Genomic DNA, 70,672 nt, shown 5'->3' with positions numbered 1-70,672 from the left:
ACGGGGCATCGGCTGGACCTGGCCAGGGCGTGGAGGCATAGGTGGTGTGGTGGTGATTGGCGCTCCTCTGGAGGCCTTCTTCAGCGACAGGGTGCGGTCGGCCCTCGCCGACGGAGGGGTGGCCGCCTCTTCCTCGCTTGGTTCTTGCCGAAGGCCGTGGTAGGGCGTTAGGGATGACGCAGGGGAGGCTGCTGGAGGGATGGGTAGACCGACTACCTGTCACCGACACAGGGGTGCACCGGTCTGGACGAGCTCCACTCCCCCTCGCCTTTTCCTGGCCTCATGCCTCCTAGCCGCCGACCGTTGTTCGCGGCGGGTCGGTCATTGGGGGCTCCGATGGTGCTAGGGATCTGCTAGTTGGATCAAAGCTCGTGCCTTTGATGGTCTTTGGAGTGTCTAGATGCATTGCCCTTGGTGGCGGGAGCCTTTTCCTGGCCTCGTGCCTCCTAGCCGCCGACCGTTGTTCGTGGCGGGTCGGTCATTGGGGGCTCCGATGGTGCTAGGGATCTGCTAGTTGGATCAAAGCTCGTGCCTTTGATGGTATTTGGAGTGTCTAGATGCGTTGCCCTTGGTGGTGGGAGTTGCAGGCTCGTGGGCGGAGCTCATGGCTCGGGCACGGACGGGCTTGTTGTCATGGCCGTGTGGGCGGCATGGGGGCGGGCTTCGACGTTCTCGATGGTGCTGCAGCCAGCGCTCTCATGTAGGGTCGTACCCTGGGCGGAGGCGGAGGGTGGTGGCCGGGATGAAAATCTCGTCTGGCTCGGGCCAGACCGATGGCGGCGGGGTTCATGCATCGTTCCCTTCTTTGAAGGCTCCATCGCAGTGGCCCTGCGTCCTTCGTGTTACTCCGAGCGAAAACCTCAATTCTCTGGATCAGGCAGTGGTGGCTCTTTAGTGTCGTTTGTTTTGTGGAAGCACCGCTTTGGAGTCCCTAGTTCCGTCGAGTTGCGGTTTCGTCTCCTCATAGAGACTATTCACGGTGGAGAGCTCTTTAGATCCTTAGCTATGCTCTTCTGCCTACTTGTTTGCTTTGGGGTGTTTGGAGTACTGTTGTTGTTCGCCAGCTCCCTTGTATTTGCCTCTGGTGTGTGTGGTGTCGGGTGTTTTGCAGCCTGTATATCAATCATTGCTTTATATATAAAGTGGGGCAAAAGCCTTTTTCGGTAAAATGAATTGAATCAAAGAGGGGAAAGGGGACTCACGAGCCCACACAGTGCCTGGACGTGCGCCGAAGTCAGCTCCTTCCCCACTGAAACGCTCCGGCCACCAACACCGCCACTGCCCTCTACATGAGCCTCCACCGGTCCTCTGGTGTGTGTGTGTCAGGTGTTTTGCAGCTTGTATGTCAACCATTGATTTATATATAAAGTGGGGCAAAAGCCTTTTTCGGTAAAATGAATTGAATCAAAGAGGGGAAAGGGGACTCACGATCCCACATAGTGCCTGGCCGTGCGCCGAAGTCAGCTCCTTCCCCACTGAAATGCTCCGGCCACCAACACCGCCGCCGTCTACACGAGCCTCCACCGGTCCTCCCCCCTCCCCCCTCCGCCCGGACACACACACTCTCAGCAGGTCACCCCCTATACAAATGAATAACTGAAAAGGACCCACAACCCGACCCGCACTCGTGAGTGACAGACAAATGAGGGACACATGCGACGCTGAGATTCGTGCATGATCAGCCAGCCACAAATTTCAACCTAAAGCCAAATTAAAAACATATGTCTGATTTTTAGAAGAAAAAAGTGTACATATTAGCAGAAAAGAACATCACTGCTGACAAGATTTAATAAACCAGCGAGATTAATTTAGGAGACGGACAAATTCTAGACAATTACACTTGCTAGATTTTTCATAGCAAGGAAGGATGCATTTCAGAGCTTGAATCACATGATACGACATTATGTGAAGATTCACTATTCTATTAGGACAGAGTAATTTCAATCAACACTTCTAAGGCAAGCAATACAAACAAGGTAACTGCAGGTCCCTCCACATTTTCGCATCCGGGCTTGGGACCGGCAAAGGCAGTGTTAAACCACAACAATACAAAACACACCAATCATTCACGAAAGCATACAGGCCACACCATCAAAGCAATACACACAGAGTCACACAAGCACACACTCAATCAAGCACTTGCACACAAGAAACGGGCATAGATATGGGCACATCACACACACAGTCTCACACACACACAATGTAGCACTTGCACGCAAAAAACAGACAGAAACAGACATAGATAGGGGCACATCACACACACAAACACAATTGAGCGCGTGCACACAAGAAATGGAAAGAAACAGACATAGATAGGGGCAAAAACAGAAAGCTAATACATGCAAGACCGAAGTAAACTCAGAAAGTTAATAATAGGCTCTCCCTTATTTAGAAAATAAATTCTGGGAAACCATGTCCGCTTTGTGTTTTTCAAGAACTTACTTTCTTTAGGATGAGCTGCACCAACTTTAATTTCAGATGATAAATTTGGAATTAAACCCGCATCATCTGAATCATAATTAGCAAGACCAAGAAGAGCACCTTTAGGAGAATTAGCCCAGTATCATCAGAACGACCAGTACAGCTGTGGTCTTGACTTATGATTCTCCCAGACCAAGCTCCTTTGAGCTAGAGACACCAGTGGTCTCATTTGCTGCAACACAGAGGTGATAATCAGCAATGTAATTGGCCTATTTACATTAAGTTTTAGTATAATTCACTCACGTTCAGCTGATGAATCATCTTCGTTCATAACTTTGGCCGCGATCTCATTAAAAAGATCATCATTAACCTGGAAATGACAAAAGTACAAAAGTAAGAAATGGCAGTCTTGCTGAATTTAGAACAGAAGTGCTTCTGTCATCCGTGCAATGACAAACCTTCAGAAGAACTTCTGTCAACACACGCTTAATTTCCTTGTTGATTGCTGCCATCCGTGCCACTTCGACTTCATCCTGTCAGTCAATTTTGTACATCAGTAATTTTCTCAAGAGGCTCAATTTCATATACCGGGATCAGGTAGCTATACAAATCCATAAATTCAATACCAACTTCTTTAAAAGCATGCTGAGTAAGAAGATGCCGTTTTATGCTTGAGAATTTCCTCGACTCCAGCCAATGGACCGTGGTTGTATAAATAAATAGGCCGCTTCCCACGTTGAATCTCATGCTGACACCGGCGCACTTCATTAGGATCCAAAACTAACCACAGAAAATGATACAATAATATGAACACAGCGCATATAGCAGCAAAATCACACACAGCAGAAAAAAAACAATTAAGCAAAACGTACCAGGAACATATTCAGAGCGACTTGGAACAGATCGATCAGAAGCATGAACCGAAGAAGAAGAAGGCAGCCGATCAGCACACCGAACTGCAAGAACCCATACCACAAACCCAAAGCAAAGAATCTAGATACCGAGAAATAAGGCCTCCAGAATAGCTTGTTTATAGGCAGCAGAAGCAAAAAGAAAGGAACACACCCGTACCATGAGAAGAGCCCAGAAAAATCGGCCCAAATAATCCGACATACAAAAATGATATGTGGCAAACAAGGAGACACAATCAAAACTAGAAAGCACACGTCACCTAAGATGGAAACAGTCAGAGTGTCAGGAGACAGTCAAAGCAGTGGACTTCAAAACATCCAAAACGTGTGTGCAGACCTCTCCACCTAAAAAATCACGCACAGAAGTAAAACCAAAGCACCACACGCGTCATGCTGAGAAGGCACCGTAAAAGAAAATCAAAAAGGGAGAAAAATCGAACCCTTATAGGCCTAGATTCTTAGCTACTCGCTTCCCTTTGGTATCGTATAAGAAAAACACTAACCCCGTACAACTTCAGAAAGGAATCAGTAAGTTTATAGCAAGGAAGGATGCATTTCAAAGCTTGAATCACATGCTACCAAATTATGCGAAGATTCACTATTCGATTACGACAGTAACCTAAACTGTGTAATTTCTATCGACACTCATAATGCAAACAATACAAAGAAGGTAACTGCAGCTCCCTCCACATTTTCACACCCGGGCTTGGGACCGGCAAAGGCAGTGTTAGGCCACAACAATATAAAACACAAGTTATACACAATCAATCATTCAACAAAGCATACAAACCACACCATCAAGAAAATGCAATATTCACACAGTCACACAGACACACAGAGTCAAGCACACACACAGTCAAGCCACACACATATTCACCATCAAGCCACACACAGAGAGTCAAGCAACACACACAAAGAAGCCACACACATAGAGTCAAGCATACAAACACAAGTTATACACAATCAATCATTCAACAAAGCATACAAACCACACCATCAAGCAAATGCAATATTCACAGAGTCACACAGACACACAGAGTCAAGCACACACACAGTCAAGCCACACACATATTCACCATCAAGCCACACATAGAGAGTCAAGCAACACACACAAAAAAGCCACACACATAGAGTCAAGCCACACAGTCACACACACAGAATGGAGCGCTTGCACACAAGAAACAGACAGAGAAAGGGGCACAAATTAAACAGAAAGCTAACACATGCAAGACCGAAGTAAACTCAGAAAGCTATAAAGAATTTCCAGAACTTGAATGAGTAAACCGATTTCTCTAGCGGGGTGAGGGTGATTCAGATCTTCGTTCCTGAAAATAGGAAGCTAGTTAGAGGCTGAGTACCATCAAACATAAGAGGAAAAATTACAACAACATAAATATACTCAAAGCATACTTCATTCTGCTTGGACTTTGCCATTGACATTCATTAATTGTTTTCATCATCACAGCTGGAGCTCCCTTCAGAACTGTCGTCATCACCACTGCTTTGTTTCTTGGGGACCTTAGAGACTGGCTTGGCACCACCAGAAGATGAATCCTGGGATAGAATAAGAAATGCAATATATACCAAAATCTTCAGATGAAAAAGCAAACACCAAAAATTAAGTACCTTAGGCTTCTTTAGTGCAGGCTCTTCATCACTCTCATCAGAATCATCCTTGGACTGCAAATATTGAACTACAACAAGATCAACTAATGTATAACAAATATCAAAGAAGACAATGCTTTCAAGAAAATAAAATTTTAAAAATAATGCGTACATGTTCGCTCTTTTTTCTCTGTTGTCAGAGGCCTCTTAGCAGGAATAGTAGATTTTGCTGGCTGCAAAACATTGGAAGGAATTTTAAGCATTGCACAACAAAAAAAGTGACCAAGAGTAAGCAAGTAACAGAACACTTACTTCATCAGAATCTGAATCCGAGTCATTATCTGAGCTAGCACTAGATTCTTCTTTCTTTATAGAAACTGTTTTAACAACGGTATCCTGGACATAGAAAGTAACCGCATTAGAAAGATGGCATTTGCTAGCAGCAAAACAATGTTTAAGAAATACAAATATCACACAAGAGAAGTTACCAAGAGTAAACAAGTACAACAGAGAACTTCTTCAGAATCTGAATCTGAGTCAGAATCTGAGCTATCACTAGATTCTTTATTCTTACAGCAACAACCTTGGAAGATTGAACTGGTTTAGCAGTGGTATCCTGGAAATATATTGAAAATGTTAGTATCACATTATAAAGACAGAATGATGAAGCCTTAGTTTTCATATAACTAGTAGACTAATACCTCCTCAGAGTCAGAATCAGAACTTCCAATGGATTCTACCACTTTCTTGGCCACTCGTTTTTTAGTGGCCATATCCTGCAAACAGTTTTCCGGTTAGGACTAAGAAATATGAGTACTCCACATAATTAAACGACAAAATCAGGGGAATGGTAAGTAAAAGAAATATGTTTTATGCTTTTGTACTCAACAATCTCACATTGACATGCATTGCTAGAAATATGATTATTACCTTCTGATGAATCATCAGAATCACTGTCAGAGCCTTCCAATTCCTGGTTTTTCTTTTGTGCAGTAGCAACCGCAGAATTCTTTACTTCAGTGGCTGGCTTCTGAAAACCAATGAAGTGAAACATGGTGAAATTAGTCAAAAAGATAATTAAAAATGCTATTAAATGATGAAGCTTCCACTTCAAAATCGGTAGGTAAATGAATACCTCAGAGTCAGAGCTTTCAGAATCAGAACTTTCATTGGATTTTTCAATCTTCTTGGTTGCTGCTGGTGCTTTAGCGGAAAGCATATCCTGCATACATTGCTATACTCAGGACTAACAACATATTGCTGGTCAAGACTGGCACTTGTGCATACTCCGCAAATTTTAAACCATGATAGCAACAATGGGAAGTATGAGACAGAGCACATGGAGTACTCACTGTCGTTAACCTCATCTTACTCATTATTCATATTACAGTGCTAGTGGTTGAGTTCAGAATTGAGTGTACCCATGTGTTATGTTCATATTTCTGGAAAATAAAATCAGCTCAAGTTCATTAATAGTTTGTTTGGGTGCAGTACTGAGCAGCTATACAGGATCACCAAAGTATAAGATATCTGCAAGAGGCAAAAACTAACCATCCAGCACCGCGTTTGCCACATCAGTTGCCTCCGCACGAGTAGCCTTAGGTTGTCCGTCATACTGTCCACAACACGAGTAACAACAGCAGGCTTTCCAGCCATATTGCACTTGTGCAGAGCAGACTTCTGAAATAAGAACACCTAAAGAACGAACAAAGTAGTACTCAATAGAGACCCTTGATTTTTGTTTTAAAAAAGAGCAAATCTAACTAAAGCACATGAAATCATCACTAAGCTTCATGCAAATGAGAAAATTACATGTTAATCAAGCAAAATGCCTTCACAACTGCCAAGGGCACTCACAATGCTTGGCTCTTAGCACGTTATCATAGTCAAAATGCTGATGTGGCACTGTAATAATTAAGAAAGAATGAGAGTGGAGCTGTATGTTCATATAGATATGGCTCTTAGCTCGTTTTCTTTAAATTTCTCCACAATGCAATATCATTTAGATACGACCCTGAAGAAACAATGCATTGGGGTGATTCTCTCTAATTTTTTCACTACTAGGACGACACGTTAAGAGATAATGCATTGCGAAGGTTGAGATAACCAACCTTTTCAGGTGGAAGATCAATTCCAAGGTGACAGAATTATACCATCTGCTTCTTCCAGGATCTCATCAAAATGGTTCAAGCCCTGCAAGGAATAAGGAGTCAATAGGTGGTAAACAAATCAAAGTTTCGCAGGAATGTTGAAAGAATATCTTGAAATTACCTCCACATTCTCAATTTTGGAAAAAACAGAGTTTGACTAAGATCACCTAACTTAGAGAGGAACTCCTGTGCCTATTGCAGGAAAAAAAACTATCAACGTTGGGAACATTTGAAGTATGAAATGCAAACAAACATGTGAAGTAGTACACTCTAAATATTGACATAATGAGTTACTTACTTGCTGCACATCTTCTGCATGCCTTGTATAAGAGAGAGAAGAAGTCAATCTTGTTTGGAGCACCCCATTTTTTCATAACCTGAAAGTGGTGCATGCTCATAAAGTCATATAATGGGTTACAGCAAGGAGCTTCAGTTTCACGAAAAAATATATTTTTTTAACATGTAAAGTCTAGTCGCCAAGTTAATACAAGGAGCAAGAGAGATTCTTGGGAGGAGTTCCTTACATCTTTATCCTCATCAGGCAGCGTGGGCATGTCGATATGGATCGAGCAGTGCAATGTGAAGACATAATCACACAAAAAATCAGAAAAAAGAATAGTTAGTCTACACTAAACAAGCTAGTAGTAATAGGTGTGTTGCCTATGATTAGGAACTACCAATACCAAGTTAGCATACATGGATACGAGTTCACATTCAACAAACAGCAATCAATCATGCCACAACAATGTAAAACACAAGTTATACAACCAATCATTCAACAAAGCATACAAGCCACACCATCAAGCAAACGCAATATTCACAGTCACATCAGTCAAGCCACACAGAGTCACACACACAGTCAAGTCACACACAGAGTCAAGCCACACAGAGTCACACACACACAGTCAAGCCACACAGAGTCACACACACACACACAGTCAAGCCACGTGCGCGCACACACACACACAGTCAAGCCAGACATATTCACCATCAAGCCACGCAGTCACACACACAGAGAATGGAGCACTTGCACACAAGAAACAAACATAGATAGGGGCACAAACAGAGAAAGCTATAAAGACATTCCAGAACTTGAATGAGTAAAGTGATTTCTCTAGAGCGGTGAGGGTGATTCAGACAAAGCTATAAAGAAATTCAAGCACTGTGACTGTGAAGTAGCAGCAACATGAGGAATTACATGGTTTGCACTCTAGTAAATCTTTCTGCCTAAGCACCCCTGAATACACACAATCATATATGGGAACATAAGCACAGCATGACAAGAATTAAGCAATTGAAAAGAACATAAGCAGTAACACCCTGAACATACAGCAAGTAGAACAAGAATCGACAGAGGGCCAACAATCCAATTTCAATCAGAACAACCCATCCGAACAAGGCAGCGTTTGAGATCTGAACATCCATCAAGTACAGTAGTATCAAAGGGCGCATGCGTTTCAGATATGAAAATAACGGACGAACAACGCAGGTGACAGAACAGAGGAACGATCTGAACGACCACGGATAAACGGCAATCCAATTTCAAAAGCAGACGCGAACATCGGCCCGACGCGAACAAGAAACGCAGGAACGTGAGCGCCTCTCAGATGACAGAAGCGCACGCAGAAGTTTCTCAAACAGACTTGCTAGTTCGCAAACCAGACGACCCAAACCGACCGACCGCTCGCTTCCTCCACGGCACGGATACCCACGACGAGACGGCACGAAGAACACGCGAGGGCATCAGCGTAACGAACCCAGCAGCAACACAGGGGACCGAGCAGAATCAAAGCAAACGCGATTGCAAACGGACTATGGCGAGAACGCACAGAATCAAATCACACGCGATTCTATCTAAACTGACGACGGCGAGGACAAGCAAAATCAAAACAAACGCGATTCTGATCTAAACGGACTACAGCGAGGACAAGCAGAGCAGAATCGAATGAACCAGGCACGATTTCTGAACGAACGACGGCGAGGACGAGCAGAATCGAAAGAACCAGACGCGATTTCTGAACGAACGACGGCGAGGACGAACGAGCAGAACCAAATAAATCAGAACCCCGCAGACGAGCAAAACCAAATCTGATTCTTCTAATCCGAGCGGACGAATCGAGCGGGGATGAGCAAGATGAAACCGGACGCGAGAGGAGGCGAGGCACCAGTCGAGGACGAATCGAGGCGAGAGCGAGAGGCATGGCCCGGACGAAGAGAGGAGGAGTGGCCTCGGCGAAGAGAGAAGGAGCTGGCCGGCCAAAGGGCGCGCCTTTATAGTCGGGGCAGAGGCGGTCGCGGCAGCCGGGGGCTTGTCCTTGCCGGGCGCGGCTTCGGCGAGGTGGCGTGCGGCGGGTATAGAAGGAAAGTGGAGTTAGTGGGTAGCCGTTGGGGCTGGATCCGGAGCGGGGTGGGCAGGTCGAGGGCGGCGGCGGCGCTTCCGTCTCCGTCCCGAGTTGGGGACGGACAGGGTAACTTCCAACTAGGGTACTCGGGACACGGGAAATTTTCAAATGTGTTCTTTTTTACTGCTGGAAAAAATGCGTTTGGGTTAGGAAAATGCTACTACTGCCAGAAAAGAAAAAGAATATGTTAAAAAAAAGAAACTAAAAGGAATTAAAACGCCACGTTCATACTAGATGCTACAGGGAACGGAAACATTCACAATGTACTGCTCATTTCGTTAGCACCAACTTAAGTGTCGATTTTTTTTTTGCCCGGCTAGAATAGCTGGGGCATGTATCCGAGTTGATCGAAAACTCGTCTCTGCCCGATAGTGTGCGCAGGGTGTGAACCCTAGCTTCCACCGCTTCCCTCCCCCTTCTCGGCGCCTCTCCTCCCCTTCGCCGCCGTCGGGCAAAGCCCGGTCAGTGTAGGCGGCGCGGGGCGTTTCTCCCTCTCGATAGTGCGCGCGGCGCGGGACGGCACCGTGTCGGAGGTGCGGCGGCAGCAAGTCAGACGGGCGTGCTGGCAGCGTGGGCAGATGGCAGGGTTGCGGCGGCTGCGCGGATTTTGATCGAAAACTCGTCTCTGCCCGATAGTGTGCGCAGGGTGTGAACCCTAGCTTCCACCGCTTCCCTTCCCCTCCTCGGCGCCTCTCCTTCCCTTCGCCGCCGTCGGGCAAAGCTCGGTCGGTGTAGGCGGCGCGGGGCGTTTCTCCCTCTCGATAATGCGCGCAGCGTGGGACGGCACCGTGTCGGAGGTGCGGCGGCAGACGGGCGTGCTGACAGCGTGGGCAGATGGCAGGGTTGCGGCGGTTGGCAGCAGGGTGCGGGTGCCGGTGGTGCCTCTCTTCTTCCGCTGATGGTGTGCGATGCTCATGCGGCAGAGATGGCCAGGACTAGGAGCTCGTGCTCGGGCGGATCAGTTTTGGGCCCAGGACAGGTCGGATCTCTGCTCCGGGTAGTGTTGGAAATATGCCCTAGAGGCAATAATAAAAGCATTATTATTATATTTCCTTGTTCATGATAATTGTCTTTATTCATGCTACAATTGTGTTATCCGGAAATCGTAATACATGTGTGAATAACAGACACCAACATGTCCCTAGTAAGCCTCTAGTTGACTAGCTCGTTGATCAACAGATAGTCATGGTTTCCTGACTATGGACATTGGATGTCATTGATAACGAGATCACATCATTAGGAGAATGATGTGATGGACAAGACCCAATCCTAAACATAGCACAAGATCGTATAGTTCGTTTGCTAGAGTTTTCCAATGTCAAAGTATCTTTTCCTTAGACCATGAGATCGTGTAACTCCCGGATACCGTAGGAGTGCTTTGGGTATACCAAACGTCACAACGTAACTGGGTGACTATAAAGGTAGACTACGGGTATCTCCGAAAGTGTCTGTTGGGTTGACATGGATCAAGACTGGGATTTGTCACTCCGTATGACGGAGAGGTATCACTGGGCCCACTCGGTAATACATCATCATAATGAGCTCAAAGTGACCAAGTGTCTGGTCACGGGATCATGCATTACGGTACGAGTAAAGTGACTTGCCGGTAACGAGATTGAACGAGGTATTGGGATACCGACGATCGAATCTCGAGCAAGTAACATATCGATTGACAAAGGGAATTGCATACGGGGTTGATTGAATCCTTGACATCGTGGTTCATCCGATGAGATCATCGTGGAGCATGTGGGAGCCAACATGGGTATCCAGATCCCGCTGTTGGTTATTGACCGGAGAGTCGTCTCGGTCATGTCTGCTTGTCTCCCGAACCCGTAGGGTCTACACACTTAAGGTTCGGTGACGCTAGGGTTGTGAAGATATGTATATGCAGTAACCCGAATGTTGTTTGGAGTCCCGGATGAGATCCCGGACGTCACGAGGAGTTCCGGAATGGTCCGGAGGTAAAGAATTATATATAGGAAGTGCTGTTTCGGCCATCGGGACAAGTTTCGGGGTCACCGGTATTGTACCGGGACCACCGGAAGGGTCCCGGGGGTCCACTGGGTGGGGCCACCTATCCCGGGGGGCCCCATGGGCTGAAGTGGGAGGGAACCCAGCCCATAGTGGGCTGGGGCGCCACCCCCCAAGGGCCCATGCGGCTAGGGTTGGAGGGGAAACCCTAGAGGGGGCGCCCCCTTGCTTGGGGGGCAAGCCCCCCACCCTAGGCCGCCGCCCCCCCCCCCTAGTAGATCCATCTACTAGGGCCGGCGCCCCCCCTTGGCACCCCTATATATAGTGGGGGAGAGGAGGGACTTCATACCCCAGCCCCTGGCGCCTCCCTCTCTCCCCGTTACGTCTCTCTTCCTCGTAGTATAGGCGAAGCCCTGCTACTGTGACGCCCTGCATCCACCACCACGCCGTCGTGCTGCTGGATCTTCGTCAACCTCTCCTTCCCCCTTGCTGGATCAAGAAGGAGGAGACGTCTCCCGTCCCGTACGTGTGTTGAACGCGGAGGTGCCGTCCGTTCGGCGCTTGGTCATCGGTGATTTGGATCACGTCGTGTTCGACTACATCATCACCGTTCTTTTGAACGCTTCCGTGCGCGATCTACAAAGGTATGTAGATGCATCCAATGACTCGTTGTTAGATGAACTCCTAGATGATCTTGGTGAAACGAGTAGGAAAATTTTTGTTTTCTGCAACGTTCCCCAACAGTGGCATCATGAGCTAGGTCTATGCGTAGTTCTTCTTGCGCGAGTAGAACACAATTAGTTGTGGGCGTAGATTTGTCAACTTACTTGCCGTTACTAGTCTTTTCTTGCTTCAGCGGTATTGTGGGATGAAGCGGCCCAGACCAACCTTACACGTACGCTTACGTGAGACCGGTTCCACCGACTAACATGCACTAGTTGCATAAGGTGGCTGGCGGGTGTCTGTCTCTCCCACTTTAGTTGGAGCGGATTTGATGAACAGGGTCCTTATGAAGGGTAAATAGAAGTTGACAAATCACATTGTGGCTTTAACGTAGGTAAGAAGACGTTCTTGCTAGAACCCTAATTCAGCCACGTAAAACTTGCAACAACAATTAGAGGACGTCTAACTTGTTTTTGCAGCAAGTGGTTTGTGATATGATATGGCCAAAGTTGTGATGAATGATGATTGATCTATATGTGATGTATGAGATGTTCATGCTATTGTAATAGGAATCACGACTTGCATGTCAATGAGTATGACAACCGGCAGGAGCCATAGGAGTTGTCTTTATTCTTTTATATGACCTGCGTGTCATTGAGAAACGCCATGTAAATTACTTTGCTTTATTGCTAAACGCGTTAGCCATAGTAGTAGAAGTAATAGTTGGCGAGCAACTTCATGGAGACACGATGATGGAGATCATGATGATGGAGATCATGGTGTCAAGCCGGTGACAAGATGATCATGGAGCCCCAAGATGGAGATCAAAGGAGCTATGTGATATTGGCCATATCATGTCACCTTTATTATTTGATTGCATGTGATGTTTATCATGTTTTTGCATCTTGTTTACTTAGAACGACGGTAGTAAATAAGATGATCCCTCATAACAATTTCAAGAAGTGTTCTCCCCTAACTGTGCACCGTTGCTAAAGTTCGTCGTTTCTAAGCACGCCGTGATGATCGGGTGTGATGGATCCTTACGTTCACATACAACGGGTGTTGACGAGCCTAGCATGTACAGACATGGCCTTGGAACACATGCAAAACACTTAGGGTTAACTTGACGAGCCTAGCATGTACAGACATGGCCTCGGAACACAGAAGACCGAAAGGTCGAGCATGAGTCGTATAGAAGATACGATCAACATGAAGATGTTCACCGACGTTGACTAGTCCGTCTCACGTGATGATCGGACACGGTCTAGTTAACTCGGATCATGTAATACTTAGATGACTAGAGGGATGTCTAATCTAAGTGGGAGTTCATTAATAATTTGATTAGATGAACTTAATTATCATGAACTTAGTCTAAAATCTTTGCAATATGTCTTGTAGATCAAATGGCCAACGTAGTCCTCAATTTCAAAGCGTTCCTAGAGAAAACCAAGCTGAAAGACGATGGCAGCAACTACACGGACTGGGTCCGGAACCTGAGGATCATCCTCATAGCTGCCAAGAAAGATTATGTCCTACAAGCACCGCTAGGTGATCCACCCGTCCCACAGAACCAAGACGTTATGAACGCTTGGCAGACACGTGTTGACGACTACTCCCTCGTTCAGTGCGGCATACTTTACAGCTTAGAGCCGGGGCTCCAAAAGCGTTTTGAGAGACATGGAGCATATGAGATGTTCGAAGAGCTGAAAATGGTTTTTCAAGCTCATGCCCGGATCGAGAGATATGAAGTCTCCGATAAGTTCTTCAGCTGTAAGATGGAGGAAAATAGTTCTGTCAGTGAGCACATACTCACTATGTCTGGGTTACATAACCGCTTGTCTCAGCTGGGAGTTAATCTCCTGGATGATGCGGTCATTGACAAAATCCTCCAGTCGCTTCCACCAAGCTACAAGAGCTTTGTGATGAACTTCAACATGCAGGGGATGCAAAAGACCATTCCTGAGTTGTTCTCAATGCTGAAATCAGCGGAGGTAGAAGTCAAGAAGGAACATCAAGTGTTGATGGTCAATAAAACCACTAAGTTCAAGAAAGGCAAGGGTAAAAAGAACTTCAAGAAGGACGGCAAGGAAGTTGCCGCACCCGGCAAGCAAGCTGCCGGGAAGAAGCCAAAGAATGGACCCAAGCCCGAGACTGAGTGCTTTTATTGCAAGGGAAGCGGTCACTGGAAGTGGAACTGCCCTAAATACTTAGCAGACAAGAAGGCCGGCAAAACAAAAGGTATATGTGATATACATGTAATTGATGTGTACCTTACCAGTACTCGTAGTAACTCCTGGGTATTTGATACCGGTGTCGTTGCTCATATTTGTAACTCGCAGCAGGAGCTACGGAATAAGCGGAGACTGGCGAAGGACGAGGTGACGATGCGCGTAGGGAATGGTTCCAAGGTCAATGTGATCGCCGTCGGCGCGCTGCCTCTGCATTTACCTACGAGATTAGTTTTAAACCTCAATAATTGTTATTTAGTGCCAGCTTTGAGCATGAACATTGTATCGGGATCTCGTTTAATTCGAGATGGCTACTCATTTAAATCCGAGAATAATGGTTGTTCCATTTATATGAGAGATATGTTTTATGGTCATACTCCTATGGTGAATGGTTTATTCTTAATGAATCTCGAGCGTATTGCTACACATATTCATAGTGTGAGTACTAAAAGATGTAAGGTTGATAATGATAGTCCCACATACTTGTGGCACTGCCGCCTTGGTCACATAGGTGTCAAACGCATGGAGAAGCTCCATGCAGATGGACTTTTGGAGTCTCTTGATTATGAATCATTTGACACGTGCGAACCATGCCTTATGGGTAAAATGACCAAGACTCCGTTCTCAGGAACAATGGAGCGAGCAACCAACTTATTGGAAATCATACATACTGATGTGTGCGGTCCAATGAGTGTTGAGGCTCGCGGTGGCTATCGTTATGTTCTCACCCTCACTGATGACTTGAGTAGATATGGGTATGTCTACCTAATGAAACACAAGTCTGAAACCTTTGAAAAATTTAAGGAATTTCAGAGTGAGGTTGAGAATCAACGTGACAGGAAAATCAAGTTTCTACGATCAGATCGTGGAGGAGAATACTTGAGTCATGAATTTGGCACACACTTAAGAAAATGTGGAATAGTTTCACAACTCACGCCGCCTGGAACACCTCAGCGTAACGGTGTGTCCGAACGTCGTAATCGCACTCTATTGGATATGGTGTGGTCTATGATGTCTCTTACCGATTTACCACTATCTTTTTGGGGCTATACTTTAGAGACTGCCGCATTCACTTTAAATAGGGCTCCGTCGAAATCCGTTGAGACGACACCGTATGAATTATGGTTTGGGAAGAAACCTAAGCTGTCGTTTCTAAAAGTTTGGGGATGCGATGCTTATGTTAAGAAACTTCAACCTGAGAAGCTCGAACCCAAGTCGGAAAAATGCGTCTTCATAGGATACCCTAAAGAAACTATTGGGTATACCTTCTACCTAAGATCCGAAGGCAAGATCTTTGTTGCCAAGAACGGAATCTTTCTGGAGAAAGAGTTTCTCTCAAAAGAAGTAAGTGGGAGGAAAGTAGAGCTTGATGAAGTATTACCTCTTGAACCGGAAAATGGCGCAACTCATGAAAATGTTCCTGAGGTGCCCGCACCGACTAGAGAGGAAGTTAACGATAATGATCAAGATACTTCTGATCAAGCTCCTACTGAAATTCGAAGGTCCACAAGGACACGTTCCGCACCAAAGTGGTACGGCAACCCTGTCTTAGAAATCATGTTGTTAGACAACGGTGAACCTTCGAACTATGAAGAAGCGATGGCGGGCCCGGATTCCGACAAATGGCTAGAAGCCATGAAATCCGAGATAGGATCCATGTATGAAAACGAAGTATGGACTTTGACTGACTTGCCCGTTGAACGGCGAGCCATAGAAAATAAATGGATCTTTAAGAAGAAGACAGACGCGGATGGTAATGTGACCATCTATAAAGCTCGGCTTGTCGCTAAGGGTTATCGACAAGTTCAAGGGGTTGACTACGATGAGACTTTCTCACCGGTAGCGAAGCTAAAGTCCGTCCGAATCATGTTAGCAATTGCCGCATTCTACGATTATGAGATATGGCAAATGGACGTCAAAACGGCATTCCTTAATGGTTTCCTTAAGGAAGAATTGTATATGATGCATCCGGAAGGTTTTGTCGATCCTAAGAATGCTAACAAGGTGTGCAAGCTCCAACGCTCGATTTATGGGCTGGTGCAAGCATCTCGGAGTTGGAACATTCGCTTTGATGAGATGATCAAAGTGTTTGGGTTTACGCAGACTTATGGAGAAGCCTGCGTTTACAAGAAAGTGAGTGGGAGCTCTGTAGCATTTCTCATATTATATGTAGATGACATACTTTTGATGGGAAATGATATAGAACTCTTGGACAGCATCAAGGCCTACTTGAATAAGAGTTTTTCAATGAAGGACCTTGGAGAAGCTGCTTATATATTAGGCATCAAAATCTATAGAGATAGATCGAGACGCCTCATAGGTCTTTCACAAAGCACATACCTTGATAAGATATTGAAGAAGTTCAATATGGTTCATTCTAAGAAGGGGTTCTTACCTGTATTACAAGGTGTGAAATTGAGTTCAGCTCAATGTCCGACCACGGCAGAAGATATAGAAGAGATGAGTGTCATCCCCTTTGCCTCGGCCATAGGGTCTATTATGTATGCCATGCTGTGTACCAGACCTGATGTAAACCTTGCCGTAAGTTTGGTAGGAAGGTACCAAAGTAATCCTGGCAAGGAACACTGGACAGCGGTCAAGAATATCCTGAAGTACCTGAAAAGGACTAAGGAAATGTTTCTCGTTTATGGAGGTGACGAAGAGCTCGTCGTAAAGGGTTACGTCGACGCTAGCTTCGACACAGATCTGGATGACTCTAAGTCACAAACCGGATACGTGTATATTTTGAATGGTGGGGCAGTAAGCTGGTGCAGTTGCAAGCAAAGCGTCGTGGCGGGATCTACATGTGAAGAGGAGTACATGGCAGCCTCGGAGGCAGCACATGAAGCAATATGGGTGAAGGAGTTCATCACCGACCTAGGAGTCATACCCAATGCGTCGGGGCCAATCAAACTCTTTTGTGACAACACTGGAGCTATTGCACTTGCCAAGGAGCCCAGGTTTCACAAGAAGACAAGGCACATCAAGCGTCGCTTCAACTCCATCCGTGAAAATGTTCAAGATGGAGACATAGAGATTTGTAAAGTACATACGGACCTGAATGTAGCGGATCCGTTGACTAAACCTCTCCCTAGAGCAAAACATGATCAACAGCAGAGTTCCATGGGTGTTCGATTCATCACAATGTAACTAGATTATTGACTCTAGTGCAAGTGGGAGACTGTTGGAAATATGCCCTAGAGGCAATAATAAAAGCATTATTATTATATTTCCTTGTTCATGATAATTGTCTTTATTCATGCTACAATTGTGTTATCCGGAAATCGTAATACATGTGTGAATAACAGACACCAACATGTCCCTAGTAAGCCTCTAGTTGACTAGCTCGTTGATCAACAGATAGTCATGGTTTCCTGACTATGGACATTGGATGTCATTGATAACGAGATCACATCATTAGGAGAATGATGTGATGGACAAGACCCAATCCTAAACATAGCACAAGATCGTATAGTTCGTTTGCTAGAGTTTTCCAATGTCAAAGTATCTTTTCCTTAGACCATGAGATCGTGTAACTCCCGGATACCGTAGGAGTGCTTTGGGTATACCAAACGTCACAACGTAACTGGGTGACTATAAAGGTAGACTACGGGTATCTCCGAAAGTGTCTGTTGGGTTGACATGGATCAAGACTGGGATTTGTCACTCCGTATGACGGAGAGGTATCACTGGGCCCACTCGGTAATACATCATCATAATGAGCTCAAAGTGACCAAGTGTCTGGTCACGGGATCATGCATTACGGTACAAGTAAAGTGACTTGCCGGTAATGAGATTGAACGAGGTATTGGGATACCGACGATCGAATCTCGAGCAAGTAACATATCGATTGACAAAGGGAATTGCATACGGGGTTGATTGAATCCTTGACATCGTGGTTCATCCGATGAGATCATCGTGGAGCATGTGGGAGCCAACATGGGTATCCATATCCCGCTGTTGGTTATTGACCGGAGAGTCGTCTCGGTCATGTCTGCTTGTCTCCCGAACCCGTAGGGTCTACACACTTAAGGTTCGGTGACGCTAGGGTTGTGAAGATATGTATATGCAGTAACCCGAATGTTGTTCGGAGTCCCGGATGAGATCCCGGACGTCACGAGGAGTTCTGGAATGGTCCGGAGGTAAAGAATTATATATAGGAAGTGCTGTTTCGGCCATCGGGACAAGTTTCGGGGTCACAGGTATTGTACCGGGACCACCGGAAGGGTCCCGGGGGTCCACCGGGTGGGGCCACCTATCCCGGGGGGCCCCATGGGCTGAAGTGGGAGGGAACCCAGCCCATAGTGGGCTGGGGCGCCACCCCCCAAGGGCCCATGCGGCTAGGGTTGGAGGGGAAACCCTAGAGGGGGCGCCCCCTTGCTTGGGGGGCAAGCCCCCCACCCTAGGCCGCCCCCCCCCCCTAGTAGATCCATCTACTAGGGCCGGCGCCCCCCCTTGGCACCCCTATATATAGTGGGGGAGAGGAGGGACTTCATACCCCAGCCCCTGGCGCCTCCCTCTCTCCCCGTTACGTCTCTCTTCCTCGTAGTATAGGCGAAGCCCTGCTACTGTGACGCCCTGCATCCACCACCACGCCGTCGTGCTGCTGGATCTTCGTCAACCTCTCCTTCCCCCTTGCTGGATCAAGAAGGAGGAGACGTCTCCCGTCCCGTACGTGTGTTGAACGCGGAGGTGCCGTCCGTTCGGTGCTTGGTCATCGGTGATTTGGATCACGTCGTGTTCGACTACATCATCACCGTTCTTTTGAACGCTTCCGTGCGCGATCTACAAAGGTATGTAGATGCATCCAATGACTCGTTGCTAGATGAACTCCTAGATGATCTTGGTGAAACGAGTAGGAAAATTTTTATTTTCTGCAACGTTCCCCAACAGGTAGATGATGGTGGGCTTGATCCGCGTGGTGCCCGCGGCCGAAGAGGTCCCTTTGCACGTGGGTACGGTGGTTGATGGTGGTGGTCATCGCGAGTCCGTCGGGAAGATCGGTGTCGAAGACCGCGAACATGGCGTCATGCGAGGGTGCTCGATGGAGACCATCGGTAGTGACAGAACTACTCAGCTTCAAATAGTGCAAAGGAACTCCCAAATATCTCAAGGGAAAAGCCCCAATTTTAACACAGAAAAATTGTGAAAGCAAGTTGGAGGAAGCATCATCAAGATTAACACTCAAAAAATCACACTTATCATAATTAAACTTCATACTAGATGTCTGGTCAAAACAACGAAGCAACCATTTTAAGTTTCTGGCGCATTCAGGATTAGGATCAAAGAAAAGCACCGCTGATTTGAAGACTAACTAAGCTATCAGGTACTATATAAGGAATAATCCCAGAAATAACATTAGTTCTGACAGCTTTCGCTAACATCATGGAGAACACATCGGCCACAAGGTTGAACAACATGGGGGAGAATGGGTCCCCTTGTTTCAAACCTTTCCCACCAACACAATAAGGTCCATTGCTGCCATTAATACAGACACTAAAGGAGCTATTTTGAATGATGGACAAGACCCACCTAATCCACTTATTGCCAAACCCTCTAGAGGTTAGCATCTCCACCAAGAAATCCTAGTTAACCCCATCGTAAGATTTCCCATAATATAATTTGAGGATAACCCTAGTCTTGCCAGAGTTATGTAGTTCATGGATGGCCTCGGGCTGTGACCACACTTTATGGAATGAATCTCCCTCAGACAAACGCAGACTGACACGGAGAAAGTAGTCTTTGTCCCGTAGGAGACACTCTCTATTAGCCATAGTTTTGCTGAAGATTTTTATAGAGCAATTACTAAGGCATATAGGCCTAAATTTCTTCATATCCTTAGCATCGGGTTCCTTAGGGAGCAATGTGACAATAGCATAGTTGAGCCTCTGGATATCTAGAGATCCCTCCTCAAAATCCCGAACCAAGGCCATGAAATCCTTTTTGATTAAATCCCAGAAAGTTTGGTAAAACAAGAAAGATAGGCCATCAGGGCCAGGGACTCCATTAGCATACGAGCCCATAATGGCCTCTTTGATTTCCTCCTCCAAAAAGGGTTTTTCTGAACTAATGTTTTCTTCTTGGAATACCATTTCATCCTCAGACCAAAAATGGTCACTTCAATGAATATTCGTCTTAGGTTCGTATCCAAATAAGTTTTATAAAAATTAGTGGAAACATCCAACATATCTTTAGTGGAATTGACAGGGCCATCTAGGTTGTTCAAAACCGAAAGGTGATTTTCCTTTCTCCAACTTTGATTTGCCACGGCATGAAAATAAGCCGTATGCATATCACCTTCTAGAATTTTTTTAATCTCTAGACCTCTGCCACATGGAAGTTTCTTCTTTTTTTCAGATATCACTCAGCTCCTCTTTGTTCTCTTTCATTCTAAGGATATCCTCAGGAGAAGCAGGGCCGGCCCATAGATATACGGGGCCCAGGGGCAAGACAGCAATAAGGGGCCCTTGTGTTTACTCCAAAGCTCAAAATATTTATATTTCAAAAGCAAAATAATATCCAGTACATAGCATAGTCTGATGATCTTAATTTGTACTCCAAAACTGACAATACAAATTATTTATTGATAAGTGAACTACACCATGATAGTAATGAAATGATGTAGTTCGACAAAAGCTTGCATTTCTAAATTTTAATGGAGACTTCATTTTGCCCTGCAAAACAAAAATTGTTGTCAAAACAGGTTGCTACTTAGATCTTTGGTGTTACCATGAGATAAAAAGTTAGGCACGATCTTACATTTGTTTCTAGATCCTCTCCCCAATTGGCCATGTTCTTCACTCCAAAAATCTTCACCCGGACTCATTTCTTCCAAACATTCCTGCTCAAGGCATAGTAAAGCAAACTGAGAAATTCACGTCTATACTAGAACTTGGAAATTCGTCTAACACTTCTAGAAGCAAAGTCATCGATTATTGCATCAACATTTATTTCATCCAACTTATCTTTCTCAATACATAAAGTAGCAAGACCATTTAATCTTTCTTGTGACATTGTTGACCTCAAATAGTTCTTTAACAATTTCAACTTTGAAAAGCTACGCTCTGCTGATGCTACGGTCATTGGTACAGTGAACAGAATTCGATAAGCAATTAAAACATTTGGAAAACAGTCAATATCTCTAACAAACTCAAAAATCTCCATAGCATGCAATGGCAAACCTGATTCTGGTAAGGTCATTTGCAGCAGTCTTAATTCGGAAAAAAGATCATCTAACTCAACATCGCATGAACCATTTCGTGAAAATGTTTCTACGAACTTAGCACAACATTTGCGTAGTTCAACATCATTCAATAACTTCATGTCTTTTGAGCTAAGTAAGAAACCAAATATACTTTTGAACACTTTGAGTTCTTTGAATCTAGTTTTCAGAGAGACATTTGCAATATCAACCAGAACTAAGAAGTAATTAACTTCGAACGCCTTCTCAGCTTTTAGAACTTCTTCATCGTTATTAGGTTCATCAAATTGTTTCTTCCTAGTAGCATTACGTTTTATTGGAAATGATGGTTCTATGCCCATATCAACTGCAAGACCTTTGGCGATAGTCAAACAAGATGCAAATCCTTCATCTCTGTACTTATCAAAAAACTGCATTACGCCTTCAATTTGCTGCAAGGTAGAGTCGACACACATAGATGCGGACTGCAACTTCTTACTCACCATGTTTATAGCAAATAATATATCATGCCAAATAACCATGCCAAGTAAAAACTCAAAACTACCAAGTGCATCAAATAAATTATTTGCGTCGCTCTTTGACTTGGCATCATCACAAATTTTAGATAACTCAGACAAAGCTAGCCTTAATTGTGGAGCTTGATATCTAATAGCTTTCACACTTTTGATTTGACTCTCCCACCGAGTATTAGACAAACCTTTCACAGTTAAACTAGGAATATGATCAAGTAAAACTTTCCATCTTTTAGTGGAACTTGAAAATAAAATATAAATTCGTTGCACAATTCCAAAGAAGGATATAGCTTTACTGCAAGAATTTGCCATATCACACAAAGTAAGATTGAGGCTATGACACGCACATGGCATATATAGAGCTCTTGGATTTTTTTTCAAGTAAACGACTTTGTACCCCTTGTTTATTTCCTTTCATGTTGGAACCATTATCGTAGCCTTGGCCCCTTACATTATCAATATTTAAGCCATAAGAATCTATTGCGTCAAGAAGTACATTAAAAAGACCCAAACCAGAAGTGTCATCCACTGTCAAAAATTCCATAAAAAATTCTTCTATTTTTATTTTGTTATTTGACATGTTAACACATCGAATAATTAGGGTCATTTGTTCTTGATGGCTAACATCCGGAGTACAATCAAGAATTATGGAGAAATATTTAGCCTCTTTAATAATTTGTAAGATAGAACTAGTAAGACTAGAGGCCAATAGAGAAATCAACTCATTCTGAATTTTGTGGCTGAGATAGTGATGATAAATTTCATCATTTTGAATTCGTCTAAGATGTTCTTGCATTATTGGATCAAATTCAGCAATCATCTCTACACATGCCAAAAAATTACCATTATTGTGTTGGTAAAGTTTCTCACTAGATCCACGAAAAGCCAAGCTACGTTTACCAAGATATTTAACAATGGCTACTAATCTCACTAACACTTGTCTCAAACGTTCTTTCTCCTTATTGATTTGCTGCTGCAAATCCTTATCAATGGTTTTATTTTTGGCTGGTCTAACTTTTAACTCATTCCAAGTGTTCATGGTTTTAATATGCTCTACACCATTTTCATGTTCTTTAAGCCTCTCGCTAAGATGCTTCCAATCACTCAATCCATTACCTGCTAACGCACTCTTGTTGCTATGGGATTTGAAAAGCTTGCAACAAAAGCAGTACACTTTGTTAGCATGTTCAGAGTAAACCAACCATTTCCTGTCATGTACCTCTCCATTGCTCAACTTTCTCGAATAATAAGATTTTGAAAAATGTCTAGAGTTACTATCCGGAGGGAACACAATATCATCATTTCTTACGGGACCCTTCTCAACTAAAATATCTCTAGCCTTATCATCCAGATTATCCCAGTTTCGTGGATCAAAAATATCAAGAGTGAATGGTTGTTGTTTATCAACACTCGGTGATTCAGAATTTGGTGAATGAGTTACATTTTCTTGATCACTGGAATTGCTATTACCGCCATTCATATCATCATCAATAGAATTTGTATTTTCAGCTGGTTGTTCTTCAACACATACTATGGCCAATTCCAGGGGATCTCTAGAAGAACTAGCAGGTCTGAAAAAATTCTTAAGTGATCCTTTTAGGGATTTTACCTCTTCATCTTTTTCCTTCTTTCTCTTCCTTTTGACACTACCAGATAAATGCTTTCTAGAGGACATCTCACTAAACAAGAACAAGCAGCATATAAAAAGATTAAAACAGGGAACAAATGCACCTGAATGTGGATGTAGGTGGCCAAATCAGCAGATCCACAGGTTGCAGTCAGCACGAACGAGAACAGAACACCCCTCCTTCTCCAGTTCAGCAGTTCTCCCAAGCACTCAAACTTAGATCCGCTCAAGTCTGAAGAGCAGAAAATAAGAAGAAAGATGTGGAGTCGTCAGAGGGGGAAGGCACCTCTATTTAACTGAAAGGAGGAACGGGGTTATGGAGGGGAAGAAAAGAAGAACACGCACCGTCTCCTCTCCAACGTCCAGCTGATGGGGAACGAGCAGAACGTTGAAGAACGAAGGGGAGTCGATTGGGGAGTGGATTGGCGCCTTTAATCTCCATTAATGGCCGGCGGCAATCTTGGAATCGGAAACGACACGGGAACGGCGGCGGCGCGGCGCTGTTTTGGGAGTCTCGATTTGGGGAAGAGGAAACGAGGAGCACGGGAAAGATCGACCGACGCTGAACGGGCCCTCTTTACTCTCGCTGAATGGGAAAGATCGACCGACTACTAGAGGCAATAATACCTGGGCTGGGGCCCCTGCCTTTCGGAGGCCCAGGGCGGGCGCCCCGTTTGCCCGGCCTATGGGCCGGCCCTGAGGAGAAGATCTGTTTTGCTCAGAGAAAACATCCAGAATATCAAATTCTTGGATTAGTTCTCTTTTCTCCCTCTTCATAGCTGCCTCCATATTTATACTCCACCCTCTCACCTTTTGTATGGACAACTTAGTTTTAAATTGCCATTTGTCAATAGCAGAATCAAAAGGAGAGGGGGTATTCCAGATTTTATGCACCAGAGTAATAAACTCAGGGTGACTAAACCATAATTTTTCAAATCTAAACAATCTAGAAGTAGGAGTGTTGTTTTCTCCGGTATCCAAAAGAAGGGGAGAGTGGTCACTGTCTACTCTAGGTAAAGCACATAGGGTGGTAAGAGGGAAATGGGCATCCCAATTAGTGGAAGAAAAAACCCTATCAATGGTAGCAAAGATAGTGTTGTCCTGATTATTACTACAGGTAAAAATTTGTTAGCCGGTTTTGTTTTCATAAGGCCCCATTTGTTGATCCAATCATTGAACATGGGTCCAGAGAAGAACTCCATCACATACAATGCTTTCTTGCTGTCTTGCAAGTCCATGATGTACATTTTGCACAAACCACCAAAGGCAAGTCATCAACTCTTTAAATTGTGTGCTTAACGTATGACCTGAATATCCCATACTCTTGCACTGAAACACTGATATGGCTTAACTGAATTTTGGTAGCACTAACAGAATTATAGAACTAAATGCTAGTATCTAGTAGAAGTTAGAATGCTATGTGTTCTGAGTAGAACCTGTGCCAGATTTTTTTCGAGTGTATCTCAGATGAATATGCCTAACAAACCGTAACTTTGTACACTTTTGTACTAACTTCAGCTGTACTCCTACCTTTCAACACTAAGAAACAATATGCGTACTGAATAACATTGATGGGTCTCTCCCCTCCTATGATCCTATCTCCATCCAGCATTTTGACAAGTTCGTCGAGGAGCACTTCACTTGCCGCTTGCCGTGCATCCTGGAAGCCTGCGAAGTGTACCTCGGCGGTCATGCCCACGACAGCATGTACATATCAGAACCCTGACATACACGAAGAACGGCCAAGAGGGACCATTCTTCGTTTCACTTTATTAATCATGAACCCTGACATACATTTAGCTGAAACCGATCTTACCAGATTGGACGCACAAACTAGAGGCAAAGATACATGTCCATCAACACATTTATTTTGCCGAGCTAACTTACAGTAACGAACATGAACACAATTATTCAAGCACTCATGTGCATGCTTGTAATTCAATCGCCGAGCCAGGTGGGCAATTCGGAGTGCATGTTGGGCAATTTTCTTGGCATTCCTTAAGGTTGCGCCAACACGGCGCTTTGCCCGGGCGTGAGACGCAGTAGTAGCACCCTTTGGAACCGATCTCTCTACTGGGATCGTCGCAGTTCCTTGGGATGCACATTTTCACGTTGATTTTGCCTTCATGTAACGGTGAATCATGATATTGGTAGCCTATCAAAAAGACAATAGATGCATTGTTCCTTAGTGCACAATGTGGCAATTGTTTTCTTCAGACAATAAACAGAACAGTAAGAATGCAGTCTATGTATGCTTACACTGTCCAACTGCTGCGAGATACCCGAGAAACAGAAGAGTAATCAGCCTGCTCCCCTTCATAGCTGATCTTCACCTCTTTCTTGAACTAATAAACCATATATACGGGAGTTAGATCCGGGCAATGGCCACGCCCCCTCTCAAGTCTCAATTTCTGCAGAAGCTACAGTACTATAGTATTCTTGGCTAAAAGAAAGACTGGCAAATTCAGTACATGAGCGGCAAGTGAGAAATGCCTGGGCTAACACATGGCAGATCGCACAACTATGGCGCTGCATATGCAGATCTGAACCAATGATGTAGTATATGTATAGTAAGAGATGTACGTGGTCCTTTTAAGGAATGTTCCCAGTTACAAATGAACTCAAACCAGTAAGATATTTTTACCTATGTGGTGATGAAGCGAATGCGCGTTGCGGTCGTGGGTCGAGCTCGACCCTGCCGTCGCTGGAGCTGATGGCCCGTGGGAGCTCGACGGAGCACAGGAGGGAGGAAGCAGGAAGCAAGCTTGGAGGAGATCGGAGAGGAATGGTGGTGATAAATAGGGAGGATTTGGAGGGGAAGGACTCTGCGCTCTAGCTGGAAGCAGCTCGGAATGGCCCAGCACAGCGTTGATGAGGGAGAAAGGGGAGAGGAGAGAGCAACAGCAAGAGGAGGCTAACGTGGACGCTTTCCGTGTCATGCATGAGACGGATCGCACATCTACAAGAACGCCCATGTTTTGGGGTGGAACAAACGATAGTTGAGACAGCATGTTGGGGGGTGGGAGGCAGCGTTTCTGTCCCGATGGTTCAAAGATTTCAGTGTGGTGTGTGTCATGATATCAGCGATGATGAAAGGCAACTGATTTCCTCCTCTGATGGCCGCATTATTACATCTGGTGGATGTGTACGTGGGTGGGAGGGGACGGGATTATCAGCGAAGGTGAAAGATGATGGGGCTGCGGAATCTGGAGGGTTCATTGTGAAAGCTTATCCACAAGCACTGGTGTGGATTAAAAGGAAAACTCTCTCGGCTGGATGCTAATAGTGCTCCTGGTTGGTACCGTGAACAGAGGATAAGCTAGCTTGCAGCTGAACATGGCACGGCTACCGAGTTTTCTGGACTACGGACGTTCTCCGATAAGCAGTATCTGTCAATTCCTTGTCCAGGGTGAAATTAGCTGTTCCTTGTCGGGTGATTGTCGTCAGATAACTAATCACTGATTGCTGGAGGGATGTATGATGATAATGTGGCGCTGTTCTTCTCTAGAGGTTGCTCTAGAGGAACGAATCAGGGGCTCAAGCTCCCGGTTGGACCATTTTGATGGCCTATTTCAGCAGTGGTTATTAACTAAAGTACTCCGAGATATATCTAGATACGTTTTAGTGTTACACTCATTTGTATCTAGAAAAATCTAAGACAAGTTTTTTGGAACTGAGGTAATACATTCCGTTTCCGTCTGTTATCATTTCTTCTATGTATTCCTGCCTTTCTTTCTTCTCACTTTCTCTTGCTTAGGCTGGCGGTTTATTTTGGCTCCTTTGTTTTCCTGCTTCCGTACAAAAGCCTTGTTTTTACTTTGAGAAAAGTAAACTTTTCATCCCTCAACTTTTGGTAAAGTCTAAATTTGTCCCTTAATTTTGAAATCAGACTACTTACACCCCCAACTACCGAAATCGGACAAGATTCGTCCCTGGTCTCGGTTTTGACCGGCTTTTGTGCTGACTCACCCCAGTTTTGACAGGAGCTGACTCAAATTCATGTGATTTTTCCATATCTATGAACTTTTTGAAATTCACATACACTTTTCAAATTCATGTAGTGTTTTCAAGGTCGCTATTTTTTTCAAAACTAAAAATATTTTTAAAATCCGTGAACTATATTAAAATTTCCATACTTTTTTTCAAATCTATGTTTTTTAAATTTCATACTTTTTAAATCCGTGTATTTTTTCCAAGTTTGTGTAATTTTATCAAATCAAAGTATTTTTTCCAAGTTTGAAATGTACGTGAATATGAAAAATTACGGCTATTTTAAAAAATTACATGAATTTGAAAAAAAACTATATGAACTTTAAAAAAGTACGTGAACTTGGAAAATTTACGTGGATTTGAGAAAAGTACGTGAACTTGGAAAATTTACATGTATTTGAAAAAAGTACATGATTTTTTTTAAAATCACATATTTGAGAAAAGTAGTAGAATTTGAAAACATTAAGTGGACTTGGAAAAGGTATGTCAATTTGAGTCAGCACGGTCAAAACTGGGGTGGGACAACACCAAAACTGGTAAAAATTCGTGACCAGGATGAATCTTGTCCGATTTCAGTAGTTAAGGGTGCAAGTTGTTCGGTTTTAGAGTTGGGATACCAAATTTAGACTCCGCCATAAATTGAGAGACGAAAACTATACTTTTGTCTTTTTTTTTTTTTGTCTCAGCTCCGCTTGTGACGTTGTGCTTTGCACATTTTCTTCTAATGCAAACCAACACGTATCTAGGTGTGTGTGCGGCGGGGGGGGGGGGGGGGGGGGGGGGGGGAAGGCACGTATGCATCTTCATAAATATTGCACTTGAAATCTTCTTAATTTTCATCAGCAGGGAAAAGGCGAGGCGAACGGGGTTACAGTGCACTCTTTTTAGTGCAAGGTTACAATGCATGTGATTTCGTGGATCTCGTCTTGTGTTTCTGTGTGCTTCCGAAGCGTGATAATATTGCCTATTAGTTATTTCCAGCTGGGGCTTTGAAATAAGACGAGACTTATTGTCAGGCTATGAGCGAGCTGTGTTCCCATATCCAGACTATTTTCACTTGACTTGTTTCAACTACTATGTAGTTTATTAGTTTTTGTGTATGCTTGGAGTGAATTGCAAAAAAAGCTTCACATTTTAAGTTCAATTTCCGGAGTGAATTGCGAGATAAAAAAGTTCGTTCAGACCTATGTTCATGGGATCTAGTTTCAACTCGATGCGAGAAACGAAATGGTGAAAACGGTTTGTGATTTGAACACACCGTTCAAGGGATAAACATTTTCGGAAAAATGAATGAACAATAAAAAGCATAAAACTCTTAGATTGTGACAAATGCCACACATTCAGTGAGTCACTTGTCACTGAAAAAATAAGGAGAGAGTCGCATTTGCCTTTGCAAGAAGTACGCTCTGACTAGTGATCTAGGGTGCGTTAGCTCTTTCTCATCATGTTCCTTTTTTTCAGTTGCTCAGCATGTACTCCCTAACAGACCCGTCCTTAGAAATTTGGGGCACCGGAAGAAACACAAAATAAAGTTATACTCCCTCCGTCTGAAAATACTTGTCATCAAAATGGATAAAAGGAAATGTATTCAAAATGGATAAAAAGGGATGTATCTAGAGCTAAAATACATCTAGATACATCTTTTTTTATCCATTTTGATGACAAGTATTTCTGAACGGAGAGAGTATAATTTTGAAGAATCGTATATAAAAGAAAAAAAATTAGATGAACAGCTATCTTCAAAATCTTTAATGCGTGATCAACTATCCGTACAAAGGAGTTGTATATTAGTCCAATTCAAACAAGGCGCTCGTGGCCTAATGGACAAGGCATTTGACTTCTAATCAAAGGATTGTGGGTTCGAGTCCCACCGAGCGTGAATATTTTTATGTTATTATACTGTTATTTTCCCCTTGTCTACACTTCTCCATTTCTCTTGTACAAATACAAATATATACTCCTATTCTTGCTGTTATTTTTTCCTTACACTTCTTGTATATAGTCAGAGGGAGTACAATCTATGTTCTTTTTCCTTACACTTCTCCATTTCTTTTGTACAAATACACATTTTTTCCTGTTATACTGTTATACTGTTATTTTCCCCTTGTCTACACTTCTCCATTTCTCTTGTACAAATACAAATATATACTCCTATTCTTGCTGTTATTTTTTCCTTACACTTCTTGTATATAGTCAGAGGGAGTACAATCTATGTTCTTTTTCCTTACACTTCTCCATTTCTTTTGTACAAATACACATTTTTTCTTACATACACTTCTCCATTTCTTTTGTACAAATACAAATATATACTACCCGCAAAAAAATACAAATATATACAATATATGTTTTTACTTTTATTTTTTCCTTGCACTTCTCCATTTCTTTTGTACAAATACACACATTTTTTATTTTTTCCTACACTTCTCCATTTCTTTTGTACAAATACAAATATATACAATCTATGTTCTTACTGTTATTTTTTCCTTACCTACACTTCTCCATTTATTTTGTACAAATACAAATATATACTACCCGCAAAAAATACAAATATATACAATCTATGTTCTTACTGTTATTTTTTCCTTGCACTTCTCCATTTCTTTTGTACAAATACAAATATATATACAATCTATGTTCTTACTTATTACCAATTTATCTGGCCAAGATAATGAAGGGTCTAATTAACACGTTGAGTCACAGAATACTAACAATTACTTAGCTTGTTTTTCCTCGCCGAGGACTGAATGTGTACCTCTTTTCTCGTGGCTAATTGCCTCATCTTGGTGTAGAGACCGAAGATAAATACTTCTATTATAAACCAACGAAATTTAATGTTTGTTCGAAGCTCTTGTAGCCTAATAGATTGACCTAGCCGAGGACAAACATTCTCAGGGCATTGATCTTTTATTTGAAGTTCTCATTGTATCTGACTCACCGTGGGTGAAACAAAGACAACAAATTAGGTTCTTACCTACTCGAGGACTGAGCTCATAACCAAGGAATTCTTAGCTATTAAAGTGACGGAAAACCAAGGACTTCATGTCGCTACCTCTACCATGCACCCAAGTCTTTTATATGGAGTGACGCTTCCCAAAGCCAAAGATGATTAGCTTATTCTCGTCTTATTTCATATCTACGTGCTAGGGACTAAAATATTGTAGGTGTAGGCATAGGAGGCACCAGGAACTATCGATGATAGACAGATAATCCAAACAGCAACTCAAGACAACCCCCCTGCATCTTCCTCCAAATCTACCATATCAGCTATTTCCCAGACACACAAACCCTTCTTCAGTAACCTGTCAAAGGAACCACAGATGGATTGCACCTGAAGGAAACACAGCTAAGGTTAGTGTTGATGGTGGGATGTCCCGCCAGGGCAACGTGGGAGGGGCTGCTGTTGTATGGAGGGACAAGACAGGAAAGTTTTTGGGAGCCTCCACAATGGTTTTCGAGTGTCTAGTTGATCCTACGAGCTTAGAGGCAGATGCCAATAATGAGGCACTTGGACCGGCGACTGACCTTAATTTACGCAGATTGGTGATTGCCTCATACTACATGGATGTTATAATGAAGATCAAGAAGGGAGCGGCAGCTTCCTATGTGACAGTGCCGACAGAGATCAATCATCATAGAAGAAAGGAGTTTGATGATGTTTGCTTCACTTGGAGAGCAATTTTGAAGCTCATGCATTATTGGGAAAGGCGACCTCTAATAGCATTTGGTTGCCACTTGTGGCTAGGATCTGTACTGAATATAGTTTGTATTTCGGACATTATAAACCTTGAATAAAATTCTAGTTCACCTAAAAAAACTATTTCCCAGCCGGCCACTGACTGATGATAAGTGTACTGGCTGGATCCACCTAGTGCAGAGTCTTAAAGATTATCCGCCTAACCAAGGATTGAAGCAAGTCTCGGTTGAATCTTCATTCTTCTGGTCTTTTCTTTCCCTATTGAAACCTATATATACCAACTTAGTGAGTGCCAAATATAACTTTCATGCCCAATGTTCCATGCCCAGAATTTGCATGTCCACCCAGCTCACTTGGACTATTCAGAATCTACTAACACAGCATGTTAGGATTTTGATATACGCATTGTCACGCTGTTGTGTGTCCATCCATGCTTCGACTCCTATTGTCTAGCATCATTTCATTCTTTTTGGGAATGGTAGAACCGAAGGAAAAAGAAGATCGTCGGAGTGGACAAGCACGCAGTTCGGGCAAGTATAACTGCGCAGCCGAGATCTTCATCGGCAAAATGGGGTGCTCTTGATGAACTTGGTCCACAAGCTCCACCAATGCGACGAGCTGCCGTGGAAGATGTGGGTTTTTCGCGGCAACCGTGACATGGGACTGGGAGACATCTCTTCCGCGCTCTCCTTCTTGGAGCGGATCGTCGCCGAATGTATTGGTTGGTAACGAGAGACCAACTGCTGTCGGTGAGGGCCGGGCCAATCGCTGGCTCTCGGAAGGGTAGCTAAACCATCCCGGCGAATCATCGGTGAGCGGCTTCGCCTTCGGCCGGCCTAGGCTCCCCACTGCTGCCACCCACACTTTAGCTGGCTACGGCGAAAAGGTTGATTGCCTCCGTGCTGCTCAACGAGGCCGAGGAGGAAATGTTCAGATCGCGAGCTGCGTACAGGATGCTCGCACCCGGCGAACGGCTGGACATCAGCGGAAGGACAACTAAAGAAAGTATAAATGACCTGGTCGAACTGACGACAGTAGCGATGTCGCATACGGTTTCACAATCACGGACAAAACCAAATTGCTAATGCTCAAGTTGCATTCAGAGATCTTTAAAGGACCAGCTCATAATACGCCCATCTATCTACTTGTTCCATATCCAATAAGTGTGTTTTTACGTTTCTATGGAATACTTTTTAATTCACTTTACAAATTTCATAGACAATTGGGGAACAAAAATGCGTCAGTCGATTCTTCTAGGAACAAGAAGTAGCCCCCAAGATCGAGTCGTGTGTAACGCGGCTGACCGCATGAGATGGGGACGACATACCGGTAACGGCACCGCCGGTGAGGGGTCGGACGGGAACTCGCTGGAGGCGAGGCATGAGAGGGAAGGGAGTGATATCGGGTTGGATGCAGTCAACTCAAACAACGCTTTGTTCGTCCTAACCTAAAAAACGGTTGAAGGAAGAAGAAACATATCCGGTTGTTAGTTTTCCGATCCAATGGCTTGAATACTGGAAAACAATTAAGTCGCCTTAGGTTTAGGCGGTCATTTCTAATTAGCCGTTGCACATCAGATAATCCCAAAGCAACACTACAGTGCATGGTCCGACTAAATTTGTATAGGTGTATTGTGAAAGGTGGTCGTGGCGGTGGCAGTTCAAACAATTATTCAAATTTGGACAATGGGGAAAAGGGTAATCTTTTGAGATTCTTCCTAAAGTTCAATATGCAAAATAATAATCAAGAAGACATCCTCGAGATGAAACTTATGACCCATTTATCGGGCCAAGACAATGAAGGCTCTAATTAACACGTTGAGTCGGAAAATACTAACAATTAGGTGAATTTGGTTTTACTTAGTTAGCTCATTTTTCCTCGCGCGAGGACAGAATGTGTACCTCTTTTCTCTTGGCTAGTCGCATCATTCTTGTGTAGAGACCCAAGATCAATGTTTCTAAAATGAACTTATGAAATGTGATGTTTGTTTAAAGCTCTTGTAGCCTAATAGACTGACCTAGCCGAGGACAAACAAGCTCAGGGAATTCATCTTCCGTACAAAGTTCTCATTGTATCCGACCTATCGGGGAGAAACAAACACAACAAATGTGGTTCTTACCTACTCGAGGACCAAGCTCATAACCAAGGAATTCTTAGCGACTGAAAACCAATGACTTCACGTCACAACCTCTACCATTCACCCAAGTCTTTATATATGGAGTGAGCCTTCCCAAAGCCAAAGATGAATAGTTTATTCCTCGTATTATTTCTCTGTAGTGGAATTATTGATTCCTATTCCCTGCATTATTTGTTTCATGTTAGGCATGGAGTACTGTAAGTGTAGGCATAGGAGGCACCAGGAATTATCAATGATCAACGCACAATCCAGATAGCAATTGGACACAGCGCGCCTGCCTGCTCCTCCTACTCTGCCACATCAGCCATTTCCCCACTGGTCACTAATTGGTGATAAGCGGATTGGCTGGATCCACCTGGTGCAGTGTCTTGATGATATCTTGCCTCCTCCTACTCTGCCGCATCATCTATTTTCCCGCCGTGCACTGATTGGTGATAAGCGGACTGACTGGATCTACCCAGCGTAGTGTTTTGTTGATATTCTGTATAACCAAGGACTTAACCAGGTCTAGCTGGAATCTTCACTCTTCTGTTTATTTTTCTATTGAAACCTATATATACCAACTTGTTGAGTGTTAAATATAACTTCTGGATGAATTCATTTGAGAGCTCAACTTCCCTTTAAAAAGCAATATCTTATTCGGTATCTCGTCAAGGGGTGGCTTTAATAAATTGGTCAAACCAAAATTAGAATGCTTGTAATATGGTGTAGGTTTTGCGATCAATATGTAACCACTATGCATTTTCTTTTATCTTCCCATTTGCACGTTTATATGGAGGGTTGTGTTTGTGGCTCTAAATATACCACCACCAGCAATTATCATGAATTTGTTTGAACTGATTAAATTGCGGGGTGTATGGTTTGTGTTGGACTATTTAAAACCGTTGCAATGACAATATCCAAACCAATTCATGTGCATAGCTGAATAGGCATCTCGGATGGACCAGCTAGTCAAGAAACTATGGATAGGTAGGAAAAACAGTAGACAGACAGACATGCCTGAAATTCATACACTACACAGAGCAAACACACGAAAACACAGAGCTCATAGAAAGAACAGATGCAGATTAATTCCAACGAATTCACAAACAGAAAATCCACCTACCCTAGCTAGCCCTGGCTAAGAGCCTGTTCGGAACCTCTCCATTCTCAAAGCTGCACTCTGTGATGTAGAGGAAACAAGGAGCTCAGTTCGAGCCACTCTCTGAAATTGTGCTGCCACTCTCTCCGCTCCGGGAGTCGCAGTTATGGAGTGAAGAGAATCCAAACATGTCCTAAATACCAGAATAACAAGGAGTGTAAATCATAAACCGAATGATGGTAATAAGAAAAGAAATTGTGAACCTTGCCTGATCTTGTTTCCTTCCTCCGTGTACATGCATGTATGTATAATTTTTCACCCCAAACAAGCCACAAACGTAAGGTAGATATTTATCCATCAGGAAAAACCTATCTTTCTCTTTAGTCTATATGTAAAACCCTCCTCTACATCCACTTACCCGGCGATGAATAATGATGTAGGAACTTGCTAAGAGCTAATTGTGGAAATCATTTTGTATTCGTTCGATGGCTTCCTACTCTTGGAGCAGAGGAAGCAGGCGAGAGGGGTCATGTAACGTCGCCATTGCGATGATTCACACCATGACCTCATTCACCTCAAGACAACCACCACCGAAGAAGGGAACAGTATGTTTGTTTGTATGCTTGAAAAGAGCCTCAACGTTGAGCACGAGAGGGGTCATGTAATCCAGAACGAGCACGACAAGCATAGTGATTGACATAGCAGGGAGCGCTTGAGGGACCTTCTTGACATGGAACAACTGCACATCAATGAAGGCACACGGCAGAGTCATTGAGATGAGGGCCATGGTGCTTTCCAAGTCCATTCTCCATATTGATTCTTCCACTTGGCCTATGTACATCCTGTACAAAGCAATGTCCAACATTTCAAAGAAAATAGGGCCAGTCTTATGCTTCAGATTTTCCACTAGACATGCTATGTTGCTTTCGCATCCAAACTAGCAAAGTGAGCAGTTATCAGAATCTTGCAATCTTAGGAGGAGACATTGGACTCTCGGCACGTGAAGCAAAAACACATGGAATCATAGTGCCACGTCCTTTTCAAGCATACATAACTGGAGAACTATATGAATTTGTATTAAAGAGTGTTTGGCACAATAAAAAAACTACACTGAACGATAAAAGTGTGAAGACAAAACTCTTAGGACTTCTATATCTTCTAAGATTCTTATAAAACTCCTATAAACCAAAAGAAGCCCTTCGAATGGTCCTTCCTGAAAACGACGTCCATGATATTACACTTCAAGCCTTCAACTTTGCATGCATATTTTTCTTGACACCCCATAGCACGCGCCCAACTTATTTCGTACTTGGGAAAACATGATTTTACACACAACATTTTTTCACGAATACATTACCACACAACTCGTGATGATAGCAAATCCAGCTTTCAACCTCATCAATCGTGGTTTTGGATTGCTGAATAGTGGATACGATCCATCAGAGCTGCAGCAGTGGGAACGATGCTTGTCCAAAGGAGTGTATCTTTATCATATCGTGCTCCCTAGTTCCTGATATCTGTATATATGTATACCAATATAAAATGACGCACATACCTCGCGAACATTCGCCAGGGCCTGCATGGAAAGCAAACAGGGGAGGTGGCAGTTTTTACTACATTGGGGTTGGGGGGGGGGCAGTTTTTTGAAATTAACATGACAATTTCTTCCTTCGAAGTTTCTTCTGAGGTTCTTTTTGCGAAAACTATCATCCATCAGGGTAGAGACTGTGTGGTTCGTGGGGAGGGGTTCATTGGCAAAACGTCCTTGGGAAACGCCAGTCAGATAAGATTTCATCAGATATACGAAGATTCAAAGGAGCAAATCTACTTAATCTTGACCATCAAATCTTGTCAATCCAACGGCTCCAATGATGAGTGATCAACATATTTAGCGTGTAATTAATAGTATGCTAAATATAAACTCCATACCAATCACATGATTAACATGTAGTAATTGATATCCGGCCTAATATCAACGTGTAGTTAATTTACTCCCTAATATAAACGTGCGTACACATTTGCCAGTATGAAATCGGAGGGGAAAGCTTATTTTCTCATAAAAATAGATATATCTATCTTTTTCATCTAATATAAATACATATATATCCATCCTACCCCCCATGCGTAGCTCAAGATACAGTGGCTAGCCAGGAGTGCGACCTTTCCAATTCTTTTCCCTACTTTCTATAGGAACGTGACATTTTATACTCCTACTACAAATATATAAATATGTTGACCAGTTGACCCGGAGATCAGCCGGGCCCACGGCACAGCCTCCGCGTCTCTCACCACACACACCCACAGGCGCTGGCAGGGGCGGCGTACCCGCTTGTGGGGGGCCCACCCCCAGAGGGCCCTTTCCCCCGAAATCCCATTTCCAAACGGCCCAAAAACACATTTCCCGTATTATAAAAATGGATTTCTCTGCCCTCACCCCAGTCTGACCCCCCCCCCCCCCCCCTACTCGGCGGCCAACCGCACCCAAACCCCCTCCCCTCCCAGCGTCGGCCTCGCCGGAACCCTAGCCGCGGCGCTCCGGCGATCGGCGGGCGATCGCATTGGCCGCGACGCCGATGGCGACCCACCCCTCCAAGTGAGTCCCCCCCTCCCCCTCCCCGCGCCCCGCCGCCGATCTGATCGGGGCGCCCCCCTCCCCTGCCGCCTCGTCTCGTCCCGGCTAAGGCTGATTTCGGGTTTGGTCCGCAGGAGGAGTTATCTGTGCGCGGGGAGCTCCTCGTTCGACGACCCCGACGTGGTCGAGGTGTCGCCGGCCGCCGCCGCCGCCGCCGGGGGGTGGAACCCCGGCCACCAGAAGAGGAAGCGGAGCCAGGTATAACATCATCGCACTAGCTGTAGTTAGTCGTTGGAATCAGGGGCCGGTAGCCGCGGTAGGTAAGGTAATTCGTGGGAGGGGGAGGGTTGGTTGGTTAGACGATCCTGAATTTCGGCTGTTTAGGTGCTGAATTACGGTTCGGATCCCAGGCTGCGCATCTGATCTGCGTGCCGATGGTATGTCGTTGTGTTCTGAAATAGATGGTGCGGTGGCTCGTTACGCTTGCTGGTCTTTTATCTTGTTTGTGTTTTGATAATATCCTGGAGTAGGTCTTTTTAATGTTTGTGTGTTGGGTCATGTGCTAGCAAGGTCCCATTTTCTGCCTGAATGGGGAATTGCGGTTAATTGACTGGTGAAACTGGTAATTTTTCGCGGTTGATTGTCTTGTTTAGCTGATACACCAGGCAGGACCCCTGGGGTGACTCTAGAATTGCGCTCTGTTTTGATCTCTTTAGTTATGGTTGTCGAGCAGTTCAGGTGGGGATTGAGTTGGTTCTCTGATGGTATGTCAGGAACTCGTGTTCAAATGAAATGTAGGGTGTCGTAGACTGGCATATCGTTCATTGTTAATTATCCCATGCGCTTCTTAAATTCTCTGATCTCTTTGTGCATACCTGAGGTGCACTTCCCAGCTACAGGATTGTCTCCCTTCGATCTCTCTTTATGTAAATAGTTATTAGTTATTTGGATCATGTTCGCACTTTGCACATCTTCTGTTGTTGACCTTTGTATCCTGTTCCATTGGTCTTGACACTAAATAATACCACTATGACCTTGCTCTGTCACACTCATACAATCATATCGTTGTAATTCTAATGAAATGCTATTGCTTTGACATACTACTCTTTCAGTGCATTTGACTTGGTAACCTTACAGCTTGTGAGCACCTTATGTGTTTCTACTATGTTGCATGAAATGGTGTTATTGATGACATAATCTTATCTCTGTTGGAAAGACACTTGGGTTGTGCTTAGGCGCTAGGCAATGGCCAAACGCCTTGCATAGGGCATAAGCACAAGTCTAGGTGGGGCAAGCAAAAAGTTCTCCATACGAGTGAGAATTCATTCCATGTCACAGTGACTGGCCAAATGGGCCCATATGCCATTTTTAAATGGAGGGTAGTTGGTATTTTACCCATTTTCATGCTCTAAATTAATGTTTATATGCCTAGGGTGCTTAGGCGCCACCTAGGCACTAGGCGAAGGCCAACCGCCTCGTTTATGCCTAGCGTTTTTTCCAACATTCTTAACTATAATTGCATAAACCATTCTGGCTGGTTCATAGTTGCATGACATCTGCCATTGTTCTTCTTCTGTATTCATTATGTGTATTATATAAACCTAGCTAGCCCATTGTTTCCATATATAGGATCGACTACGTTCGTGACTTTCCATATAACAATTTTCCAACAAAATCCTACTGGGTTATAAAATGAGACAAAATGCTATTGGGGGCGGGGCGTCGACCCGTTGGCTGGGCAGCTGGGGTTGCTGCCAGCCAACCCGAGTTTGAGTCCTGGCTCGGACGCGCGGTTCTCACGGAGTTTCTCCTATAAAAATTGCCAACGAGGGTTAGCCCTTGGGTTGGTCTCATTTTTTTATATATAATGGTGTGTTTAAAATTTGCCTACATGGGATTAATACTGTTTTTCTGCAATGGGAATTAACAGGTTGTTCCTCGTGAAATAATTGAAATTGATGATGATCCTGATGGTGTTGTGATTATTGGTGAGAAAGCACCAGTTGAAAAGAATAAACATTCAGTTGGATGTCCTCTTGTTTGGCCAAAGCATGTGAAGGTAAACCCTCTCATGTCTTTCTCTTTCCATATTATTTGTTTGCCTACTCCTCTCTGATTGATGCTTTCTCTGTGAACAATTTCAGACTAGTGTGGCTGGTGACACTGCCGGACCAAGCACCTATGCTTCAAACAGTACTTCCATTATGGGTGGTTTTAAGAAAGTTAGCGCCGGACCAAGCACCTATGCTTCAAACAGTACTACCATTATGGGTGATTTCAAAAAAGTTACCTCTGGACCAAACACCTATTTTTCAAGCAGTACTGTCATTAAGGATGCTTTTGCTAAAAAATATATGGAAACCGCAGTTTACCATGATTATGATGACTACCCTTTTGACGCATTCGAGGAAGATGAAGACTTTGCTTATGAGGAAGAGGACTACGAAAACTATGAGTTTGATGATACACTTTATGAGAATGAATATAACTATAATTTATCTGCTCAGTTTGATGGCTTGGATATCCCACCTGGAGTGGAGGCTCCTTTACCATGGCTGCAGAAGACTGCCGCTGAGATGTCGAGTAATTCCAAACCCATCCCAATCTTGGACGAGAAAGTTGATGAAAGATACAACACATTTAAGCAATTTGATACTGTTGATGGCCATAATGATCATTATTATGTGAAACCAGAGTTAAGGAAAGCTCTGGTAGTGAAGAAGGTAATGGTTATGACATGCTCTGTTCATCCTTTGCCATCTTATATTGGTACTAACTTGTCCTATTGACAGCCATCAAAAGACTGGGCGAAGCGCATTCAGCATGAGTGGAAAGTCTTAGAGAAAGACTTGCCAGGTAGTCAGCTCTTGCTTCTCATGACCTTTTTTCTATAATAAACTTCCTCTTGGTACTAATTGTCCCAATCAGTATCTTGCTGTCATTAGTTCAAATATCTCCTTGTGATGAGATGCCCTTTTTTGCCGGGATACACTGCAAAGGGCATCTTATGATTATGTTTTTGCTTTTCTTCCAATTTAATAGATACCATATTCGTGAGGGCATACGAGGATAGAATGGACCTTCTTAGAGCTGTCATTATGGGTCCAGCAGGCACTCCTTACCATGACGGGCTCTTTTTCTTCGACATTTACTTCCCTCCTCAATATCCAAACACACCTCCAGTAAGATTTTATGGACTTTATCTCCATTAATGACTGTCTTTCTTTTATTATAGTTTGCCCTTAGTCACATTTGATAGTAATGAGTTAATTCTTTACAGCTTGTTAACTACCGCTCTGGTGGGCTGCGGCTTAATCCAAACCTGTATGCTTGTGGGAAGGTGTGCCTTAGCCTGTTAAACACCTGGGCTGGTAGTGGATGTGAGAAATGGAATCCATCCAATTCAACCATGCTGCAGGTTCTTGTCTCCATTCAGGCTCTGGTTTTGAATGCCAAACCTTATTTCAATGAGCCTGGGTATGCTAATTCAGCTAACACACCTGCCGGGGAGAAGAGATCCCTAACTTATAACGAAGACACATTCCTGCTGTCCTGCAGGACGATGTTGTATTCTCTTCGAAATCCGCCAAAGGTATGGATGTACCTCTGCTTATCATAGTTACTGCAAACGCAGTTACTTATTTCATAATAATACTGCTTTTTGGGTACCAATGCAACCGTGTCTAGTTGATAACCAGCATGGATTGCGATAGATCTGTTGACAATCATCTTGTTTATCAATACCTTTTATGTTGAAGCTGCTGTCATGTTCATATACTAGCTTGAATCCTGCAACTCTGCTATCTTATTTATGAAAACCTGTTATGCTGAAACCTCTTTTGTGTATTTGTTCATATACTGCCTCGAATCTAATGTGGACTACATCTTTTGTGCAGCATTTTGAGGATTTCGTGGCTGGCCATTTCCGCAAGCACGGGCGCAACGTCCTGGTGGCCTGCAAGGCCTACCTGGACGGCGCCCAGGTTGGGTGCCTTGCCGGGAACGGGGTGCAGGACGTGGACGAGGGTGACAAGAGCTGCTCGCTCAGGTTCAAGACCTCGCTCAAGAGGCTGTTTGAGGAGCTGCTGATGGAGTTCACGGTGAAGGGAGCGGACTGCAGCAAGTTCCTGTCGGAGAAGGCGAAGCAGTCGGCCGCCTCCGCCTCCGGCACCACCTCTAGAGGGCCGCCGGCAGACACCACACTGAGGCTATAAGTGGTGGTCGCCAGCCGAGCCGAGCCAAGCCAAGCCAAAATGGTAGCAATAATTTTGGCCTGGCCATGGAAGCGATGCGATTCTAGGCTTGCCTAGCTATAACTCCTCCTGCCCTGCCCTCGTCGGTCCGATTCCGATAGGAGGCGCCCTGCCCGAGCGAGAGGGGAATTAAACCTGATTGATTTTTGTGTAAGTAGTTAATGTACATATGCCCCCCCCGCCTAGCTCTCCCGGTGAACATAAACCCATCCGGCCGTGTGTTTAGGGACAAGTATCATCATCATCAGCACCATCATCACCTGTGAGACTCTTATGATTAATGTCACCGTCCTAGGCTTAATATACATCATCTGATGGAGTTTGTCAGCATGCCCTTGCCCCCTCGCTCCTTCTTTGGGAGCTCAGCTCAGGCACGTCCAATCGTCCATTCCGTGCTTCTTGAATCTGTCTTGATATTCATTGGCTGGCTGTTCTCGGTGTTTCCGAGGCCTTGTATTTTCCCCCGTGTCAACTCTGAATTCTTGTCCTGTGTGGTGTGGCCGGCTGGTGCACTCCTGTTAGACCACTTTGGCTTTACTGCCGCCTTTTCTTGGATTCAGTGCTGGCTGGCATCGTCCAGACGGCTCATCAGTTCTCAAGCAGATTTTTCTCAACAATCCAGCCTCGTTCATACACGAGTTGTTATTATTTCTTCCCACGCGAAGAGAACTGAAGAGAAGAAATCGGGACGAACCCTCTTTTTACGGCAGCTGAATACCTGGATGAGCCATGGCAGGATAGGAGCCTCGTTATCATCGACGGATCCAAATCACTTGAGCACTTTTCTTTGACTACAAAAGAAGAAGGTAGGACGGCCATTAGAGGAGCATTCACAGATTTGCCGGTTGTGCAACATAGTCATTAGTGTTACTACCAAATAAAACGCACATTTCATGCCATACATAAACCATAAACACACTATGATGTGCCATAGAGAAAGGAAAAAGTTCCCATCTACCATTCACTATACACACACCAGTGCAAGCACAAAAAATAACAACAACAAAAAACTGAAAATCCATTTAAAGAGAAGAAAACGTCGAACGCACTCAAAATTAAAAATACCCCTCACACTCCTCCCTCATTCCTGAAATATAAGTTATATATATTTTGTCCCAAGTCAAGCCTATTTCTTTAAGTTTGAGCAGGGTTATCGAGAAAACAGCGATACCTATAATAACACCATGATGCTTCTACCGACATCCGATTCGTTATCTTCAAGTCAATATAACCTTTTCTAAAAATTTGATCGAATTCAGAAAACATTGACTTAGGACAAGCCTTAAACGCGTTGCATTTTAAAAAAGGACGTGAGCATTTTGAAAATGTTATAATAAAAAGATATAGAAAATACTATACTAACATAAAAGTGAGATAAAATTCCCCATCTACCACCACTTTTTTTTTCTTTTTTTTTGAAAGTCCCATCTACCACCACTGGGTGGCCTAAACCCCACATCACAGAGAGTCAAGCCCCTGTCTCTCCCGGTGAGTCGTCTCCTCTCCACTTCCATCTACACCAAGCGGGGAGGGGAGGAGAGGGGAAGGAGATCTCAATCCCCGCTCCCCGCCTCACCAATGGCGCCGCCGCTCCTCCTCCTCCTCCTGCTCCTGATCCGGGCCGCCGGGACCTCCTCCGCGCCCGCGCCCCCGGCCTACTCCGCCCACTGCCCGGCCCCGCCCGCCGTGCCGGACCTCCCCGCGGGCGCGGGCCCCGCCTCCGCCGCCCCCGCCCCCGCGCTCCAGCTCTCCACCGGCTACTTCTCCGGCGGCGGGGACCTCCTCTTCGGCCCGGACAACGGCGCCCGCCTCCCGCGCTCCTTCGCGCTTCTCCCCACCTCCGTCCTCCCCACCGCCGACGCCTCCGTCCTCCGCGTCGCCGCCACGCTCTCCTTCTCCGGCGCCGGCCGTAACCGCAACGGCATCTGGCCCTCGGGCCGCAACCGCCGCCTCTTCGACTACGACGGCCAGCAGCACCGCCTCCGCCCGCGCCTCCCGCGCTTCGTCGGTCGCCGCGGCTCCCTCGTCTTCGACCTCCACGGCTACTACTCCGCCTCCGGGGACCTCTGCATGGTCGGCTCGGGCTCCGGCCGCGCCGCCGACGGCCGCCCCGTCGCGCTCCTCGCCGCCGTGCTCCGCCTGCGCTTCCCCCGCCCCGCCAACCTCTCCAGCCCCTTCGTCACCGGCCGCCTCGAGAGCACCGGCCCCGGCCCCGGCGTGGCGTTCGAGCCCGTCTCGCTCCTCGCCTACGCGGAGGAGGGGTACGCCTACGCCGAGAGCGCGTCCTGCCCTCGCCCGCCCGCCGACGGCCGCGACGTCCGCCAGCTGTTCGGCGGGAGGAACTTCACGTGCCCCGGCCTCAGGTCGCTGCTCAAGCCGGGGTTTAGGCTGGACTACGGCAACGGCGGCCAGTCGGCCGCCTCCTCGCTGGGGATTAACCAGACGCACATGTTCGTCAACAGGGTGCACTGCGCGGCCGACGGCGCCGTGCGTGTCTATGTGGCCTTCTCCAACATGTCAGATTATTCCAGGTATTACTTCATGGTCACCGAGAAGGCGATTGTGGCAGAGGGCTTCTGGGATCAGAATTCGAACAGGCTATGCCTCAAAGGATGCCATGTGGTAAACTCAGGATCATCCCGTGCGGAATTGACTGTCAGTGAGTGCGGGATTGGGATGACCTTCTGGTTCCCGGGAGTGTGGTCGATCCAGGAACGGAGCTTTTCTGCAGGGTTGGTCTGGAACACCAGCCTGAAAAGCGACCAGGGCATTGCCGGATATTCAACTGCGGTTAGGGGTAACTTTGGGGGTTTGAAGTACAACTACACCAAGGTTGAGGAGGCAACCAAGTATTACAAGCAGTATGGCCTGAACAAGAAGAGGAAGGGCAAGTTCCCAGATAGAAATTCGTATCTAGACTTGGCGTTCCGGTTCAACTTGCAGAAACGGGGTGGTTCTGGGTACGCATCGCCGATCACAATTGGGACCATGTTGTCTGATGGGAGCTCTTTTGTGCTCTCAAACCTTTCCACTCGCCCTGCAGTGCTGGAGACGAAGCAGAGACTACTTAATGTCAGCTACAATATCCGATATGTTGGGCGTTGGTCACTAGCAACATTTCAACCGCAACAGATCTCGGCGGAAGGTGTTTATGACACCGAGACAGGCTCCTTGTGCCTGATCGCATGTCGACGGGTTAATGTCTCCTCCTCAGACTGTAAGATTTTGATAACTGCTCACTTTGCTAGTCTGGACGCGAAAGCAGCAAAACATGTCCAGGGGAAAATTATAAGCTTGAGGGGCAAGACCGACCCTCTTTTCTTTGAAACGCTGGACATTGACTCATATGGGATGTACATAGGCCAAGTGGAAGAATCAATATGGAGAATGGACTTGGAAAGCACCATGGCCCTCATCTCAATGACTCTGTCGTGTGCCTTCATTGCTGTGCAGCTGTTCCATGTCAAGAAGGTCCCTGAAGCGCTCCCTGCTATGTCAATCACTATGCTTGTTGTGCTCGCTCTGGGTTACATGACCCCTCTCGTGCTCAACTTTGAGGCTCTTTTCAAGCACAGCAACAAACAAACTGTTCCCTTCTCCGGTGGTGGTTGGCTTGAGGTGAATGAGGTCATGGTGCGAATCATCACAATGGCGACGTTTCTGCTGCAGCTGCGCCTTCTTCAGTTGGCATGGTCTGCACGGTCTTCTGTGGATGGAAGCAAACACGAGGCATGGGCTGCAGAGAGGAAAGTGCTCTGGGTGTGCTTGCCGCTGTACATCATAGGTGGAGTTATAACAGCGATTGTCCACATGAGAACCAACCACAGCAGAAGGATGTTGAGGCAAGTTGCTCGCCTCATGCCGTCACGACATACATTCTGGGAGGACATTGTCCCTTACGGGGGCTTATTGCTTGATGGGTTCCTGCTCCCCCAGGCCATCCTGAATGTGTTCTCAGCCTCTAAAGTCAGAGCGCTTTCCCCAGTGTTTTACATCGGGGGCACCATGCTGCGTGCGCTGCCTCATGCATACGATGCATACAGGACCCATCACTTTGTGCGCAGCATGAGGCCATCCTACATCTACGCGAGCTCTCGCGACGACCTCTTCAGCCTCGCGTGGGACATCGTCATACCTTGTGGGGTGGTCCTGCTGGCCACGCTTCTCTTCTTTCAGCAGTGGCTTGGGGGCGCCTTCTTCGTCTGCTCCAAGAGACGGAAGCCATCGAGCGAATACGAAATGGTTTCCACGGTCAGCTCTTAGCAAGTTCCTACAGCTTTGTTCATCGCAAGATAAGTGGAAGTAGAGGAGGGGTTTACATATAGTCTGAGAGATAGTTTTTTCTGTTTCCTGATGGATGAACATTTACCCCAAATTGGCGCTTGTTTGCGGCGAAAACTTATACATGCATGTATACAAAAGAAGGAAACCAGATCAGGCAAGGTTCGGTTCTTGATTCACAGTTCCTTTTCCTATGCTATCCTTTGGTTTATGGTTGACGTTCCCTGTTGTTCTGGTATTCAGTCAGGGCTAGCTATTAGCCCAGGTAGATTTATGTCTGAATTCGTTGGAATTAATCTGCATCCGCTCTTTATGTGAGCTCTGCGTTTGTGTGTGTTTGATGTGTAGTGTATGCATCCGAGTCCTGTTTCCCTGTTTACTGTTTTCCTACCCCCACCCGTAGTTTCTTGAATTGTTGATTCCTTTTCCTATTGCCATAATTCGTTTTATGGTTTACCCTCCTTGTTATTCTGGTATTTAGTCAGGGCTAGCTAGCCCAGGTGGATTTCTGCCTGCAAATTCGTTGGAATTAATCTGGACCTGTTCTTGCTATGAGCTCTGTGTCGTGTGTTTGTGTTGTGTGGTGTATGCATCTGAGAACTGTCCGTCCGTCTGTCTACTGTTTTCCTACCCATCCATAGTTTCTTGACTCGGTGGTCCATCTGAGATGCCTGTTCAGCTCTACATATGCATTGGTTTGGATAATGTCATGCGGCGATTTTACATAGTCCAACGTAGAAGTGTGAAAATTGAAGATAAAAACAAATGCATAGTATTTCCATCTTGATCGCAGAACCTGCATTATCTTACAACCATTCTAATTTTTGCCTGTCCTATTTGTTAAAACCACTCCTCGACGTAGATACCGAATAAAGATTTTTGAAGGGAAGGTTGAGCTTTCAAATAAATTTAATGCGGAAGTTATATTTAACATTCACTTAATCGGCATATATAGATTTCAAAAGAACAAAAAAATACCAGAAGAATGAAGATTCAACCAAGACTTGTTTAGAAGATCCTTGGTCAAACATTCATCAAGAATCTGCACTAGGTGGATCCAGGTAGTACACTTGTCATCAGTCAGTGACCGGCTGGGAAATGACTGGTATGGTAGAGTAGGAGGAAGATGCAGCGGGGCTGTGTTGAGTTGCTGTTTTGATTATTCGCTGATCATCTATAGTTCCTGGTGCCTCCTATGCCTACACCTACAATATTCCAGTCCCAAGCGCGCAGATATGAAACAAATAAATAGGAATCAATAATTTCACTACAGAGAAATAAGACAAGGAATGAGCTACTAGTATTCATCTTTGGCTTTGGGAAGGCTCGCTCGATATAAAAAGACTTTGGGTAGAGGTTATGAGCTCGGTCCCCGAGTAGGTAAGAACCAAATTTGTTGTGTTTGTTTCTCCCCGGGTAAGTTAGATACAATGAGAACTTCAAACAAAAGACCAATGCCCTGGGTTTGTTTGTCCTCGGCTAGGTCGGTCTATTAGGCCACAAGAGCTTTAAACAAACACTACATTTCATAAGTTTATTTCAGAAGTATTGATCTTCCGTTTCTACACCAAGATGATGCAATTAGCCGAGAGAAAAGAGGTACTCCTTCCGTTCCGAATTACTTGTCGCAGGTATGAATGTATCTAGATGTATTTTAGTTCTAGATACATCTATTTTTGCGACGAGTAATTTGGAACGGAGGGAGTACATTTCGCCTAATTGATACTACTCCCTCCGTTCCTAAATATTTGTCTTTCTAAACATTTCAAATGACTATTATATACGGATGTATGTAGACATATTTTAGAGTGTAGAATCACTCATTTTGCTCCGTATGTAGTCACTTGTTGAAATGCCTAGAAAGACAAGTATTTAGGAACGGAGGGAGTACTATTTTCTGACTGAATGTGTTAATTAGACCATCCATGTCTCTTGGCGAGATAAATCGGTCATAAGTTTCACCTCGAGGACGTCCTCTTCATTATTATTTTCTGGACTGAACTTCATGAAAAATCTCAAAAGATTCCCCTTCTCCTCATTGTCTAAATTTGAATAATTATTTAAACTGGCACTGTCACGACCACCTTTCACAATTACTCTGATGTGCAACTGCTAATTAAAAAGGACCGCCTATAAAAGAAAAGGACTGCCTAAACCTGAGGCGACTTAATTGTTTTCCAATTTCAATCAATTGCATTCAAATCGTTGGATCGGAAAACGAACGAGCAGATATGTTTCTTCTTCCTCCAACCATTTTCTGGATTAGAACGAACAGAGCACATTTTGAATCGATTGCATCCAACTCTTTTTTTCCAAAACATGGGCATAAAATTTGCCTCATCATTTAATTAAGAGATTGCATCCAACCTGGTTTCTCTCCCTTATCTCCCGTGCCTCGCCTCCGGCAAGTTCTCGTCTGATCCCTCATTGGCGACGCCGTGACCGTCCACGACGTCCACATCTTAGGCAGAGGCTCACCCGACTCGGCCTTGGGTGCTACGTCTCGTTCCCAACAGAGTAGAATCAACTGATACATTTTACTACTAATAACATGCAGTAAAGCAAAGCAAACCAGATACACACATGAAAAAATGACATGCAGACACAAAAAGAGAAGAAAACTAAATAAAAAGAAAAGATAACAAAATGTATAAGGAGAGACATGAAAGATCAAGCTATAAGGAATCACCCGCGAGCGAGGGCAAGACTCAATTACGGTAGGAATGGAATACACCAATCATAACTCTGGTCTGGTCCCTAGTTCCCTAAGTAGTTAGTGAAGCTTCCAGCTGGACTGACTGGATTTAGAGCTTTGCAAATTTTACTAGTAATAACCATGTGAGACCTGTTCGTCTGTCTACTATTTTCTACTCACTCGTAGTAGTAGATCCTTGACTAAATGGTCCATGTGAGAGTCATAGTATCACTCAGCTCTACACATGTTTGGATAATGTCGTTGCGACAGTTTAAAAGATTCCAACGTAAAAGCACACGACATTTGGGTCATTTTGGGCAACAAAATTTTGGCTCCAGAAGAATGAAGGTTTTTTTTTTGTGGGGAAGAAGAATGAAGATTCAACAGATACTTGCTTAGATCCAACCAATCTAAAATTAGAATCTTCACTAGGTGGATCGAGCCAGTGCACTTGCCATCAGTCAGTGACCGGCTAAGAGAAAGCTTGTATGGTAGAGTAGGAGGAAGATGCAGCAGGGCTGTGTCGAGTTGCTGTTTTGATTATCCATTGATCATCGGTAGTTCCTGGTGCCTCCTATGCCTCCACCTACAATATTCCAGTCCCTAGCGTGCAGATATGAAAAAAACAATGCACGGAATAGGAACCAATAATTCCAGTACAGAGAAATAAGACAAGGAATATGCTATTCATCTTCGGCTTTGATGAAGTCTCATTCCATATAAAAGACTTTGGTGCATGGTAGAGGTAGTGACATGAAGTCACTGGTTTTCCGTCACTTTAATAGCTAAGAATTCCTTGGCTATGAGCCCAGTCCCCGAGTAGGTAAGAACCAGATTTGTTGTGTTTGTTTCTCTCCGGGTATAATGAGAACTTCACCCGCCGAAAAAAGGATATAATGAGAACTTTGTACGGAAGATGAATTCCGTGAGCTTGTTTGTCCTCGGCTAGGTCAGTCTATTAGGCTACAAGAGCTTTAAACAAACACTGCATTTCATAAGTTTATTTTAGGAGCATTGATCTTCGGTCTCTACACCAAGATGATGCAATTAGCCGAGAGAAAAGAGGTGCATTTCGCCTAATTGATACTAGTATTTTCTAACTGAATGTGTTAATTAGACCATCCATGACTCTTGGCGAGATAAATCGGTCATAAGTTTCACCTCGAGGACGTCCTCTTCATTATTATTTTCTGGACTGAACTTCATGAAAAATCTCAAAAGATTCCCCTTCTCCTCATTGTCCAAATTTGAATAATTGTTTAAGTCGATTGCATTCAACCATTGCATTCAAATCATTGGATCGGAAAACAACCATTTTCAGGATTAGAACGAACAGAGCACAGTTTGAGTCGATTGCATCCAACAATTTTTTTTTTCGAGACGGAGGCATAAAATTTGCCTCATCATTTATTTAGGAGATTGCACCCAACCTGATTTCTCTCCCCTATCTCCGGTGCCCCGCATCCGGCAAGTTCTCGTCCGATCCCTCATTGTCGACGCCATGATTGTCCACGACGTCGACATCTTAGGCCGAGGCCCACCCGACTCGGCCTTGGGTGCTACTTCTCGTTCCAGTAGAGTAGAATCGACTGACACATTTTACTACTAATAACACGCAGTAAAGCAAAGCAAACTAGATACACACATGAAAAAATGACACGCAGGCACAAGAAGAGAAGAAAACTAAATAAAAAGAAAAGAGAAAAAAATGTGATAGGGAGAGACATAAAAACAAGCTTTGCAAATTTTACTACTAATAACCACCACGAGCATCTCAATTACTCTGCCCATGCTGCATGACTGTGTGGCCGCAATAAGTTTCCTTGACATTGATGAAACTAACTGCAACGAATAATGCCACCTTGTATAGCCACCCTGCGCAGGACATTCTTGCCACGTGTAAGGCCACCAGAAGATGGCTCAAGAGATGGAGCAATGCAGCTTGAAGATCAAAGAGCTCTCTCCATCCGAGAATATAATTTCAGGAAAGCACTTACCTGCCACACTAGTAAACTGGTTTGAAGCCAAGAGGTTGTACCGGAGAAAAAGAGTTAATATAAGATCGGCTAATCTTTGGGATGAAAACACAAAAATAAAATAAAATTCATGCAGTGGCATCTCAAAACTATAAACAAACAACATTCCATCTTTGAAATCTGAAGATTGTAGGAACACTGCTGCACCTTGGCATTCTTTCAGAGACAGACTTGGAACCTCTGAGGCGATCGCCGGCGCAAGCGGATGCAACAACAAAGTCATTGGGGCGCGCACGCTTGTCATCGCGTCCATGAGCACGATGGCGCTATCGGTCGATGATCATGCATGGTCATGGGTAACTTCATACAGAACGCCGACATCCATGGCACCGCGCACGCACCTACTTTGCATCATCTGGGAGCGGTAACTGAAACTGCATTTTCTTTGACATATAGCTTTTGGTGGTAGATGACAAAAACTCAGCGCGATAGCAAGTACAAGAAGACCGATGGATATTTACTTTACATTTGCGCTTGTTTGTGGCGAAAAGTTATACATGCCCTTGTTTATGGCGAAAATTTTGCCACAGATGATATAAATATACATCTCCTCTTACCGCGGCTGCCACGCCAACGCAACCGCCCAGGCGCCCACAATGAACCTTCATCCAGCAGCTGCCTCGCCGCCCGCTGCCATCATTCCAGTTGCAGCTGCCCCGTGCCACGCCGCCACCCCGGAATACATTGATTTCACCTGAATTAACTTTTTACCTAGCCGGTCCACTCAGTGCCGGTCTGGAGTTTGGAAGGCCCCAGGGCGAATTCAATGAATGAGCCCAGCGGCGACAATGGAGGAATTTTTTAATTTCATATATTGATAGATAAATTCTTGCAAAGCTATAGTAAACAATGATAATTTTTCCTGGTGTAATATAAGATGAATCGTCTTAGTTCAAGTCTAAATCAAATTTCATAGAATTTACATACATATATAGCAAAAAAGAACTGACATGCTAACGAACCTCCAAGCCTACAATAATCATGAGATCCAATTAACTTATCTATTCGTTTCCTCTTTCTCCTTTTTATCAAAACCACATAAATATTATTTGGGCAACATGTCTGCAAGAAAAAGAGCAAAGTCAGCTAACCGTTGCAGTAAAATTAGTGAAATCCCATGCTCTTTAGCTATCGAAATCCCATGCCGATATATGCGAGCGTACGACGGCATACCATTTTCTCTGAGGGGTTACAATTTATTTTTTTGAGCGGGCGCTGGCGTGCAAATCGGAGGAGGCAAAGAGCCGCTCGTCGTGTGCAGCCGTGCGTTTAGGCATCTTAGCAGTTGGGCTTTTGTTAGATGATGGGCCTCCCCTGCGTACAGGCTTTTTCTTCTATAGGCTGCAGCACTAAGGAGGTCGGGGCCCCTAGTTTGGCTGGGCCCCGGGCCGTCGCCCCTGCTGCCCTGGCCCAGGGCCGGCCCTGGGTCCACTTATAACCAGTCAATGACCGCGTGGAAAATAGTCCAGATGTGTTGGGGTAGAAGTGAGAGACATGAAGGCGGTGTGGTGAAGTCCGGGTGAGAAGCATAGGGCCAGTGTAATGTAGAAGTTCTTGTTACCCATCGATCATCTATAGTTCCTGGTGCTTCCCATGCCTACACCTATCAGATTCTAATCTATAGTGTGCAGATACCAAATAAATAATGCATGAAATAGGAATAACCAATTTCAGTACAAAGAAATCAGAAGAAGAGTGAACTATTCATGTTTGGCTTAGGGAAGGTCTGCTCTTTATGGAAGAAGAGCAGAATTGGGTACATGCTAGAGGTAATGACGTGATGTCGTTGGTTCTCGGTTAGGCCAATAACTAAGGATTCCTTTGTTATGAGTTTTGGTCCTTGAGTAGGTAAGAGCATATGAGACCTTTTTTCTCGATCGAAGGGGCCACATGGCCCCATTTTCATTATGAAAATGGAGTTGTTTACAAGGCATCAAACAAACATTACATCACTGATCTAGAAGCCACACCAGGATGCTCCAGCCTATCTAGCCTAATCATCACACCACTGATATATATCACCACATCAGGATGCTTCAATCTGCCCAAAACTAACCATGAAAGGGCCTAGTGCTATGCTAGCTACAAAGGTATCAACAGACTAAAGGACGATAACCAAATTAACATAAATGCTTTGAAGCCAGCAAGCATTTCCAGCGGCTAGGTTCACAAAATCCTTCTCACATGCGGCGCCAAACCATGCCCTCCTCTGAAGATATCACGAGTCACCCTCACGATATGCCTAGACACCTGATGAAGCATGCTTTGCAGCCCTCTTTTCTACAAATTTTTCCATGAGTCAAGTAGGGAACAAACAAGAAAGATAATGTCAGTAGGATCTCTAGGCATAACACTATGAAAACAGGATTTGTTCCTTGTTTTCCATATAGACCACAAGAGGCAGCAGTACCCAATAAAACAACTACTCTATCTTTGCCATTATAGCTAGACAGCCAGTTCTGGCATAGGTCGAAAAAAGACATTCACTAGTAGAAAAGGGGGCAACGGTCCAGGCCGGGTCAGCCCATTAGTCCCGGTTCAGTCCAGAACCGGGACCAACGGGGGCATTGGACCCGGTTCGTGAGCCCAGGGGGCCGGCCGGGCCATGTGGGCCATTGGTCCCGGTTCATCTGTACCTTTTGGTCCCGATTGGTGGGACGAACCGGGACCAATGGGCCTCGCTCCTGACCCACCACCATTGGTCCCGGTTGGTGGTTTGAACCGGGACCAAAGGCTCCCCTTTAGTCCCGGTTCATGCCACCAACCGGGACCAATGAGGTGCCTATATTGTAACACCCCGGATATGACTTTTCCCAATATGTATTCCAACTCTTGCCGTTTCCGGCGTTAAGTTATTTTATTTTCTCGGGTTCAGGTTTTTGTCTCCATGTGTTGTTGTCGTTGTCATGCATCTCATATCATGTCATCATGTGCATTGCTTTTGCATACATGTTCATCTCATGCATTCGAGCATTTTCCCCGTTGTCCGTTTTGCATTCCGGCGCTTCGTTCTCCTCCGGTGGTCATTTCTACCTTTCTTTCGTGTGTGGGGATTAAACATTTCCGGATTGGACCGAAACTTGCCAAGCAGCCTTGGTTTACTACCGGTAGACCGCCTGTCAAGTTTCGTATCATTTGGACTTCGTTTGATACTCCAACTGTTAACCGAGGGACCGAAAAGGCCTCGTGTGTGTTGCAGCCCAACACCCTTCCAATTTAGCCCCAAACCCACCAAAACCCTCTCTATCATCTAGAGTGTTCGATCACAATCGCGTGGCCGAAAACCGCACCTCATTTGGACTCTCCTACCTCCTCCTATGCCTATATAAAGGACCCCTCCTAAAAATCCCGGATCCCCTCCATCCCTAACCTCAGATCCTCTCCCTCCGCGCGCCGGACAGCGTCCGCCGGCGCCGGACGTGTCCGCCCAGCCCCGCCGCCGCCACGTGTCGCCACCCTGTTCGCCAGCCGCCCGCGCCCACTTCCCCGCCGCCGGCCCGGGAGGCCCGAACCGGGCCCCCGAGGCCCATCGCGCGCCGCCAGCCGTTCGCCCGCGCCGGCTCTCCTCTCCCGCGACGGCGCCGGACCACCGCCGCCGTCCCTTCGCCGCCCTTCACCGGCCGGCTCCGCCCTGCGACGCCGGCGAGCTCCCGAGGCCACCGCACGCCGCGCCGCCTCGCCGGAGCTGCCCACCGGCCGGCGCCGCCTCGCCTCCCCGCATCTTCTTCGACCCCGGCGACCGGAGCACCGGCCGGATCCGGCGAAGCCCCCATCTCCGGCGGCCTCAAGCTCCATTCCGGCGAACCTCGAAGTCCGCGCCCGGCCGGATCTCAGATCAGGAAAAACTCCTCTCCGGTTGACTTTTTGTCCTGAAACCCTAGTTCATGTTGCCCTGTTCATCGTGCCGTAATTTTGCATTCGTAGCTCCGTTTTAGGCATGTAGCACATCAAAATGTTCATCTCAGAGAGTACATCATTTCATCTCATTGCATCATTTTCATTTGAGTTCATCTTGATGCCCGAAATGCTGTTGGAAGAGTGCTACTTGAGATAATTGTCAGATCTGCTACTCCATTTAGATATTTGTCATTTTTGCCATGATTATTGTGTGCATGATATGCCCATGAGCTCTACATATGTTTTGTTAAGGGTTTTTTCATCTTTCCAGAGGTGCAACCCATGTATTTTTGTGATGTGTGTGGTGACTAGAACAAGCTTGCAAAGTGAGGCACTTGGTAATGCTGATTTCAGGGACTTAGCATTTCCACTAAGTCCTTGATCTGTTTATCTCATGTTGCCATATGTTCATGTTGTTTCCTAGTGATCCGTGCCTCTTTTGAGGATGATCAGTAAGGATGTTTTGTTAATCTTGCAGTGCTCTATCCATCCATGTCTTTGTTTGCAATTATGGAGCACCCTAGCTTGAGTCAATCGAGCTCTACTTTTGCTACTTCGTGAATCTGGGCAGATTGTCTACTTGTTAGCAATTTTGCCGAGGATGTTGTAGTTGATCCGTGCATGCTATGCTATTGTTCTTGCCATGTCTAGCTTGAATTTTGTGTATGCTTGATGGGTGTATGCTTAGATTATCATGACTTGCTCTGTGGTGAGTGCATCGAGCTTGTAAACATGCCTACTTGATATCTGTTTTCAGCATGTTCCAGTTTTCACTAAGTCTAATAACTGATTATGTTTTTGCCATGTTCACATGCTTGCAATTGTATTTTCTGATCCCTTTTGGCTCAAGGTCACTAAGGGACTTTTGTTAAGATCTTTGAGTAGCTCCACTCCATGCTTTACTTTGCCATGTTCAGGTCCTGTAGCATGTAGTTTTGTTGCTCCGAAGAGTGCTACCTGATCTGAAATTCCAGACAAGTGTTAATTTCACTAAGTCTGAGAACTGTTTACCATATGCATTTTTGCCATGCTTGTTTGAACCTGTTAATGGATGAATTGGCCATAGCTTAGTGCTAGATTTTTTTAAGCATCATGAATGCATCCCTGCCATGTATTTTGTTGTCATGTTTGGGTGATGTAGCTTGTTCATCTCGTTGCATTTAGATGGCTACTTGCTGTAAATCGCAGAACGTGGTCATATTTGAATTGCTTGCCATTTCCAAACCGTAACTCCGATTCCGGCGTTATTTATATCGTTTTCAAGCGATTTCATCTCATCTTTCCAGTGGCACACTTGGATTCCCAAGTTGAGGCCAGGTTCATGCATCCCTTGTCAAATCTTGCATATGCATCCCGCATCGCATCCCGCATAGCATACCATCCTTGCATCATATTGTTTGATCCTTGCACGTGGTTGATTGTGTCCTTGCTGCTTGTTTGTCTTGTTTGGGTAGAGCCGGGAGACGAGTTCGCTAACGAGGAGCCCATTGAGTTTGCTTTCGAGGATCCAGTCAACTCTGACCACTTTGCAGGCAAGATGATCATACCCTCAAAATCACTACTATCTTTGCTTTGCTAGATGCTCGCTCTTTTGCTATGCCAATGCTACGATGCCTACCACTTGCTTTCAAGCCTCCCAAATTGCCATGTCAAACCTCTAACCCACCATGTCCTAGCAAACCGTTGATTGGCTATGTTACCGCTTTGCTCAGCCCCTCTTATAGCGTTGCTAGTTGCAGGTGAAGATTGGAGGCCGTTCCTTGTTGGAACATTTATTTACTTGTTGGGATATCATTATATTGCCATGTTATCTTAATGCATCTAAATACTTGGTAAAGGGTGGAAGGCTCGGCCTCTCGCCTAGTGTTTTGTTCCACTCTTGCCGCCCTAGTTTCCGTCATATCGGTGTTATGTTCCTGGATTTTGCGTTCCTTACGTGGTTGGGTTATAATGGGAACCCCTTGATTGTTCGCCTTGATTAAAGCTTTTCCAGCAATGCCCAACCTTGGTTTTACCATTTGCCACCTAGCCTCTTTTCCCTTGGGTTTCCGGAGCCCGAGGGTCATCTTATTTAAACCCCCCCCCCGGGCCAGTGCTCCTCTGAGTGTTGGTCCAACTCGTCAGCCGCCGGTGACTACCAGGGGCAACTCTGGGCTGGCCTACCGGAAGTTTAGACAATCTGAGTGTGCCCTGAGAACGAGATATGTGCAGATCCTATCGGGATTTGTCGGCACATTCGGGCGGTGTTGCTGGATTTGTTTTAACCTGTCGAAGTGTCTTGAAGAACCGAGATACCGAGTCGATCGGAACGTCTCGGGAGGAGGTCTATTCCTTCGTTGACCGTGAGAGCTTGTCATGGGCTAAGTTGGGACTCCCCTGCAGGGATTTGAACTTTCGAAAGCCGTGCCCGCGGTTATGGGCAGATGGGAATTTGTTAATGTCCGGTTGTAGATAACTTGAACCTTAACTTAATTAAAATGAATCAACTGAGTGTGTTACCGTGATGGCCTCTTCTCGGTGGAGTCCGGGAAGTGGACACAGTGTTGGAGTAATGCTTGCGCAGGTTGCTCTCTGGTTTCTCGCTCGCGCTTTGCCTCCTCTTCTCACTCTCTTTTGCGAACAGGATAGCCACCACATATGCTAGTCGCTTGCTGCAGCTCCACATATATTTACCTTGCCATACCTATTAAGCTTAAATAGTCTTGATCGCGAGGGTGCGAGATTGCTGAGTCCCTGTGGCTCACAGATTACTATTACACCAGATGCAGGGCCTGATGATTCCGCTCCAGGTGACGCGCTTGAGCTCAAGTGGGAGTTCGACGAGGACTCTCAACGATACTACGTGTCTTTCCCTGATGATTAGTAGTGGTGCCCAGTTGGGGGTGATCGGGACCGTGTCGCATGTTGGGTTATCTTTTATTTTGGCGCCGTAGTCGGGCCATGAGTGTTTGGATGATGTAATGTTATTTATGTACTTGATTGATGTGGCGAGTGTAAGCCAACTATGTTATCTCCCCTTTTATCTTATATATATTACATGGGATGTTGTGATGATTGCCTAACTTGCGACATATGCCTTCAATGCGATTATGCCTCTAAGTCGTGCCTCGACACGTGGGAGATATAGTCGCATCGAGGGTGTTACATATATATACCCCCTCGCGTAAGAGCAGAGCACACTGCTCTGTTTTTTTCTGGCCGAGGGGGAGAGGGCTTGGTGGTGCTCTAGCTCACCTCCTATGCACACAAGGTGTTCGATGGAATGCCCGAGCCACACTACTTAAGCTTTCTCCTCTCCAATCTCGACCTCCAAGCTCCATTTTCCTCAATATTTGTCTAGGTTTAGCGGTCCGTCACGCCCCGTCCCCGTCTTCACCGTCGTCGATCACCCGCGCCGAGCTCATCGCCGGCACCACCGTGGTGAGCCTCTTGTTCTTATCTTCTTTCTGAAAGGAAAAATATTCTTACTTGTATGTTTACATAGATACTTGTATTATTTTCTTACTTTTATTATTGCATCTTATATAGTGCGATGGTTTTGGTATCCGCCCCCGTCGGCCCTCATCCTGTCTATGATTCGGATGTGGTATATATATTATCTTTATAACTGTTGGTTCATTTATTGTTTATGAAAATTATGCCGACCAACGTGACATAGATTTTATTTATGTAGGATGTATGTGAATCGGAAATGCCAACCGACCCTATTGTCGAGAGGTTAAATTTAGTTGAAGAAGAAAACAATTTGTTGAAGGAAAAAATAAAAAAAATTGAGGAGGAGAAGATGATATTGGAGTTGCATGTTGCGGATGTCGTCGATGATCACAAGATCAAGATGGATGCAATGCGCTTGAAGATTAGAAAGATTAGAAAATATGCCATTCATACCGAGGCTTGGTATCATTATGCTGTTGGATCAATTGTTACCTTGGTTGCCATTATGATCGCATTTGTTTTCGCATTGAAATGTTTTACATAGTTTCAATGTATGGTTTAATTAATTAGATGCTCTGGAGAGCTATATGTTGTTAGATGAGAACTATGTATGTACTTTGGTTTTAATGTGATGATGAACTTCTATTAATTTGGACACTTAATTATATATAATGCACGCAAATGAACCGACAATGGATGTACGGTGATAGACACACATCCGAGTACATTAAGGGCGTGCATGAGTTTCTCGATGCGGCTGAGGCAAACAAGCAGAATGGTTTTATGTGTTGTCCATGCACTGAATGTGGGAATATGAGGTATTACTCTAACCGGAAAATCCTTCACTCCCACCTGCTATACAAGGGTTTCATGCCACACTATAATGTTTGGACGAGGCACGGAGAAATAAGGGTTATGATGGAAGACGGTGAAGAAGAAGAGTACGATGACAACTATGTGCCCCCTGAATACGGTGATGCTGCAACAAGGGGAGTTGGTGAAGATCAAGAGGAACCAGACGATGTGCCTAATGATGCTGCAACGGGTGAAGCTGCTGAAGATCAAGAGGAACCATACGATGTGCCCGATGATGATGATCTCCGCCGGGTCATTGTCGATGCAAGGACGCAATGCGAAAGTCAAAAGGAGAAGCTGAAGTTCGATCGCATGTTAGAGGATCACAAAAAAGGGTTGTACCCCAATTGCGAAGATGGCAACACAAAGCTCGGTACCGTACTGGAATTGCTGCAGTGGAAGGCAGAGAATGCTGTGGCTGACAAAGGATTTGAGAAGCTACTAAAAATATTGAAGAAGAAGCTTTCAAAGGATAACGAATTGCCCGACAGTACATACACAGCAAAGAAGGTCGTATGCCCTCTAGGATTGGAGGTGGAGAATATACATGCATGCCCTAATGACTGCATCCTCTACCGCGGTGCATACAAGGATCTGAACGCATGCCCGGTATGCGGTGCATTGCGGTATAAGATCAAACGAGATGACCCTTGTCATGTTGACGGTGAGCCCCCCAGGAAGAGGGTTCCTGCGAAGGTGATGTGGTATGCTCCTATAATACCACGGTTGAAACGTCTGTTCAGAAACGAAGAGCATGCCAAGTTGATGCAATGGCACAGTGAGGACCGGAAGAAAGACGGGAAGTTGAGAGCACCCGCTGACGGGTCGCAGTGGAGAAAAATCGAGAGAAAGTACTGGGATGAGTTTGCAAAGGACCCAAGGAATGTATGGTTTGCTTTAAGCGCGGATGGCATTAATCCTTTCGGGGAGCAAAGCAGCAATGACAGCACCTGGCCTGTGACTCTATGTATGTATAACCTTCCTCCTTGGATGTGCATGAAGCGGAAGTTCATTATGATGCCATTTCTCATCGAAGGCCCTAAGCAACCCGGCAACGACATTGATGTGTACCTAAGGCCATTAGTTGAATAACTTTTACAGCTGTGGAATGGAAACGGTGTACGTACGTGGGATGAGCATAGACAGGAGGAATTTAATCTAAAGGTGTTGCTGCTCGTGACCATCAACGATTGGCCCACTCTTAGTAACCTTTCAGGACAGACAAACAAAGGATACCACGCATGCACGCACTGTTTAGATGACACTGAAAGTATATACCTGGACAAATGCAGGAAGAATGTGTACCTGGGCCATCGTTGATTTCTTCCGACCAACCATCAATGTCGAAAGAAAGGCAAACATTTCAAAGGCGAGGCAGATCACCGGAAGAAGCCCGCGATGCGTACCGGTGATCACGTACTTGCTATGGTCAATGATTTACACGTAATCTTTGGAAAGGGTCCTGGCGGACTAGCTGTTCCGAATGACGCTGAGGGACACGCACCCATGTGGAAGAAGAAATCTATATTTTGGGACCTACCCTACTGGAAAGACCTAGAGGTCCGCTCTTCAATCGACGTGATGCACGTGATGAAGAACCTTTGCGTGAACCTGCTAGGCTTCTTGGGCGTGTATGGGAAGACAAAAGATACACCTGAGGCACGGGAGGACCTGCAACGTTTGCACGAAAAAGACGGCATGCCTCCGAAGCAGTATAAAGGTCCTGCCAGCTACGCTCTTACGAAAGAAGAGAAAGAAATCTTCTTTGAATGCCTGCTAAGTATGAAGGTCACGACTGGCTTCTCGTCGAATATAAAGGGAATAATAAATATGTCAAAGAAAAAGTTTCAGAACCTAAAGTCTCATGACTGCCACGTGATTATGACGCAACTGCTTCCGGTTGCATTGAGGGGGCTTCTATCAGAAAACGTCCGATTAGCCATTATGAAGCCATGTGCATTCCTCAACGCAATCTCTCAGAAGGTGATCGATCCAGAAATCGTACCAAGGCTAAGGAGTGATGTGGCGCAATGTCTTGTCAGTTTCGAGCTGGTGTTCCCACCATCCTTCTTCAATATCATGACGCACGTCCTAGTTCATCTAGTCGACGAGATTGTCATCCTGGGGCCCGTATTTCTACACAATATGTTCCCCTTTGAGAGGTTCATGGGAGCCCTAAAGAAATATGTTCGTAACCGCGCTAGGCCAGAAGGAAGCATCTCCATGGGCCATCAAACAGAGGATGTTATCGGGTTTTGTGTTGACTTCATTCCTGGCCTTAAGAAGATAGGTCTCCCTAAATCGTGGTATGAGGGGAGACTGACTGGAAAAGGCACTCTTGGAAGTGACTCAATAATATGTAGGGACGGATATTCTTGGTCTCAAGCACACTACACAGTTCTATAGAACTCTACCTTGGTGACCCCGTATGTCGATGAACAGAAGAACAGTCTGCGCTCCAAACACTCGGAGCAGTGCGACGACTGGATTACATGTGAACACATCAGGACTTTCAACAGTTGGTTGGAAACACGTCTCAGAGGTGACAACACTGTTTGTGATGAGCTGTACTTGTTGTCCAGGGGACCATCTTTGACTGTATTGACTTACAAAGGATACGAGATAAATGGGAATACATTTTACACGATCGCCCAAGATCAAAAGAGCACCAACCAAAACAACGGTGTCCGCTTTGATGCAGCAACCGAGAGCGGAAAGGACGCATATTATGGTTACATAGTGGACATATGAGAACTTGACTACGGACATGATTTTAAGGTCCCTTTGTTTAAGTGCAAATGGGTCAATCTCTCAGGCGGCGGGGTACAGGTAGACCCACAGTACGGAATGACAACAGTGGATCTGAAAAATCTTGGGTACACTGACGAACCGTTTGTCCTAGCCAATGATGTGGCACAGGTTATCTATGTGAAGGACATGTCTACCAAACCGAGAAAAAGAAAACATAAGGAAGCGAATACATCATACGATGAGCCAAAGCGCCACATACTTCTTTCAGGAAAAAGGGATATCCTGGGAGTGGAGGGAAAGACAGACATGTCTGAAGATTATGAAAAGTTTCATGAAATTCCTCCCTTCAATGTCAAGGCTGACCCAAGCATCCTGTTAAACGATGAAGATTATCCATGGTTACGGCGCAATAAGCAAATGACACAAGCGAAGAAAAAGTGAAGACTTTCTCCCGCAACTATTATGATGATACCATGCCAACTTTGTAACACACGAGTATGCTATGCCAACTTTTTCAGAGTTCATTTGAAAACTATGAATTTAGGTCGAATTTTCTCTATAGGTGCATCTATGTTCATTTTTTAGTAAAGTTAATCACAAACTTGTGATCCACACAAATTTCAAAGAATTCAAATTTTAGCTATTCAAATTTGAAAACTAATGGCACTAACAGAAAGTTTATAATTTTTCTAAAACTAATGGCACTAACAGAAAGTTTATAATTTTTCTAAAACTAATGGCACTAACAGAAAGTTTATAATTTTGCTGACCTAAAAGCAAAAAGAATTAAAAAATAAAGCAAAAAAATATAAAATAATACAGAAAACAAAACAAAAAAAACTGAAAATAAAAATAAAAATATCAACAATAAGTATTTTGTTGTAAGTAGAAACAAAATAAAATAAATAAAGCAACAAAGAAAACAAAAAAACTAAAAAAGTGTTTTCAAATTTGAAAACTAATGGCACTAACAGAAAGTTTATAATTTTTCTAAAACTAAAAGCAAAAAGAATTAAAAAATAAATCAAAAAACAAAAGAAAATAAATAATGCAGAAAGTTTATAATTTTTTTGACCTAAAAGAAAAAGAAATCACTAAAAAACTATTAGTATTTTGTTCTAAGTAGAAATGAAAAAATAAATAGCAAAAAATAAAAAAATGCCTACAATATTTGTTATGACTAACTAAAATCATCAAATTGAGTATAATGATAAAACACAGTAATATTAAATAGCAGGAAAAAGAATGACTCAAAAATCAATTTTTATAGTAAAGTTATTCATAAACTAGTGATTCACACAAATTTTAAAAAATTCAAATTTAAACTATTCAAATTTTAAAACTAATGGCACTAACAGAAAGTTTATAATTTTTGTGACCTAAAAGAAAAAAAATCACTAAAAAACTATAAGTATTTAGTTCTAAGTAGAAATGAAAAAACAAATAGTAAAAAAATGCCACCTACTGGGCCACCACGGCCTGAATATGACTAGAAGCCCATCCATGGGCCAGGATTCAGGCCCAGTAGGCCCACAGGGATAGCGGTGTGAGATTAGGCCCAAAGGCCTGCAGTTCTGAAGAGTTCAATGGAGAGGGCGGGACAGCGCTTATAAACAGGTGCGGCCGCTCCTCAGCTAGCGAGGTGGGACTAAACATCCCACCGCACTGCGGCTTTGGCAGGCGCAGGCCTTTGGTCCTGGTTGATGGCACCAACCGGGACTAAAGGGGGCATTGGTCACGGTTCGTGGCACAAACCGTGACCAATGCCACCCTTTAGTCCCGGTTGGTTCCACCAACCGGGACCAAAGGCCGCCGCTTCCCGCCCTTTGGGCTGCTGAAAAGAGGCCTTTGGTCTTGGTTGGTGGCACCAACCGGGACTAAAGGTGGCATTGGTCCCGGTTGGTGCCACGAACCGGGACCAATGCTCTTGGTATATAACCAGGACTTGTGAAAATTTCAGTTTCTCATCGACCATTTGCCCCCGACGACGCCGCCAGGCTGCCCCGACACCGTCCGCCGCCCCTGCAGTCGCCCCCGACCGTGCCGTCGTCGTTGGCCGTGCCCTCGCCCGACGCGCGTCGCGCGCCCCGGCCCGCCCGTTGTCGTTGCCCTGCCCCGCCCGTCGCCGTCGCCCTGCCCCTTCGTTGGTCCGGCCCCCCTGTTTTTTTCATATATTATATGCTTGTGTATATTGTGTATATTGCTTATTTGTGTATATTATGTATATATGTCAGTATATATATTGTGTATATTGCTTCTTTTCAGATTTTTTTTCATATATATGTTTGTATTTTGTATTTTGCTTTTTTATAAAAATGTATATATGTTTGTATGTTCTCTGTGTATATATGTTCATATATGCAAAAGTTAGATTTAAATATTTAGAAAAGGATTATCTATATATGTTCTCTGATTTAGTACATTTTAGGTTAGTTTCATTTCTAGAAAAGTTTTATATATTTAGGAGAGTAAAAAGGAAAATAAGAAGAGGAAAAAGGATAAGAAGAGGAGAGGAAGAAAAGGAAGAGGAGAAGAAGAGGAGAGGAAGAAAAGGAAGAGGAGAAGAAGAAAAAATAGAAAATTTTCTATTTTTTCTTCTTCTCCTCTATTCCTTTCTTCTTCTCCTCTTTTTTTTTCTTCTTTTTTTTCGATCTTCTCCTCTATTCCTTTCTTCTTCTCCTCTTTTTATTCTTCTTCTTCGTATTCTTATGTTTTATCGGTTCTGTCGTCGTCGATATACCCCTCCCGATAACTTCAACACGAGGGGGGGGGTCGATATACCCCCTCCCGATAACTTCAACACGAGGGGGGGGGTCGATATACCCCCTCCCGATAACTTCAACACGAGGGGGGGGGGTCGATATATATACCACCTCCCGATAACTTCAGCACGAGGGGGGGGGGGCGATATACCCTAAATAGCAAGTATCGTCGGTGTGAGATACATGTGGCCGTCGGTGTTGGACAGTACATCCACGTCCCACAAGTGATGCGTGCGTCGACCCGCGTCACTTGTGGGACGTGGATGTAGTGTCCGACACCGATGGCCACATGTATCTCACATCGACGATACTTGCTATTTAGGGTTTCCTCTACCGCTCGGCGACCCTGACCCTCGACGACCCTCGTTCCTGATAAAAAAAAGAGGAAGAAGAAGAAAAAAGAGAGTTTCCTCTACCGCTCGGTGACCCTCGACGACCCTCGTTCCCGATAAAAAAAAAGAGGAAGAAGAAGAAAAAAAAGAGGAGAAGAAAGAATAGAGAGGAGAAGAACGAATAGAGGAGTTCCTCTATTCTTTCTTCTCCTCTTTTTTTTCTTCTTCATCTTCTTTTTTTATCCTTGAAGCATTGTCGAGGCCACCCCAAACCCTAGAGAAGCAGCGTCGAGGCCACTAATTAATATTAGTTCTATGTTTGCCACTAATATATCCATCTGTCATGTTTGAATAATAATTGCCATGTTGTAAATATTTGTAGAAACTATGGACACCGCCCGAGACGAAGTACAAGAAGAGTTGTTGGGGGACATAATCGCACGAGGAAGTGATGCCGTCTACTCGTTGTTTCTCAACGACACCGATGGTCTGGAAGCAGCTGGCTATGATTATGATGGCTCCGGTGACCTAATGCCGGTGCAAGAAGGAGACCGTGAGGACGGCTCCGGTGACCCAATGCCGGTGCAAGAAGGAGACCGTGATGACGTCTCCGGCGACCGAACCGAGTCTGGCCAGGTATATATATTAGTTAAGCTTCTGCTGACTAGCTAATTGATGCATTCATTGTTTTGGTATGTACACATATTAATTAAGTGTTTGTTCTTTTTTCTAGCCCTCCGGATCGAGCACAACTTCGGTAAAGAGACGAGGCCCGAAGAAAAAGTTGAGCTCGGATGAAAAGTTTGAGATCATAGCAATCGCGCCCGACGACCAACCGATTGAACCCCTCCGGACAAAGAGCGCATTTGTTGCTCAGTGCAGGGTTTTGGTTAGGGACAAGATCCCGATCAGCATCTAGCAATGGTTAAAGCCGGCTACAGAAGACCCTGAGGTGTCTTATGTCAATGATATGCAGAAAAATGATCTTTGGACTGAGCTGAAGTCAAATTTCACCCTACCGCCAGAGGATGATCCGCAGAAGCCAGTTAAAGAGCAATTAATCAAGTCTTTTGCTCTTAAGAGGATGGCAGAACTATTCAGGAGGTGGAAGAAAGAGCTGAATAAGTTTGTCGAAAATAAAGAGACACCAGAATTCAAGGGTAGATATGAGAAGATCAGAGATCACTGGCCCGCATTTGTGGCCCATAAGACATCGGAAAAGAGTAAGAAGATGTCGGCGACAAACAAGCAAAATGCTGCGAAGAAGAAGCATCACCATCGCACAGGGTCAGGTGGCTACCTCGTAGCCCGGCCTAAGTGGGCCAAGACTGAGAATGATCTGGTTGATAAAGGGATCGAACCAGAGACAATTAACTGGCCAGACCGTTGCCGGACTTGGTTCTTCGGGGCTGGCGGAACCTTGGACCCTGTATCAGGGAAGTGCATTTGGACGAACGATCAAATGGACATACCAGTCAAGAAGCTTCAGCAGTATATCGAAGCAGCGCAGCAAGGGACGTTCGTTCCAGACAGTGAGAATGACGAGCTCACAATGGCCCTCGGGAATCCTGAGCACCCTGGATGGACACGAGGCACGCCAGGCTCCATTCCGTGGAAGGTTGGGTTTCCAGACGCAGGCGGTTACAAATGCCACGAGAGGAGGAAGAAAGTGGAGTAGACCCAACTGCAGGCGCTGCATGCTAGGGTAGAAGCGATAGAGGCACAAGAAGCAAATCGCAGCAAACGAACTACCGAAGCTTCCCCCAAAGCTACCCCGCCATCTCAGCGGAGAAGCAGCGTGGCTTCCACCGAGCTGCTTCAGCCGGAGCATGTCTTGACGGCTCCTGTCAGCTATCCCGTGGATGCTGTCACGGAGTCTCAAAATTGCCACCTTATGACGCAATGGGTTAATATGAAGGTCAAGGCGGCTGTTGGCTCTGTTTTTTCTACTGAACCCGGTGCAACTTTTCACTGCCGGCCAATTCTAGAAGGATATGCTAGGGTGATGGTGGATGAAACAACGGAGGGATTTGAGGACCTCCAGCTTGACCACCCTACCGGTGAAGGGGAGACTCGGCTGGGTTCTGCTCTAAAGACTCCATGCCTATGGCGGAAGGAGCTCATCAACCTTCCGAACTGGACGCCTCCGCCTCCTCCTCCTCCTCCGGCGAGTCAGGGCACTCCGCCTCCTCCACCCCCTCCTCCTCCGGTGAGTGACGATCAGGGCACTCGGCCGGCTCCTTCTCCGGCGCGTGGCGGCACTCCGCCTCCTTCTTCGCCTGCGCCGGCGCGCCCGAGCAGCCAGCCTCCTCCTTCTCCGCCTCGTCAGCAAGGGCGGAAGAGACCTGCCGCCGCTCCGGCTGCTCCGGCGCGTCGTAGTCCTTCTCCTCCGCCTCGTAAGCAAGTAAAGAAGACAACCGCTCCGTCTGCTCTGCCGGCGTCTAGCAGTACAGCCAGAGGCAGGAGGACATACAGATTCGGTCCTTCTCTGAAGACTCCAGAGAAGTTACCATATGAGAGGACCCCGGAGGAGAACGCCGAGATCGTGCGAGAAGAAGTGAGGAACTACTTTGAAGGGGTGAAAGCAAAGAAACATCCACCTCCAGAGGAGAAGGTAGATCCGGTGAAAGCAAAGCGCACTCTGGCTGCCCTGACAAAACCACCCAAGTCTCCGCCGAAAGGAAAGTATGAGCGCATTATTGGAAAGGAATTTGCCGAAGCGGAGTGGTCGGGAAGTACTGTCAGTGATCAAAGGCTGAAAGAACGACGAGCTGGGAAACAAATTGCCCAGCTCAGCGAACAAGCGAAGCAATCGTGCCCCCCGCTCAAGGTGCCTAGCGACATCGTCGCTAATGATCCGAGGATGGTGCCCGGTTATAGCAATCTTGGAGATTACCTGCCCGACGATGTACATTATGATTTCATGGAGGTGCAGATACAAAGATACAAGCACGGGAAGCCTCTCGTCAAAGATGAAAGATCTCTATCAACGATGATGCGAAGATTGCATGATTGGTACTTGAAAATCTGCAGAGAGTCTGGTGGGAGGAGTACTTTGTATGTGAGAGTTAAAAATGAGCATGACCTTGTTGGAATTGATCTGTTGCCTGTTCCATTTGAGGAGTTCTTTCAGTTTTTCAATCAATTGGCCCTCGATAAAGCAAAGGTCACCTGCTACTGTTTGTAAGTAGTACTACTTCTGTCATTAAGTCTCTCTATATAGCTCAGCTCTTTCATTGCATGTATTTATAATTATCCTCACTATATTATGCAGATTGAAGATCGTCGAATTGAAGAAAAGACAAATCGGTGATATTGGGTTCATTAACACAAATATCATAGATGCAACTCAGGTTAAATTTCATTGCCGCAGATACCGAGGCCAACTTGCTACGATCGTTGGTAATAAATGAAAACAAAGATAGAATACTCTTTCCTTAAAACTTCAAGTGAGTGTTACTGTCTTGTGCGTATTCGGTTTCCCTTATATATTAGTCAAGGTTATAGTAATGTAATTGATGAGTTATGCATGCGTGTGCAGTTTCCACTATATTCTCCTAGAGATTAAGCTTGAGCAGGGACTAGTAACCGTCTTAGACTCAAGACGAAAAGATCCCAGGACTATGCGAACATGACTCAAATGCTCGAGAAGTAAGTTAAATCGATCATTATCCACCATATCAGCAACTTTGTTCATTTCCTGACATATCAAGTAATTGTTTTCTTTGTCTGGCAGGGCTTGGAAAAAATTCACCAAAAAAGCTCCGGGACTCCCGAAGAAGCTGCAATTTAGACACCCGAAAGTAAGTACTACAGTAGCATGTTCCGCGCATCTCCTATTGATTCAAGCGCTAGTTTCATCAATACCATTTGGCATTCTTGCTTATCAGTTTGATTGACCTCTATTTCTTGTAAAGTGGTTGTGGCAGGAACAAGGGAATGATTTCTGTGGATACTACGTTTGTGAGTCCATCCGCCACACGACCTGTGAGCGGGGCTACTCTGACGAACAATATGAAGTGCGTAAATAACAACATTCACAATTTTATTTTATTACCATCATTTGTGTTGAGTTTCATTCATTCATATATATATATATATATATATATGTATTGACCCCCTTCTTCAAATTAGATGTTTCGGAAGCGGGATGAACTCCTAGCACCAGCTCGCATGCGAGCAATTCAAGAGGAATTGGCGGCATTCTTTCTTGACCACGTGATCGCTGAAGACGGAGAATACTATGTGGACCATGAGTCCGTATGTTAGGAGATTATATTTGTAAGAGATAATTATTGTATATATGTAGCCGGTAGTGTCGGATAGATATACGAGAACTTGTTGTTCGACCAATCTCTCGGAGAAGGAGAGGTGGTCGATATCACTTCTCTCTGTATGCATATATGTTCATGACGATCTTCTGTTTCCTTCGTTTGCTTACTAGCTAGCTAGCGTGTCTAGTCCTCTCTATACGTATGTATAGTACGTAGCGTTGACCAAGCACAGACATAAGAGAGGACGCTTCTCTCTATTAATTAAAGCTAGCTAACACAATATATGAAACACCTAAATTAACCCCCCAAAACCGCCCAACCCCCCCTTTCAAAAAAAACAAAAGCCCCAGCCACAGAAATGCTGATGCGTGGATGCCTATTGGTCCCGGTTGGTGCCACCAACCGGGACCAAAGGCCCTCCTGCCTGGGCTCCGCGCACAGGCCACGTGGAGGCCCATCTGTCCTGAAGGAAATATGCCCTAGAGGCAATAATAAAGTTATTGTTTATTTCCTTATTTCATGATAAATGTTTATTATTCATGCTAGAATTGTATTAACCGGAAACATAATACATGTGTGAATACATAGACAAACAGAGTGTCACTAGTATGCCTCTACTTGACTAGCTCGTTAATCAAAGATGGTTATGTTTCCTAACCATGGACAAATAGTTGTTATTTGATTAACGGGATCACATCATTAGGTGAATGATCTGATTGCCATGACCCATTCCATTAGCTTAGCACCCGATCGTTTAGTATGTTGCTATTGCTTTCTTCATGACTTATACATGTTCCTATGACTATGAGATTATGCAACTCCCGTTTGCCGGAGGAACACTTTGTGTGCTACCAAACGTCACAACGTAACTGAGTGATTATAAAGGAGCTCTACAGGTGTCTCCAATGGTAGATGTTGGGTTGGCGTATTTCGAGAATAGGATTTGTCACTCCGATTGTCGGAGAGGTATCTCTGGGCCCTCTCGGTAATGCACATCACATAAGCCTTGCAAGCATTGCAACTAATGAGTTAGTTGCGGGATGATGTATTACGGAACGAGTAAAGAGACTTGCCAGTAACGAGATTGAACTAGGTATTGGATACCGACGATCGAATCTCGGGCAAGTAACATACCGATGACAAAGGGAACAACGTATGTTGTTATGCGGTCTGACCGATAAAGATCTTCGTAGAATATGTAGGAGCCAATATGGGCATCCAGGTCCCGTTATTGGTTATTGACCGGAGACGTGTCTCGGTCATGTCTACATTGTTCTCGAACCGTAGGGTCCGCACGCTTAACGTTACGATGACAGTTATTATGAGTTTATGCATTTTGATGTACCGAAGTTAGTTCGGAGTCCCGGATGTGATCATGGACATGACGAGGAGTCTCGAAATGGTCGATACATAAAGATTGATATATTGGAAGCCTATATTTGGACATCAGAAGTGTTCCGGGTGAAATCGGGATTTTACCGGAGTACCGGGAGGTTACCGGAACCCCCCGGGAGCCATATGGGCCTTAATGGGCTTTAGTGGAAAGGAGAAAGGGGCAGCCCAAGGTGGCCGCGCGCCTCCCCCCTCCCCTAGTCCTATTAGGACTAGGAGAGGTGGCCGGCCCCCCTCTCTCTCTTTCCCCCTCGGGGAATCCTAGTCCAACTAGGATTGGGGGGGGGAGTCCTACTCCCGGTAGGAGTAGGACTCCTCCTGCGCCCTCCTCCTGGCCGGCGGCCCCCTCCCCCTTGGCTCCTTTATATACGGAGGCAGGGGCACCTCTAGACACACAAGTTGATCCTTGAGATCGTTCCTTAGCCGTGTGCGGTGCCCCCTGCCACCATATTCCACCTCGGTCATATCGTTGTAGTGCTTAGGCGAAGCCTTGCGTCGGTAGAACATCAAGATCGTCACCACGCCCTCGTGCTGACGGAACTCC

The 70,672-nt window shown here is 45.0% G+C and overlaps 4 protein-coding genes, 2 long non-coding RNA genes and 1 other non-coding gene across 11 annotated transcripts in view; 3 read left to right on the top strand and 4 right to left on the bottom strand.

The window, feature by feature from the left end:
* The window catches only part of LOC147992578 (uncharacterized), a 5,343-nt gene extending 3,973 nt beyond the window's left edge, over positions 1-1,370 (bottom strand). The window contains exon 1 of the long non-coding RNA XR_015609323.1: positions 1-1,370. This exon is cut by the window's left edge and continues 1,391 nt beyond it. This is a non-coding gene — a long non-coding RNA (uncharacterized LOC147992578).
* A 277-nt stretch (positions 1,371-1,647) lies between these two features.
* On the bottom strand, positions 1,648-9,664 carry LOC125532097 (uncharacterized). Of its 5 annotated transcripts, none has more exons than XM_087530991.1 (18): positions 7,612-9,664; positions 7,386-7,464; positions 7,209-7,279; positions 7,049-7,130; positions 6,489-6,632; positions 6,073-6,159; positions 5,868-5,967; positions 5,639-5,713; positions 5,426-5,553; positions 5,250-5,333; positions 5,110-5,170; positions 4,959-5,012; positions 4,743-4,886; positions 3,294-4,657; positions 3,052-3,201; positions 2,880-2,954; positions 2,725-2,791; positions 1,648-2,653 (listed from the first exon to the last, which is right to left on the bottom strand). In XM_087530991.1, the coding sequence occupies exons 14-18, from the start codon at positions 3,336-3,338 to the stop codon at positions 2,598-2,600; spliced, it is 393 nt and encodes a 130-aa protein (XP_087387117.1). In that variant the 5' UTR covers positions 3,339-4,657; positions 4,743-4,886; positions 4,959-5,012; positions 5,110-5,170; positions 5,250-5,333; positions 5,426-5,553; positions 5,639-5,713; positions 5,868-5,967; positions 6,073-6,159; positions 6,489-6,632; positions 7,049-7,130; positions 7,209-7,279; positions 7,386-7,464; positions 7,612-9,664; the 3' UTR covers positions 1,648-2,597. The 5 variants fall into 4 exon arrangements, 3 of the variants coding, with proteins under 3 accessions (XP_087387122.1, XP_087387117.1, XP_087387113.1); XR_007293736.2 differs by having other exon boundaries at positions 3,048-3,201; XM_087530996.1 differs by having other exon boundaries at positions 4,959-5,026.
* An 11,332-nt stretch (positions 9,665-20,996) lies between these two features.
* Positions 20,997-24,133, bottom strand: LOC147992577 (uncharacterized). Its single transcript, XM_087540867.1, has 4 exons — positions 24,037-24,133; positions 23,796-23,923; positions 21,111-21,192; positions 20,997-21,025 (listed from the first exon to the last, which is right to left on the bottom strand). Exons 1-4 carry the CDS (start codon positions 24,131-24,133, stop codon positions 20,997-20,999), a joined length of 336 nt encoding a protein of 111 aa, XP_087396993.1.
* A 1,275-nt stretch (positions 24,134-25,408) lies between these two features.
* Positions 25,409-26,516, bottom strand: LOC125532096 (uncharacterized). The gene is made up of 3 exons (XR_007293734.2): positions 26,336-26,516; positions 25,951-26,036; positions 25,409-25,846 (listed from the first exon to the last, which is right to left on the bottom strand). It is a non-coding gene; the product is annotated as an uncharacterized LOC125532096 (long non-coding RNA).
* A 2,971-nt stretch (positions 26,517-29,487) lies between these two features.
* Positions 29,488-29,560, top strand: TRNAR-UCU (transfer RNA arginine (anticodon UCU)). Its single transcript has one exon. It is a non-coding gene; the product is annotated as a tRNA-Arg (tRNA).
* Positions 29,561-37,030: 7,470 nt separating this feature from the next.
* On the top strand, positions 37,031-41,748 carry LOC147992575 (putative ubiquitin-conjugating enzyme E2 25). The gene is made up of 8 exons (XM_087530982.1): positions 37,031-37,186; positions 37,300-37,423; positions 39,096-39,224; positions 39,310-39,888; positions 39,958-40,021; positions 40,208-40,347; positions 40,446-40,757; positions 41,062-41,748. Exons 1-8 carry the CDS (start codon positions 37,167-37,169, stop codon positions 41,377-41,379), a joined length of 1,686 nt encoding a protein of 561 aa, XP_087387108.1. The 5' UTR covers positions 37,031-37,166; the 3' UTR covers positions 41,380-41,748.
* A 1,132-nt stretch (positions 41,749-42,880) lies between these two features.
* Positions 42,881-46,155, top strand: LOC125529699 (uncharacterized). The gene has a single exon (XM_048694125.2). The coding sequence runs from the start codon at positions 42,997-42,999 to the stop codon at positions 45,679-45,681; it is 2,685 nt and encodes an 894-aa protein (XP_048550082.2). The 5' UTR covers positions 42,881-42,996; the 3' UTR covers positions 45,682-46,155.
* The last annotated feature ends 24,517 nt before the right edge of the window (positions 46,156-70,672 follow it).

The sequence above is a fragment of the Triticum urartu genome, chromosome 1A, assembly GCF_056163025.1.
Source record: "Triticum urartu cultivar PI428250 chromosome 1A, HENAU_Tu73, whole genome shotgun sequence".
NCBI lineage: Eukaryota > Viridiplantae > Streptophyta > Magnoliopsida > Poales > Poaceae > Triticum > Triticum urartu.
Note: the sequence above shows the minus strand (reverse complement) of the source record. Positions and strands in the feature narration are given on the sequence as shown.

Excerpts from the sequence above, each read along its gene's own strand:
- LOC125532097 (XM_087530987.1), bottom strand. The coding sequence starts at position 6,593 with ATGGCTGGAAAGCCTGCTGTTGTTACTCGTGTTGTGGACAGTATGACG. Across the intron at positions 6,160-6,488 it reads GGCAAACGCGGTGCTGGATG|GATATGCTTTCCGCTAAAGC; the intron begins GTTAGTTTTTGC and ends CAATGTATGCAG. Across the intron at positions 5,968-6,072 it reads CTGAAAGCTCTGACTCTGAG|AAGCCAGCCACTGAAGTAAA; the intron begins GTATTCATTTAC and ends ATTGGTTTTCAG.
- LOC147992577 (XM_087540867.1), bottom strand. The coding sequence starts at position 24,133 with ATGGAGATTAAAGGCGCCAATCCACTCCCCAATCGACTCCCCTTCGTT. Across the intron at positions 23,924-24,036 it reads TGGACGTTGGAGAGGAGACG|ACTTGAGCGGATCTAAGTTT; the intron begins GTGCGTGTTCTT and ends TCTGCTCTTCAG. Across the intron at positions 21,026-21,110 it reads GAGAGGATCTAGAAACAAAT|GGCAAAATGAAGTCTCCATT; the intron begins GTAAGATCGTGC and ends TTTGTTTTGCAG.
- LOC147992575 (XM_087530982.1), top strand. The coding sequence starts at position 37,167 with ATGGCGACCCACCCCTCCAA. Across the intron at positions 39,225-39,309 it reads TTTGGCCAAAGCATGTGAAG|ACTAGTGTGGCTGGTGACAC; the intron begins GTAAACCCTCTC and ends GAACAATTTCAG. Across the intron at positions 40,758-41,061 it reads CTCTTCGAAATCCGCCAAAG|CATTTTGAGGATTTCGTGGC; the intron begins GTATGGATGTAC and ends TCTTTTGTGCAG.
- LOC125529699 (XM_048694125.2), top strand. The coding sequence starts at position 42,997 with ATGGCGCCGCCGCTCCTCCTCCTCCTCCTGCTCCTGATCCGGGCCGCC.